At 40.2% G+C, this 60,948-nt stretch overlaps 1 pseudogene; it reads right to left on the bottom strand.

Annotated features, from left to right (window-relative positions):
- Nucleotides 1–21,979: 21,979 nt before the first annotated feature.
- LOC127696583 (mesoderm induction early response protein 3-like) lies at nt 21,980–29,820 on the bottom strand (annotated as a pseudogene).
- Nucleotides 29,821–60,948: the final 31,128 nt, after the last annotated feature.

Here is a 60,948-nt window from a genome sequence, read left to right as displayed (position 1 = left end):
ATATTATTGTTAGTTCAAGAAGAGGGGATAGGAGGAAGAGGAGAAAAAGAAAGAAGAATGGATGGGAAAAGGGTGTAATCCAGAAACAGGAGATGTTATTGTCTTGGGCTTCTATAAAAACTAGCACAAACTTGACAGCTTATGAACAATGGAAGTTTTCTTCCCCTCCCAGTTGCAGAAGTTACCAGTAAGAGCTTTAGTATGGCAAGGCTGGGGAGGACTTCTGGGTTTCAGATTGCCAACCTCTCAGTTTTTCACCAGGTAAAAAGCAAAAAGAAGCAAGCTCTTGGTGTAAGAGTCAAGATGAAAGGTAAAGCACCAGCCTAGAGTGCTTGAGCGTGGGCTTTAACCAAGGTACTTGGGGAAAGCAAGTGTTTGTGGCACTGATCCTGTATGTGAGGGGCATGACCACATCTCACCTCATCTCATCATCCCCCAAAGCTTACTCTCAGAAAGTAAAGTTTCAACAAAAGGGTATCTCATGCATTCATATAATTTCCCCCAAATGTAAAACTTTCCGTTCTATGGAGTTATTTTCAAGTGCCTTCTGCTTTAGAAGTTTTAAGAATTTACTCTGAGGGAAAAGACGCATGGAGATACAAAGAAGAGCCTAGAAGGATGTCCAGGCAACGCAGTGTTCATAAAACAGACAAAAGAATATCTAAAGGTTTAAGAGCAGAGCCCTGTGAGTTGTTGCAGCACATTGCATCCATTGCTATACATGCTTTTAAAATAATCCAGATATATTACCATGCAAAACTTTCATAAAGTATCTGTTTTGTTAGTTAGAACCTTGTCCGCAAGTATCAGAAATTCGTCTGATCTGGTGGAGCAGTGACTACATGCTGTTCCTTCGCTTCACACCCAGCTTCATAACGCTGGGACTGGAGCCTTCCAAGTTCTCAGATTTCTCAGAGTCATGAGCACCTTTATTCAAACTCTGAAGATGAGGTTTTGCAACTGATTCCTGCATTTGCTACTTCTCTGGCAGTGTTTAGTTCATAGACAGCAAACTCAGATGTGTTTAAAGTAAACTGTAATGTAGATCTCAGACTACTTACCTAATGATCAGGAAGACCTTGGGTTCACTCCTCTTCCTGCAGTGCAGAGAAATGAAGTGTCTGTGGGCTTCCAACATCAGTACCCCAGGCAGGGACCATATTTAAAGTGTGACCAGTACACTGGTATGAGAGGCGCTGTCTCCTGCTGCGTCCTCACTCTTCTATCTAACCCTCACCTCTTGGGGTAGGAACCATTAATCAGGTTACAGCTAATTTCTAGTTTTAACTTTTCTTCACTAAGGTGAAAAGATCACTCTCAATAAGTACAGTTCCAATTTCAAGTTTCTGGTAGGAAGAATTGGTCACAAGTCCATGTGTAGTGTGATCTTTTCTGACCAACCATGAAGAAGTATAGCAGAGACACAGACCATCTGGGTCCCGGCTTTATGATGAGGAGGCAAGCGGCACCACCGTGTGATGAGCAGACATGGAAAAAAGAGCCTGCCTCTGTTTTTAAGTGGAGACAAGCATTTTTTTGTTTGTGGACTCAGTAATACAACCCCATTTTTCATTGTTGTGCAGTGATTGTGTAAATTCGTCCACTTATTGAAGGCTAAACAAGCCTCAAGCAGTAGTGCTTCTTGTGGCCTTTCAGGCCCTTCAGTCTTCTGATGGAAGGCTTGACTGTGCCGTATTTCTGAAGGAGCCTGCCCTTCCTGGTGTAGGAACCATGTCACAGCAAAGTGAGCCCAATCCCAGAGACAAATACATTTAAAACAAGAAAAAGCAAAGTTTTATATAAAATATCCCTATTGCCTGTGTTAAAGACCTCTGTGACACGTATTCAAAGATTTTGTGAATCGGATACATTTTACTTTTATCTTTTTTATTATGAAAGTCTCAGGACATGCAAAAATAGTACAAAGAACTCTCTGGTCTTCACTCAACAACCACAAATGTTAAACCAATTACATAATCATAGTGAAACAGTCTGAGAAATAGGAAAAGTCACAGTCAATTACAGACATTTGCATTTTGTCAACTATCTTACTGTGCCATCTTGACTGTTGGTCAAGATGCTACTCAAAGCCGCACAGTACATTTGCTGCCTTGTCTCTGCAGGCACTTTGATCTGCAGTGGTTTCTTACGCCTTCGTTGTCTTTCATAACGTAGTGCACTGGCACAGCACATGCCACCGATTCCATGGGAAGGCCTTCTTTTGGGCTTTGTCTGACTTTTCTTCATTATTAAAACCAGCTCTAATCTTTTGGCAGTACCTCCACCATAGTGGAGAACTAGGGTTTTTATGTAATGTTGAAGGATCTTCTCAGAAGGGAAATAATTAGTAGTGGCAAAGAAAAAAGTGCTAGAGCCATAGAGACACCAGGAAGAGCCTCCTCAGCTAAGTGACTGGAGGTGATGTCCCAGCTGGAAGCCTGCAGGCTTACCCCCTTCTCCATGCAGGAGGCGGAGAGCAAACTGGAAGTGAGATAAGGCTACAAAATTCCCAAGCCTACTCCAGTGTGGGGTGTTTTCTCCAGTAAGGTTCCGTGTTCTAAGAGTGTAGCCTCCCCAAATGGCACCATCACCTGGGTCCAAATGTTCAAATACATGTGCCTATATGAGGGACACACATTATTCAATCATCACAGATCCTGTGTTCTTTCTGTATGCCCCAAGGAGATTTGAGTGCTTGATCTTAGAAATGGCAAAATGTGATGTTCTAATATGTTCCTTCCCTGTTAGCTCTGTAATTTGTCATTTCTTCAATGACCTTTAATTAATTAATTTCTAAAAAAAACCTCTTGGAAAATTGTATTTAGAGGGCTGAAGAGAGGGCTCAGGAATGAAGATCATGTGCCTTTTTTTTTGCAAGAGGACCTGGTCAGCTCAATACTATTTGTAACTCTAGCTCCTGGGAATCCAAGATTCTCTTCAGGACTCTTCGGGTATCTGCACTCACTGCATTTACTGTGTTTGCACACAAACACACATACACATACACATACACACACTGAAAGAGAAGGGGAGGGGAAGAGGAGAAGGAGGAAGGAAGAGGGAGGGAAAGAGAGAGTTTAAAAAAAAAGAAATCCAGAAAATGAAGGTTTGAGCACTATGTATGCTCATTACTACTGACAATCCGTAGTTGGAAGTTATCTTCATTTCCTGTGTAAAGAAACTGAGACACCACTAAATTAAGTAACTGAGCTAATTGTTTGGCCCTAGAGCTAGAATTTGGCCCCAGGCAGTTTTATTCCAGAAGTAACATTGTTAGCTGCTCTGTATGACCTACTAATATATCCATAGGAAAGCGACACACTGTAAATATAATTGTCCACATTTCCTTGTTACTCATCTCCAGACACATCTGTAGTGGCTCTGGTGTGCCAGTCTCTTTTCCCCGTAAGCGTCATTACAAGTATCTCTGTATTCAACTTATTGGGCCAGCCACATTACTTTCCTGTCACATCCATCAGTTCAGAATTAAAGTGCTTCTCATTGTCCTGACTGCATTTGGCAGCCTGACCTAAGAATATTGGTCTTGGCACTGCTGACCCAGAATCACCACAGGAAACTGACCTACTAATTATTCTCTTGGCTCTGTTTACTGTAGCCTCATGCCCATGTCCAATAATTTTCTACAGATTTATATGTTGAAAACTTTCAAGTCTTCAGAACACTTCACATAATAATATAATGAATATAACATATCTTTTACATAGTTACGACAAGCAAAAATCGTCTTTTATCACCAAATTCAAGTATATGCATCCATCTAACACAGTCATGTGTGCTTAGAAAATTGTCATGTGCAGCTTGAGTGCCAAGACCACCTAAATCTTGACAACTTACCAGAAAGACTCATAAGTCCTAATATCAGATTATATTTATGGCTAAAGCTTATTCCCACAAAAGGTACCCAAAAAAGCAACAGGCAAAGATAAACATTGACTGGAATCCCAAAAGACGAGACATCAGTTGCAAAGTTATTCCCAATTAGGAGTCACATTAGATACACCAGACGTTTATGTCTGATATCAAACACATATAAAATGCCTCTACCAGTTCTAACCTCAAGGTCTTGGACTACTAATTTTTTAAAAGATGTATTTATTTTTATTTCATGTGTAGAAGTGTTATGCCTGCATGTGTGTATGTATACCAAATACATAGAATAATGTTAACATAAGAATAATGATGTATTTCCTCTTTGTCAGAATATATTCAGTAATAAAAATGTATCCTAGAAGATACTAATGAAACACGATTGTGTACCTGTCACTGTGGCATGGATGAGAAGGGCCTGTCAGCTCACATATTGGAATTCTTGGTCCCAGTTCCTGACACTGGTTGGGGGAGGTTTGGGAGGTCTGGCCTTGCTGGAGGAAGTACTTCACTGGGGAGGGCTTTGGGAGTTTAAAGGCATGCCATTTCCAGTTCCTTCTCATTGCTTCACGCGGTAGTTGAGACACAGCTCTCAGCTCTCAGCTTCTAGCTTCAGCCACCGTACCTGCTGTCCCTGCTAGTATAGAGCCTAAACCTATGAAACTGTAAGTCAATATAAATGCTTTCTTCCTTAAGTGGTCTTGCTCATGGTGTTTTACCACAGCAAGAGAAAAGAAAGTAATACAGCAATGGGCAGTTAAAATTGCAACTGTCCATTTTTAAATTAGCACCATTATGAACTAGTCACCACAATATTTTGGTCAGATAAACTATAATTTATTATTGTCTGATGGTGTCTTTGTACTCTGTTCACGTTGTTACTCTTTGAAGCTTCTTGCTGGCTGAAAATAGTGGAGAAAAACGATGTCTATACTGAGTGTGGTCAGTACCTGGCCTGGCACTTCATGTCTGACAGACACTACTTGGAGGGAGCTATTAGCAGCAATCTGTTCACTCTACCCTCCAGCAGGCACACTGAGTCGGATGTGGTCCAACTAGGCCATAGGTCTCCTTGAGAGCTAAATACTGCATATGGCGTTTGTTGCGTCAGTTACTGTCCATAGCCAGAGATAAATTCATTAGGGACGTTGTTCACCTGGGAAACTCTTCAGTTCCTTTCCTGTACATAGAGACAAGTATGTAAGTAAGCTGTTTTTATTCTCTCAAATTCGAATGACTGCACTAAGTTAGGAAATTAATTTTGTTAGTGAAATTCACTTACACATCTTTTCAGGTCAACCCACATCTGCTCATCGTAACTACTGAAGGGGCCAGGTAGTGGTGGCATGTGCCTTTAATCCCAGCACTTGGAAGGCAGGGCCAGCCTAGTCTATAGAGCAAGTTCCAGGACAGCTGGAGCTATACAGAGAAATCTTGCCTTGAAAAACAAATTAAACCATTCAGCTTAATGCACTTAAGCTGAAAACCCCAAGTATGAAAAGACATTGCAAAGAGTCTCTCTCTCTCTCTCTCTCTCTCTCTCTCTCTCTCTCTCTCTCTCTCTCTCTTCCTCCCTCCCTCCCCCCTCTGTGTGTGTGTGTGTGTACATGCAGACATGTAGGGGGGCTGCCATCCTCTAATGTATTAATCTTATTTTTGAGGCAAGGTCTCTCCTTGAACCTGGATGACTCTGAAGTCTGCCCGTATTTGTCTAGACTAGCTGGTCAGCGAACTCTACTGATGTACCAGTCTCCAGCCACTCCACAGCGATACTATAGGTCAGTCCAGTTAAAACAAGAAGATTTGCTGATTAGCTGCTAGCAGGATGAACAGTCTCTGAGCCAAACTTGGGGTTTCTGTGAGAAGTGGGTGAGTGAAGGGTTTTTAAAGGAGAAAAAACATAACAAGACCTTCAATTCTATGCAAACAAGCAAAAACTGGTCTGTTCTGCCAAATTAAGTGGTTAAGGCAACTCAAAACAATCTTTGGGTTGTATCTGCGTAAGCAAGTTACAGAAGCAAAAAAGCAGTTGCTCATGTCATAACAAGCAGTCACAGCTGTACATTTTTGGGTGGGTCACTGAGTCAGGATAACTGAGAATTTATTTTCCAGGGATTAGACTTAGAGACAAATGACTAGAGGATACCAAGATGGGTGCCTAGTATAAAATGGAGTTCCTTTTGCCATTACACTGTGGATCCAGGCTCATGTGTGTGTTGCAAGCGATCATCTTCTGAGCTAGTCCTGTCATTTCATTTGGGGGTGTTTAAGTGATAAAAATTAAAATTACATATACTAAAGCTACATTTATGATGTGACATATACATTGTGAAATTAATGAACAAACCTGCGCTTCATAGTTTTAAAAAGAAAAAAATAAACACTTAAGATACAAACAGTAGATAATGTGCCTAGCTATGGTAATGAGTGCCTGTAAAACCAGGTCAAAAGAGGCTGAGAACGGCCCTGTCTCCAGGCAGTGCAGGAGGCCAGCTGCGCACCTTGAGGCCAGCTAGGAAGAGGCAGCTTGCACTGGTGAGTCTGGCCCTGCAGAGTGGAGGATCCAGTCTAGAGGCTTCTGCGGGAGCCTTTCAGTCTCCACCTCTGGATTGAGAACAGCCTCGGCCACGGCACCCCATCTCTAGGCAGTGCAGGAAGCCACCTGTGCACCCAGAGGCCGGCTGGGAGGAGGTAGCTGGCACTGGTGAGTCTGGCATTGACCATAAGACCAACTAACACCAGTAAGAACTGGATGGCAAAAGGCAAATGTAGGAACATTACTAACAGAAATCAAGGCAATATGGCAGCATCTGAACCCAATTCTCCATTAACAGCATGTCCTGGATACCCCAACACACCAGAAAAACAAGATTTGGATTTAAAATCACTGGTCATGATGCTGTTACAGGAACACATGAAGGACATAAATAAATCTCTTAAAGAAATGAGGAGAACATGGATCAAAAGTTAGAAGCCCTTACAAGGGAAACACAAAAATCATTTAAAGAAATTCAAGAGAATACGGGTCAAAAGATAGAAGCCAATAAGGAGGAAATGCAAAAATCACTTAAAGAAATACAGGAGAACTTTAGTCAACAGTCTGAGGTCATGAAAGAGGAAGCACAAAAATCCCTTAAAGAATTACAGGAAAACACAAACAAGCAAGTGAAGGAGCTGAGCAAAACCATCCAGGATCTAAAAACAGAAGTAGAAACAACTAAGAAATCTCAAAGCGAGACAACTTTGGAGATAGAAAACCTTGGGAAGAAATCAGGGGCCATAGGGGCAAATATCAACAACAGAATACAAGAGATAGAAGAAATAATCTCAGATGCCAAAGATACCATAGAAACCATGGACTCAACAGTCAAGGAAAATGCAAAATGCAAAAAACTTGTAACCCAAAATATCCAGGAAATCCAGGACACAAAGAGAAGGCCAAATCTAAGGATTATAGGCATAGATGAGAGTGAAGATTTACAACTTAAAGGGCCAGCAAATATCTTCAATAAAATTATGGAAGAAAACTTCCCTAACCTAAGGAGAGAGATGCCCATGAATATACAAGAAACCTACAGAACTCAAAACAGACTGGACCAGAACAGAAATACCTCCCATCACATAATAATTGAAACCCCAAATGTACTAAACAAAGAAAGAATATTAAAGGCAGTAAGAGAAAAAGGCCAAGTAACATATAAAGGAAGACCTATTAGAATCACACCAGATGGGGGCTGGAGAGATGGCTCAACGGGTAAGAGCACTGACTGTTCTTCCAAAGGTTATGAGTTCAAATCCCAGCATCCACATGGTGGCTCACAAGCATCCATAAAGATATCTGATGTCCTCTTCTGGTGTCTGAAGACAGCTACGGTGTACTTACATATAATAAATAAATCTTAAAAAAAAAAAAAAGAATCACACCAGATTTCTCACCAGAGACTATGAAAGCTAGAAGACCCTGGGAAGATCTCATGCAGACTCTAAGAGAACACAAATGTCAGCTAAAACTATTATACCCAGCAAAACTCTCAATCACCATAGATGGAGAAACCAAGATATTCCATGAAAAAACCAAGTTTACCCAATATCTTTCCACAAACCCAGCCCTACAAAGGATAATAGGAGGAAAACACCAATCCAAGGAGAAAAACTTCACCCTGGAAAAAGCAAGATAGTAATCTTCTTTCATCAAATCCAAAAGGAGACAACCAATCAAATATAAAAAAAATAACATCAAAAATGACAGGAAGTAATAATCACTATTCCTTAATATCTCTTAAGATCAATGGACTCAATTCCCCAATAAAAAGACATAGACTAACAGACTGGATAAGGAAACAGGACCCTACATTTTGCTGCATACAGGAAACACACCTCAGTGTCAAAGACAAACACTACCTTAGAGTAAAAGGCTGGAAGACAATTTTACAAGAAAATGGTCTCAGGAAACAAGCTGGAGTAGCCATTCTAATATTGACTTTCAACCCAAAGACTTCAAAAGAGACTCTGGGGGACACTTCTTATTGGTCAAAGGAAAAATACACCAAGAAGAACTCTCAATCCTGAACATCTATGCTCCAAATGCAAGGGCACCCTCATTCATGAAAGAAACTTCACTAAAGCTCAAAGCACACATTGCACCTAACACAATAATTGTGGGTAACTTCAACACTACTTTCCTAAATGGAACGATCAGGACAACAGAAACTAAACAGGGACACAGTAAATCTAATTGAAGCTTTGGACGAATTAGCTTTAACATATATATATATATATATATATATATATATATATATATATATATATATATATACACACATATATAAAGAATATACCTTTTTCTCAGCACCTCATGGTAGCTTCTCCAAAATCGATCATATAATTGGTCACAAGACAGTCCTCAACAGATATAACAAGAGCAAAGTAATCCTATGCCTATCACTATTTGTAGATGATATGATAGTATACTTAATTGACCCAAAAAGCTCCACCCTCCACCAGAGAACTACAGCTGATAAACTTCAGCAAAATGGTTGGTTATAAAATCAACTCAAGCAAATCAGTAGCCTTCCTATACTCAAAGGATAAGCAGGCTGAGAAAGAAGTTAGGGAAATGACACCCTTCACAATAGCAACAAACAATATAAAGTATCTTGGTGTGACTCTAACCAAACAAGTGAAAGATCTATATGACAAGAACTTCAGGTCTCTGAAGAAGGAGATTAGAAAATGGAAAAACCTGCCATGCTCGTGGATTGGCAGGCTTAATATAGTTAAAATGGCCATCTTGCCAAAAGCAATCTACAGATTCAATGCAATCCCCATCAAAACCCCAACTCAGTTCTTCACAGAGTTAGAAAAAGCAATTCTCAAATTCATCTGGAATAACAAAAAAACCCAGGATAGCTAAAACTATTCTCAACAGTAAAAGAACTTCTGGGGGAATCAGTGTCCCAGACCTCAAGCAATACTACAGAGCAATAGTGTTACAAACTGCATGGTATTGGCACAGGGACAGGCAAGTGGACCAATGGAATAGAATTGAAGACCCAGAAATGAATCTGCACACCTATGGTCACTTGATCTTTGACAAAGGAGCTGAAAACATCCAGTGGAAAAAAAGATAGCCTTTTCAACAAATGGTGCTGGTTCAGCTGGAGGTCAGCATGCAGAAGAATGTGAATCGATCCATTCTTATCTCCTTGTACTAAGCTCAACTCCAAGTGGATCAAGGACCTCCACATAAAACCAGACATACTGAAACTAATAGAAAAGAAACTGGGGAAAACCCTTAAGGACATGGGCACAGGGGAAAAGTTCCTGAACAGAACACCAATAGCTTATGCTCTAAGATCAAGAATTGACAAATGGGACCTCATAAAATTACAAAGTTTCTGTAAGGCAAAGGACACTGTCAAAAGAACAAAATGGCAACCAACAAATTGGGAATAGATCTTCACCAACCCTACATCCAATAGAGGGCTAATATCCAATATATACAAAGAACTCAAGAAGTTAGACCCCAGAGAACCAAATAACCCTACTAAAAATGGAGTACAGATCTAAACAAAGAATTTTCACCTGAAGAAATTCGGATGGCCGAGAGGCACCTTAAGAAATGCTCAACATCATTAGTCATTAGGGAAATGCAAATCAAAACAACCCTGAGATTTCACCTCACACCAGTCAGAATGGCTAAGGTTAAAAACTCAGGAGACAGCAGGTGTTGGCAAGGATGTGGAGAAAGAGGAACAGTCCTCCACTGCTGGTGGGATTGTAAGATGGTACAACCACTTTGGAAATCAGTCTGGCAGTTCCTCAAAAAACTGGACATGACACTTCCGGAGGACCCTTCTATACCTCTCCTGGGCATATACCCAGAGCATTCCCCAGCATGCAGTAAAGACACATGCTCCATTATGTTCATAGCAGCCCTATTTATAATAGCCAGAAGCTGGAAAGAACCCAGATGTCCCTCAATGGAGGAATGGATGCAGAAAATGTGGTATATTTACACAATGGAATAGTACTCAGCAATTAAAAACAATGAATTCATCAAATTTTTAGCAAATGGTTGGAACTGGAAAATATCATCCTAAGTGAGGTAACCCAATCACAAAAGAATATACATGGAATGCAATCTCTGATAAGTGGTTATTAATTAGCCCAGAAGCTCTGAATACCCAAGGCACAATTAGCATAACAAATGACTCCCATGAAGAAGTAAGGAGAGGGTCCTAATCCTGGAAAGGCTTGGTCTAGCAATGTAGGGGTGAACCAGGACAGAGAAAAAGGAGAGAGGTGATTGGAGAATGGGTGGAGAGAAGAAGGCGTATGAGACATATGGGGAGGGGGAAATTGGGAAAGGGAAAATCATTTGGAATGTAAACAAAGAATATAGAAAAAAAATAAAAAAATAAAAAAGTATCTAATAAAAAAGAAAAAAAAAAAAAGAGGCTGAGTACAGAGGATCCCAAGGGAGAGGCTACCCTGGGCTATGTCCGATATTTCTGACCAGTCTGAGCCACAGAGCAAAACCTGTGTCAAATAAGCAAACTGGGCAATACTCATAAAGCCACATGGCTTTCATGCATTGCTCCCACTTATCCCTGCATCCTGGTAGTATATGTGCTGCAGAAGCAGGCACTCCTGTCCTGCTTCTTATAACAGTTCTCTATCATGGACAAAACACAAGTTAAGTGACCCAGAATTGGACAGAGAACCAGAACTCTTTGCCGGACAGCTTGCTTCAGTGAGTGACATAAACAGATCATTCACATCTTCCTAAAGCAGGTTCCTGAAGGGGATTCCTAGGCTTTGGGACCTGATGGGACTAACAAGACCTAAAGCTGGAGGAGCTTGCACATCCTGTAAAAAGGTGTATCATAGAAGAGAGTCACATCAGCGCGTGGAATGAAACAGACTTGTGAGGGAGATAGACACAGAGAAATAAGGGGAGGAGGGAAAAGGGTGTGAGAGATTTATAATTCTCGGAATCCCTGTTTTTAGTGTACATATGGTCACAGCCTTTTCCCTCTTATCCCCAAGACTATGAAATGCTAAATTCTGTTCATGGCATAAATGACTGAGTGAGACTTTCTGCCCCTTAACTAATAGAAAGATTCTTTGCCCATTTCTGAGTAATGTACCTATTTTTAAAGTCAATCTCACGTCTACCTTCAGGAGATAAAAATACCCCGGTGACAAAAAAAGTGTACACTAAAGTATCTTTAGCTAAATATTTATCTGGGGCTTGCTTGAAAATGTGCTAAGAGTCTCTCTCTCTCTCTCTCTGTGTGTGTGTGTGTGTGTGTGTGTGTGTGTGTGTGTCGGGGGAGGGGGTCTGAGTACATGTGTGTTTGTGGCCTGTGTTATCTATGTGTGTATGTGTGTCTGTATCTGTGTATGTAGTCTGTGTGTATATGTAATGAATGAATCCACAATGACAAATATTTAACATTTTTGACACTGCTGATCGGGAGTTCACACTGAAGATAGGATGCATATTTAACAGCCGAAGGGCCCTTGTCAGCAGGCTACTCTCCAAGGCAGCTAGACCGTGTCAGATGGCGCTGTGTGCCCTGTACATTTCCACAGTGGAATAGTTCCACAGTGCAAGCGCTCACACTCCACATAAACAGAGCTTCAGACCGTGACAGCCCAGCAGGCAACTGAACTCTCCAGCAGCACCCATGCCTGCTCCATGCACAATCCTCTCTCTCGAACTGATTGGAAGGCCAGTTTGTCCCCTGTCAGCATAAGGTTGCACCAGCCTCCAAGAGAGTCTTCACAGCCAGTGTTCAATAGAGCATCGGGAACAGGCAGTGTAGACTCTATCAGGTCTATGGCCGCTGCTCTCATCTGGCCTTTTCAGTAATATATGTATAGATCTATAGAAAATGTAGGCCTGGCCTAGCTTTCATTGTAACAAGCCATATTGATAAGGTTGTAATTTTATTATACTTTTTAAAATATATGTAAGTAGTTGATATGAACCACATAATATGTGATATATAATCATAGGATCAAGACAATCAGTGTATCCATCACCTCGAATGTTTTTATTTCTTGTCCTGAAAGCATTATCAGTTTTTTTCTTTCAGCTGTCTTGAAATAAATTATGGTTGACTTTTGTCACCTTGCTATACACTTTTTTTTTGTTAGCAATCATCACATTGTATAGAGAGAATATCTTGTATATTGCATGGGTCAATTAAAAAAAAAACCTATGGCCTTTAAGATAGGCTAGAATAGAAGGTGGGACATCTGGGAGGCAGAAAGAATTCTGGGATAGAGTGAGGCATGAGAGATTTGCCCAAGAAGATGTGGCGAGACTGACTCGTGGTACCTGAACACAGGTAACTGACCACATGACAGAATGTAGATTAGAATACATGGACCATAATAAGTCATGATCTAGTCAGAGAAGAGCCTAGCTATATGGCCAAGGTATTTGTAAATGTATTTTGAGTCTGAGTCTTATTTCTGAGAGCATGGGCCTGGGAGGAAGAACCAGACCTAACTTTTACAACACTGCTATGCACTGTTGAAATGGAAACTATGGGTTCTTTGGAAAGTCAGTTGTGTTGGATGGTGTTTTGCTGGGGCAAGCACATAAATGAGTGTTTTGCTGAAGCAGACAGTGGTGAAAGGATGTTTTGCTAAATCAGGCACTCGAAAGAATGAGTGATGAAGGATTCTTTGATAACAACACACATGTATTGGTTCAACTTATATTGTATAGCTGAGCTCTGTTGTGACTCCATAGAAGTTCTGGTGGTGTTCTGGTCACTTTCTTGCTGATTTCAAGGACTTAGGCTGATTGGCAGAGTAATGTAAGCTGACATAGACTCATGTGGAGTTTTGCTAAGACAGACTCACATGGTGAGGCAAGACCAATGGAGGGCATGTTATGTTTAGAGGGAGTATAAATAGGACTCACCAGAGAGTGATGAGGGTTTGCTTGCACAGCTAGCTTTGCAAAGCTTCTTGGTCTCTCATCTTCACTGATCTTCACTTGTTGAGAGAAGCACAGCTCAGAACTTCTCCTGGTGTCCTTGGTGTCCTGATTGCGCATGCTGACTCGTGCCAATTTGTCAGAGGCCTGACTGTCTCTGCTGGGTCATGCTACCACTGCTGACTCATGTTTGCTATTCCAACACTACTGAACTGAACTGCTGGTATATTTGTGAAGTGTTTGCAAGTGGATTGAGCTATCAGTGCTGATTTCTGTGAACTGAACTGCTGATTTCCTGACAACAAAGATTGGAACCACTCCAAGAAACTATTTCTAAAACAGGTCCACTTCCCCATATCCTAATAATCTTTCTTTTCCACTACCTCTGGTGGGTGGTAGGGTAGAAGGGGACATTAATGCATTTATGAACTGTTCTTAAAATTAGAGTTGAGAAAGCTTTACGCCTACCCACTGTCATTTTCTCATCAGTGATGGTCCCACTGTGTGCACTGTCACTTTCTTGAGATTTAGCCTCAAGCATAACTCTCAGCCACTTACCTTGGGGGTTGAAGAGTAGAGAGGTAATTTTACTTCCATCAGGAAACCCACATTTGGGTTCTTTTTATCTGACATGGCATATTTCTAGATTTGTTGGATTCACCTGCAGAGCAGAACATCAAGACCCAATGGGGAGTTAAAAAAGAGTTGTACTCAAGAGGGTGGGGAGAAGGGTTTTGTATTGCATAGGCTTGCATCCCATTTACATAGTATAGGGCTGAGGAAAATGGCCTTAAAAGGACAAAATGTGAGAGGTGCTGTGGTTTATGAGCAGTTGAGAAAATGGCCAAACCAGAGCCTGGTGTGGGCATGGGGAGGGAAAGGTGGGTGGGAGTGGCGACCCCAAGGTCATATGAGTGGTGACGAACTATAAAGTGCCACTGAGATACCAGTGACTCAAAGACTGTGTCCACAGCAGCTGTGGCAGGACACAACTGTATTACAGAGTTAATTTATTAGGGATGAATTCACAATTTAAAACACTGAGGGAAACTACCTACAATATATTAAGGTAACAATGGCTTCTTTGGGATATTGTCTTGTGTCACAGAAGGCTCCATCTGCATGAAGTGGACAAGGACTTTGTCAGCATCAGTTCCTTAAAGCAGCACACTTGATCATTCTCTATATTATGGTATTGACTGCTCTCTGTCCTCAGAAGAATTAGCTGCTCACTTCTGCTAGTTACCAGCCATCACAAGCCTTTTCCTTGCGTCTCAGTATACCACACAAATACTGTTATTTCCATGTATATACCTGTGTTAGAAGAGCCGCTTCAATGATCTGAGACAGTTTGTGAGAGGGGAAAATGTTATTCAGCTGTGTCTCTTCTGCTGACAAAATTCAGGAGATAAAGTCAACTCTTCTTTCCCCCATCATATAGTTTGACCTTCACTGACTGTTCAGGACTCTTTCTAAAACTGCTTTTCCCTGAAGTATCCTGACTCAAAAGAAGCAGGTTTTCTATAGTTTCTGTGCTATGCTTTAATTAGAAAGTTCTAGGGCAGTAATTTTCTGCCCTGATGTATGTTGAAATTGCCTGGCATGTTAGTTTGGGTTTTATTTCTGTGAAGAAACACCATGACCATGGCAACTCATAAAAAATACTTTATTGGGGCTGGCTTACAGTTCAGAGGTTTAGTCCATTATCTTCATGGCAGGAAATGGTAGCATGTAGGCAGACATGTTACTGGAGAAGGAGCTGAGAGTTCTACATCTTGATCCTTAGGTAGTAGGAAGGACTGTGAGCCATTGGGCCTGGTTTGAGCTTCTGAGACCCCAAAGCCTACCCCCAGTGACACACTTCCTCCAGCAAGGCCACATCCACTCCAACAAGGCCACACCCACTCCAACAAGGCCACACCCACTCCAACAAGGCCACATCTCCTAATAGTGCCATCCCTGTGATCCAAGCATTCAAAGATATGGGTCTATAGGGGCCATTCCTATTCAAACCACCACACCTATACATATTTTTTCCCCAACAAACTAATGTTTGGATCTTGCTCTAAGCCAGGGAGGGACTCTCAAATATAGCCCACATACAAACAGCATTACCCAACAATTTTCTAAAAATGCAAAATTTTGAACTCTCCTCAGATCTACTGTAGATATTTTAAGGGTGTGGCCGGCATTGCATTTTAAAAGCCCTCTGGGTGGTTTAGATTTTGGTTTGGTTCACAGTCAAACATTAGGCAGAGCTCAGGGAGTCTTTCAGAAGACTTGGGGATAGCTGAACTGCCTTGTCTGATCTCAGTGAGAGAGGATGTGCTAAGTGCTGATGGGACTTGATTTCCCCGGGTAGGTTGGTACCCAGAGGGGGAACTCCCACTCAGAGGAGAAGAGGTGGGGGGAAAAGGAGAAGGAGGTGGGAGGGGGCTGCAATCAGGTTGTAAACTGAATGAATGAAGAAAGAAAGAAAGAAAGAAAGAAAGAAAGAAAGAAAGAAAGAAAGAAAGAAAGAAAGAAAGAAAGAAAGAAAAAGAAAGTTTGGCTTAGGCAAATCAAATGAGAAGACTGGAGGAGAGGCATGAGTAAATATGCTGCTTCAGGTGCTCCTAATACACAGCCAGCCTCCAGAGCACTGCTTTGCACAGAAGCCCCAAGAAACTTGAAAGACTTCTTAGTTGACTAAGCTTTCATTCCTCACACCTGGTTACGCCCCATCTTCTGGTTCAGGTCTCTTTCACAAAAGACTGGCAATAACTCAACAGATTTTAGACTTAATTCTGGCCTTAGTTTAACTTCATCTTTAAATTCATTACTTATTTGTAAATACCCATGAAAGTAGACAGCTACGGCTCACAGCAGACGTTCTTAGGGACTTTTTTCCCCCTAAGAACTACTCAGGAATGCATTACAAATGGAAAAATAGAAAAAAAATTGGACTCATATTTTAGAGCAGAAGTTCTCAATCTTGGCCGTATATTAGAGTAAGCTTTTTAAAACTCCGGATGCCTAGACCATATTCCAGACCAATGAAATAAGAACCTCTGGGGCGGGACCCAGACACTAATATATTTTAAAGCTCCCACGTGCCTCTAGTTGGCTGAAAATCACGCTCCAGCAGACCCATGAGTGGGAACCTGATCTTGAATAAGAGATGGGAAAACTCCTGAACGGTACAGAACATCTCATGACAGTCAGCCATTAGCTTCACATGCACATGTATGTACTCTATGCCTTAAAAAATACCTTCTCTACACAGACAGGCATGGCTCCACTCATGGTTAGGTAACATGAGAAAAGGAAAGAAACACTAGGAATGAGTGTGGCAGAGCCTGATAGCTGCTCCTCTTGGCAACATATAGGTGAAAGTAGATTGCACTTTTTAAAAATCTATTTACCTTTGAGTGAATTTATCTTTTTTCATAAAATTGGCCATATATTTTCAAAATTTGTTGATTTATATAACTAAGAATGAAACTGGGAATGTAGCTGAGTAGCACGCAAGAAGCCTTGTTTTTAATTCCCATTGCAAGGCAGTTGTGGTGATGCACACACGCAATCCCAGCTCTCAAGAGGTGGGGGCTGGAGGAGCAGAGGCTGAAGCTTATTCTGGGCTACACAAGGCCGAGAGAGAGAGAGAGAGAGAGAGAGAGAGAGAGAGAGAGAGAGAGAGAGAGAGAGAGACAGAGAGACAGAGAGAGACAGAGTCAGAGAGAGAGAGACATAGAGACAGAGAGACAGAGAGACAGAGACAGAAGGAAAGAGAACGAAGGGTCAAAATCTATAACCTACAGAAAATAGACAAATTCCTAAAATTTCCCAATTCCCCAAAACACCCAAGAACGAGTAAAATTCTCTACTAGAACTAACATAATTAGAGAAACTAAATGGATACTCAAAAGTTTTCTAGAAAAAAGAAAAGCAGAGCTAAATTGTTTATTAATTTCTGCCAAGCACTAACACCAATCCCCAAGCTATTCCAAATCATAGGCAAGAGCCCTGAAATCTCATGGCACAAGTTTTATATTGCTTTAATATCAATACATTGTGTTACTTCTCCTGTGAAGACATAAACAAATGTTTATTCCACATACAGCACTAATGACAGACCAAAGGAAGAATTTTATCCACTTCAGGGTTACTGACAGGAGCATGAGCCACTTAAGGATAGCTATAACACAAAAGAAGAGTTCCTCCCCACCCAGCTATTGTTAATTCCCCATATATTCTCCCAGACGGACAGGGCTTTGTAAGTACACCCATGGCCTCTCCTCTACCTCCCACAAATGAATGTTAGTGATCCCAGTCATGAGGGGAAGCATTCACAAAGGTAATCACAGCTGATCTGCTTTCAAGTTGGCAACAGTGATGGTATGCTCAGAGTAAAAAAAAATTCCAGAACTCAAAGCTAGAGATAGCACAAGGAAATTCAGATCAATATTTCTTCTGAAGATGTATGCACAGGTACTCAAGAGAACACTACCCAATTAAATCCAATTGTATATTAAAGGAGTTACATGTCAAGAACAAGCAAGTGGGGTTTTATTAAAGAAACACAAGGGAAGGTTAACATAAATGGAATTAACAAAAGCCTGACATGGTGGCTCATTCCTGGAATCCTAGCACTTGGGAAGCTAAGACAGGAAGACCACTGAAGGTTTGAGGCCAGCCTGGGCTATATGGTGAGTTCTAGGATAACCTGGACTACTAAATGGTATCCTATCTTAAGACCCCCAAACCCAAACCGAACAAACAAAAAGCACCCTTTCATGATAAAACACTTAAGAGTCTACAAATACAAATTCTGTTTTCTAAAACCCATGTATGAAAAATCCACAGGCAACATCATTCTCAGCAGTGAAAGACTGAGAGGTTTCCCACTTACATTAGGAATAACACAAGGAGCTGGGCAGTAGTGGCGCACGCCTTTGATCCCAGCACTTGGGAGGCAGAGGCAGGTGGATTTCTGAGTTTGAGGCCAGCCTGGACTACAGACTGAGTTCCAGAACAGCCAGGGCTACACAGAGAAACCCTGTCTTGAAAAACCAAAAAAAAAAAAAAAAAAAAAAAAAAAAAAAAAAGGAATAACACGAGGAAGGAAGGATAGCTGTTCCTGTCATTTCTAGTCACTATCATTCTATAAAAGGCCAACACATATAATTCGCCTGTATTTCCTAAAATTACAAAAATTGATAAGAAAATTAAAACAATTCTACTTACAGTAGCATCAATAGAATCAAATCCTAGTGATAAATGTAGCCAACAAAAACCAGAACGATTTCAATACTGTGAACACTACTGAGAGAAAGGAAAGAAGACCAAGGTAACTGAGGCAATGGGTGGGAAAGATGTCTTGGAAAGACTATGTGATCTCTCAAGAATCCAAACTTTAATTGAAGAAATAAAAAAATCAAACAATTCCTTAAATTTATGTCAAACTCAAATGACCCTATGCAGCAAAAATACTCTCAAGTCTCAAAGTTGGAAGACTCCCACTCATCACTCAATTCTCAGATACTGGAACTATGAGTAGAACTCCCACCTCCCTGTTCAGCCTATGTCCCAGTGCCCCTTGGGCCTACCCACAGCAGAGCATAAATCCTAAAGGACATGTGGGAAGGGGTCATACAGTGGCCCTCAGAGTTCTGCTGATTGTATCTGTAGACACTTAGACTCAATTATGGAACTTTTGGATAACATGGGTGAAACTTCACATATTCAGGGACATCCAGCCTGAAGGAGCCCTTAGTCTGACCTCCCATGTGCCTTTCCTGCCATTCAGGACAAACATTTGTAGGTCCTAATGATGTTTACATGGCCATAAATCTACTCCTTGAAGGCGTTACTTGCATACTAGGGAGATAAGTATAAATGACTTCCTGGCTGTAGTCTATTCTCTTTAGCTAGCTATACAAGTGCATGTTCTGAATTGCTGAGCCATATGTTAAGCCCATAAATATTTTTTTCATTCTTTAAAATCTACATTTACAAATAGCATTCTTGGGTTATTAAGTAATTCTATGTTTAACTTTTCAAAGACCCAAAAATTTGTCTTCCACAGTAGCCACACCATTCTACATTTCTACCACAAATTTATGAGGATTCTAAGTTCCCTTATCAACTCTTATTTTTCCATGAAAAAGCTATTGAGAGATGGTTTAGCAGTTCAGAGCACCAGCTGCTCTTCCAGGGGATGGGTTTGATTCTCACATTCACATGGTGGGTCACAACTACCTGCAATTCTAGTTGTAGGGGATCCAATACCCTCTTCTGGTCTCTGAGGGCACCAGGCATGCACATGGTACAAAAGCAAACAGGTAGGTAAAATGCCCATACACATAAAATAAAATAAAATAATGTTTTGTTTTATAAGCTACAGTAAATCCTGTGAATGTGAAATGTCTTCATGGCTTGAATAGTGTATCCTTACTGACTGATAATATTGGGTATCTTTGTATGTACATGTGTGTATTTTCTTTGAGAAATATATGTTTAAGTCCTTTGCCCATTTTAAACTATTTGTCTTTATGTTGTTCTAAGTATTTTCATTCTTTAAATATATTCAGACTATCTGTTCAGTGGCTGCCACACTACATAGTAAAGACCTAGAGACCCAAAGGTGAAGGAGACAAAAATTGCCTCCCATGATGTTGCCTTGCAGAGGAATTGAAGGCCAGATTCAACTGTTCCTTTGTATGCAAGGCTTATTTGTATAATTCTGTATATATTTTTACATTTTTATATTCCTTCTTCAAGGAATATCCTCCCTGTTAATGACTCCATGATTATCAGAGACACCACAAGTCTGGGAGGTGAATGTGTGGCTAATGTCTCAGCTGGGATTTTCAGGATAGCCCTTAAAGCTGTGAAAAGAACTCTAAAAACATGAGTTCAAAAATATATAATGTCTCAACTATGCAAAATATATGATCCACATATGCAATCTCTGTTCTGTTTTCTGCTTCAGATTTTAACCATCTTGGACTGTTTAAGGCCAAATCTCCTTGTAATGCTTGAAATAAATTACTTAACTCATGAGTAGTTGATCCAATGATAGACCTAAGCCAATTAATTTCTCCTATTACTCTTTGAAAATCATTACATGTTTGCAAATGCTCTCTTCTGAAATGTACCTTTTGTTGTTGAATTTATTGTCAACTTATTTTATAACCCAAATAGTTAATAGAGTCTCCTCTCTAGTTTTTCAGGAGCAATCTGTAATCCCAGACATGGCAGAATTCTTGTGTTACTTTAAAATTTTTCTCTAAAGTCTCTGCATCTGAATCAGCCAACAAAATATCACTCATGTAATAATAGGTAATGGATTGAGGAAATTTTCTATGAATTATTTCTACCAGATATTGCACCAATATTGGCATAAAGTTGGGCTGTTAAATATTCCCTGTGGAAGAACTTTCCACTGATATATTTTTATAGGTTGAGCATTATTATAAGTAGGTATTGTGAAAACAAACCTTTCACTATCCTGCTAATGCAAGGGATAGTAAAAAATCAATTGTTTAAATCAATTACTAAAGGAATTCTAGGCTTTCATGGACCCATTGGGTGACTTACTCTATTTTGAGTGGAGTTTTTTTTGGTCTGCGTGCCACTCTTTAGCTGAAACAGCTCATACATTTTGCTGGAGGGACTCAATGTAAGAAATTACCTTGGATATCTTGTTTAGACCTACACTCATTGGTCCAAACCCTTTCTTCTGCAAGTCATTTGCCTCAGAATAAACTAAATTATCAGTGACCAGTATGATTTTTAGTATTACAGTCTTTGTTGTTATGTCTCCCTTTTCATTTTCTTGACAATGGTGGACAAAACCCCATATGAATACCACATCTTCAAATGCCAAATTTTTAGTAAAAAAAAGTTTTTTTTTTAAACAGAAGTCTCAAGGCAGTAATATGACCAATTCTGTGTAAGGTAGCCCTGGCATAGAATTTTGAAACAGGATTCAAGCAAGCATCTTCATCATTTGCACACAGTTCCTTGTGCTGGCTTCCAGATAGATTGTCTTGCTGTTTTGTAAACTGAAGTATTCTAGTTGAATAACACAAGAGAAGTTTCTGCTTTTAAAAAAATATTTGCATGATTGTGCAGTTTAAAAAAACCTCCCCCTGCTTTTATTAATCAAGAAAATAAAACAAACAAACAAAAAAGCTACATTGTGCAGGGATCAGGGTTGGTACCTTGTGATCCCACTGCATCCATTATGGCAAAAGGAGCTGATATGACAAAAAGCCACACATCAGTTCAGGAACCTCTATGCTAGTTTGAGTTGGTGGCCTCTGTCTACAGGTTTTAAATCTGCGGTGAGGGCGATGGGAACAGAGAAGAAGGAGGACGCAGGAAGAGGTGTTAAGGGATAAGGAAGAAAAACAGAGTTTAAAGCTGCACCACAGAGTTCACCCAGTTCTACTGATCATAGTTCATTTCCACATTTATGGATTGAAAGATGAAAATACTCTTGATAAATCAATATATAGTTCTATAGATACTGAAATCAATGATCTCATAGTGAAAAGGTTTCCAGCGAAAGATTATAGAAACCTGATAGCTCCCCTCAAGTTTACTGGTACTGCATACCCATTGTCTCTGGGCTTCTCATTCATATCACTCTGAATGAAGGCCATTGTGCTGATGAAGAGTGTGGGCATTGATGAATCCATTTGTCTCACTGGAAGACAAACTGCCAAAGTCAGCCAAAGAGATAGCCATCTTGGCACTGGTGATGTGATGTGTATGATTTTCAAAGTCTACATCCAGGTTACTTACAGAAACCTCATCCATAAAGGATTCAGGGACAGCAATGCCCATTTTCAATCTCTTTGCTGGTCTTTCTGACTCTTTGCTGCATATGGGGTTTAACTCTGAGTGAGAAAAATCCAGTCTTAAATAAATTAAAATGGTCACTTTCACCATTGCCGAACAGGGTGAGTAGCTCTTCTGTTACGACAGACACATAACTGACTTGTCCACAAGGCCTGCTTTCCAGGGGAGGAAAGCTATCATCTAGACAATTCATATCTGTGGGGTTGCAGACAGCTGCTACAATGTTGGTCAAAGCTGTCAAGTCACTGGCAATGAAGGAACTGAGCATGTTCAGCAGCTGATCGGAAATGGGCTCAGACTGGTTAGAAGTTAAGTGAAGAACTGACTGTACCACCCAGAGACTCTATTTCATCTATGAGATGATCCATATAGTCCATAACACCTTGGTGATGGTTATAGCATTTCTTTCCAAATTTTGTCTGTTGAGCAAAAAAATCATAGTGTTCCAATTCTTCCACATGTAGTAGAAGGCAACACACAGCAACACTTCGAGATCTCACCTTATTTTTCAGAATGAGATGAAAATCTTTTCCATAAAGCATTAGAACCTGTTCAAAGCTTCAGCACTCATCTTCTGTTCATGATGTTATTCCTTCTTGAGACGCCTTTCCATTACAGCAGTACCTTTCCATTGCTTCCTTTATATTGTGGTTATACTTGAGAAGTTCATATAATACTTGCTCATTATCCCTGGTGTCTTAGGGTTTTACTGCTGTGAATAGACACTGTGACCAATGCAAGTTTTATAAAAGACAACATTTAACTGGGGCTGGCTTACAGGTTCAGAGGTTCAGTCAAGGCAGAAGCATGGTAGCATCTAGACAGGCATGGTGCAGAAGTTGCTGAGGCTTGTTCATCTTTATCCAAAGGAAGCCAGGAATAGACTGGGCATGCTCAGGCATCTAGGAGGAAGATCTCTCAGCCCATCTCCACAGTGACACACTTCCTCAACAAGGCTATTCCTCAATAGCGCCACTCCCTGGGGTGAACATGTACAAACGATCACACCTAGTATGTGTGCCTGAAGAAATTCTGTCTAGGACATTTCAATTCCCAGTTCTTATGAGGTGTCAATAAGGTACTCCTTGACTTTGCACTCCAAAACCACATCAGAACACCACAGTAACTGGTCTTCATTTTCATAAGCTCTCTCATCATCATTTCACTTTCCAAGATAAGGGGGAATTTCTGTCTGATACTGTAGACCAATCATTATTTCCTTTCTCAAATCTTCAGGTGAGTTACCCCTGTCCATTTCAACATCCCCAGTCTCTGATTCCTTGTCTCCATCATATGTAGTATTTGAGCTTAAAGGCGGAGGGAAGAAATTAGAAGTTTCATGAGAAGTCATTTATGGTGTCAGATTATCTGCAGAAGACTGGATTTCCTCATTATCTCCTGACAACAGGTCTTTCACTGTTTCTTCTTTATCTAGAGTCATATCTGGTAGTTTGTCCACAAGTTTACTTGGGGAGCTGTTTGCACTGGAATTTGCAACCATTGCAATTGAGGATTCATAGCTGTAGAATGCCAATAGGTCTTCTAGAGACATATTCCCTTCCTTACTAAGACTTCAATTTCAGAACTGAAGTGTTTCCCATCATCCATTATTTCCTCTTCCTCTAGAGTTCTTTTGTCATCATAGTCAAGGACCAACATCTCAGCAATGGGGTCAAAAATCATGATCCTCAGAAGACAAAGACCCAAAGATTCAGTTTCAGTCCATTATCATCATGGCAAGAAGCACAGCAGCATCTAGGTTGGCATGGTGCTGGAGGAGCTGAGAGTTCTACATCTTCATCAAGAAGGAAGCCAGTAACAGAATGAATTTGTTCTTGTGTATCAGAGTACTGCCCTTTACCCAGCAACTGGTCTTATATCATATTCATTCCCTTCATTCTGTTTCACTGTTCAATATTCTCAGTGTCTTCCCTTCACCATGTTAACCATTGCAGCTGAGGACCAGTCTCTAGTACAGTTGTTACCAATCCCTTCAGGTCTTGGGGAATAATTCTAATTTGAGTAGCCCAGTTATTTAGAATTTGTTTCACATAAGGTGAACATATTACATATGAAATTATAGCCTTTAAAAACCACCTTAGATCTATTATTTCTATACAACACCATCCTATCTTGTCATAACTTTGATCCACATCATTAGCAGGCCTTTGCTGCAGGACTGCAGGAAAGCTGAAGGTGATCTTGTAATCTGGACCACCCCTCCACCCACTCTGGTGGCATAGTTGGCTTGAAACTAACACTTTCTCTCAAAATGGCTGCTTCAACAGATGTCCTCTCATTTTTTTTCCAGATTGGCTCTGACTGCCTTCCTGCACAGTTTCTTTCCTCTGTGGGAAACTCCTGCTCTCTTACTCAGTCACCCCCCCCCCACTGAGATTTTCCACATGCTTACACTTCTACCCTTAACCTCTCCAGTTAAATCACCAACTCTGTAGCCCTTTCAGAAAAGAGTAGAGCCATGCCTTTTGTTTTCCCCTTTCAGCCATTTCTCCCCACTCAGACCAATTCAATTGAACCTGAAAATTAATTGCTAAGCCAGTTTTTCAACTTTTCTTTGAAACAAAATATACAAAGAAGAAAATGAACAAAAACAAAAACAAAACAAAAACAGAAAAATCTCCTCTGGGAGCTAATCTGGGGATATTTAGCAATAAATCGTGCTGGCATCTTAAAAAATATCCATACTATAGGATCACAGGTGAGGAGGACATAACATCTGTTCCAACACCACAGGGAGTAACTGGGACCAGTGTAATCCCGTTCTTTCTAGTCTTAGCAGGTGCCCTGAACAGACTTTGGGCATAAATTCCACATCCAGTCCCCCAACACGAGAGGAATTTCTATTCCCAGAAGTTCTAACATGCTCATGATCTCAGGATCCCTGGAACCTGGTCACACCAGGATCTCAGGGATCCAGAGTCAGCTTGAGTCCCAGGAGCTCTGACACACCCAGGATCTCAGGATCACAGAATACTGGAATCACAGGATCACAAAGACAACTGGACTGTGAGGAGTTCTGACACCAGGATAATAGAAAGGCCAGGCTCCAGTCAGAAATAGTGAGGACAGGTAGCACTAGAGATAATCAAATGGCAGGAGGCAAGCATAAGAACATAAGCAACAGAAACCAAGGTTACTTGACATCATCATAATCCAATTCTCCCAACATAGCAAGTCCTGGATACACCACAACACTAAAAAAGCAAGATCTGGATCTGAAATCACTTCTCATGATGATGATAGAGGACTTTAAGAAGGACAGAAATAAGTCCCTTAAAGAAACAGAAGAGAATATAGATAAACAGGTAGAAGACCTTAAAGAGGAAACACAAAAGTCCCTTAAAGAATTATAGGAAAACACAATCAAACAGGCAAAGGAAATAAACACAACTGTCCAAGATCTAAAAATGGAAATATAAACAATAAAGAAATCACAAAGGGAGACAACCCTGGAGATACAAAGCCTAGGAAAGAGATCAGGAGTCATAGATGCAAGCATCACCAACAGAATACAAGAGATAGATGAGAGAATCTAAGGTGCAGAAGATATCAAAGAAAACACTGACACAACAATCAAAGAAAATGCAAAATGCAAAAATCTCCTAAACAAAAACATCCAGGAAACCCAGGACACAATGAGAAAACCAAACCTAAGGATAATAGGTATAGAAGAGAGAAAAGATTTAGATTTCCAAATCTAACCTAAAGAAAGAGATGCCCATGAACATACAAGATGCCTAGAGAAATCCAAATAGATGGGACCAGAATAGAAATTCCTCTTGTCACATAATAATCAAAGCATTAAACACATTAAACAAACAAAGAATATTAAAGGCAGTAAAGGAAAAAGGTCAAATAACATATACAGGCACACCTATCAGAATTGCACCACACTTCTCACCAGGGACTATGAAAGCTAGAATATCCTGGGTAGATGTCATACAGACGCTAAGAGAACCATAAATGCCAGCCCAAGCTACTACACCCAGTAAAACTCATAATTAACATAGAAGGAGAAAACAAGATAATCCATGACAAAAACAAACTTACACAATATCTTTCCATAAGTTTAGCCCTACAAAGGATAATAGATGGAAAATGCCAACACAAGGAGGGAACTACACCCTAGGAAAAGCAAGAAAGTAATTTTTCAACAAACCCAAAAGAAGATAGCTACACAAACATAATTCCACCTCTAGCAACAAAAATAACAGGAAGTAACAATCACCTTTCCTTAATATCTCTTAACACTAATGGACTCAATTCCCCAGTAAAAAGAAAGGGACTAACAAATTGGATATGTAAACAGGACCCTGCATTTTGCTGCATACAGGAAACACACGTCAGTGACAAAGACCCTACCTCAGAGTAACAGGTTGGAAAACAATTTTCCAAGTAAATAGTCCCAAGACACAAGCTGGAACATCCATTCTAATATCAGATAAAGTTGACTTTCTACCAAAAGTTATCAAAAAAGATAAGGAAAAACACTTCATACTTTTCAAAAAAATCTGCCAAGATGAGCTCTCAATTCTGAACATCTATGCTCAAAATGCAAGGGTACCCACATTCATAAAAGAAACTTTACTAAAGCTCAAAGCAAACATCGCACACCAAACAATAACAGTGGGAGACTTCAACACCCCACTCTCAACAATGGACAGATCATGGAAACGGAAACTAAACAGAGACACAGTGAGACTAACAGAAGTTATGAAACAAATGGTTCTAACAGATATTTATAGAACATTTCATCCTAAAGCAAAAGAATATACCATCTTTTCAGCACCTCATAGTACCTTCTCCAAAACTGACCATAAATTAACCACAAAACAGGCCTCAACAGATACAAGGAGATCGAAACAATCCATGCACGCTATCAGATCACCACAGACTAAGGCTGGTCTTAAATTCCAACAAAACCAACAGAAAAGACACATGCAAATGGAAGCTGAACAACTCTCTATTCAATGATAACTTGGTCAAGGAAGAAATAAAGAAACTGAAGACTTTTTAGAATTTAATGAAAATGAAGACACATCAGACCAAAACTTATGGGACACAATGAAAGCAGTGCTAAGAGGAAAACTCCTAGCTCTAAGTGACTCCAAAAATTAACTGGATAGAGCTTACACTAGCAGCTTGACAGCATACCTGAAAGTTCTAGAACAAAAAGAAGCAAAAAGACCCAAGAGGAGTAGAGTGCAGGAAATAGTCAAACTCAGGGCTGAAATCAATCAAGTAGAAACAAAAAGAAGTATACAAAGAATCAACAGAACCAGGAGCTAGTTTTTTGAGAAAATCAACAAGATAGATAATCCCTTAGCCAGACTAACCAGAGGGCACAGAGACAGTATCCAAATCAATAAAATCAGAAATGAAAAGCGAGACATAACAACAAAAACTGTAGAAATTCAAAAAATCATCAGATCCTACTACAGAATTCTATACTCAACAAAATTGAAAAAACTGGATGAAATGGACAATTTTCTAGACAAATACCAGGAACCAAAGTTAAAACAGGATCAGATAAACAATCTAAACATTCCCATAATCTGTAAAGAGATAGAAGCAGTCATCAACAGTCTCCCAACCAAAGAAAGCCCAGGACCAGATGGGTTTAGTGAAGAATTCTATCAGACTTTCAAAGAAGACCTAATACCAATACTCTTCAAACTATTCCACAAGATAGAAACAGAAGGAAAATTACCTAATTTGTTCTATGAAGCCACAATTACATTTATACCTAAACCACACAAAGACCAAACAAAGAAAGAGAACTTCAGACCTATTTCCCTTATGAACATTGATGCAAAAATACTCAATAAAATTGTTGCTAATCAAATCCAAGAACACTTCAAAATGATCATTTACCATGATCAACTAGCTTTCATCACAGGGATGCAGGGACAGTTCAATATATGGAAATCCTACAATGTAATTCACTACATAAACAAACTCAAAGAGAAAAACCACACGATCATTTCATTAGATGCTGAAAAAGCATTTAACAAAATTCAACATCCCTTCATGTTAAAGGTCTTAGAAAGATCAGGAATTCAAGGCCCATACCTAAACATAGTAAAAGTAATATACAGCAAACCAGTAGACAATATCAAACTAAATAGAGAGAAAATATAGGAATCCCCCTAAAATTAAGGACTAAACAAGGCTACCTACTCTCTCCTTATCAATTTAATATAGTACTTGAAGTTCTAGCCAGAGCAATTAGACAACAAAAGGAAGTCAAAGGGATAAAAATAGGAAAGGACGATGTCAAACTATCATTATTGGCAGATGACATGATAGTATACTTAAGTGACTGCAAAAATTCCACAAGAGAACTTCTAAAGCTTATAAACAACTTCAGCAAAGTGGCTGGATAGAAAATTAACTCAAACAAATCAGTAGCCTTCCTTTATTCAAAAGATAAATAGGCTGAGAAAGAAATTAAGGAATTGACACCCTTCACAATAGTCACAAATAATATTACATACCTTTGTGTGACTCTAACCAAGCAAGTGAAAGATCTGCATGACAAGAACTTCACATTTCTGTAGAAAGAAATCAAAAAAGATCTCAGAAGATGGAAAGCTCTCCCATGCTCATGGATTGATAGGATTAATAGAGTAAAAATGGCCATCTTGCTGAAAGCAATCTTCAGATTCAATGCAATCCCCATCAAAATTCCAAATCAATAGCATTAGAAAGAACAATTTGAAAATTCATTTGGAAAAATGAAAAACCAGGACAGCAAAAACTATTCTCAACAATAAAAGAACGTCTGGGGGAATCACCATCCCTGACCTCAAGCTGTATTGCAGAGTAATAGTGATGAAAACGCTGTATGGTATTGGTATAGAGAGAGGCAGGAAGATAAATGAAATAGAATTTAAGACCCAGAAATGAACTCACACACCTATGGTCACTTGATCTTTGACAAAGGATCTAAAACTATCCAGTGGAAAAAAGACAGCATTTTTTAACAAATGGTGCTGGTTGAACTGGAGGTCAGCATGTAGAACAATGCGAATCGATCTATTCTTATCTCCTTGTAAACAGCTCAACTCCAAGTGGATCAAGGACCTCCACATAAAACCAGATACAGTGAAACTTATAGAGGAAAAAGTGAGGAAGAGCCTTGAACACATGGGCATAGGCGAAAATTTCCTGAACAGAACACCAATGGCTTATGCTCTGAGATCAAGATTCAACAAATGGGACCTTATAAAATTAAAGCTTCTGAAAGGTAAAGGACACTGTCAATAGGATAGAACAGCAATCAACAGATTGGGAAAAGATCTTTACCAATAGTACATCTGACAGAGGGCTAATATCCAATGTATACAAAGAATGCAAGAAGTTAGACTCTAGACAATTAAATAACCCTATTAAAATGGGGTACAGAACTAAACAAATAATTTTTGACTGAGGAATATCTAGTGGCCGAGAAGCACCTAACAAAATCCTTAGTCATCAGGGAAATGCAAATCAAAACAACCCTCAAAGTCCCCCTCACACCAGTCAGAATGGCTCAGATCAAAAACTCAGGAGACAGAAGATGCTGGTGAGGATGTGGAGAAAGAGGAACACTTCTCCATTGCTGGTGTGATTGCAAACTGGTACAACCACTCTGTAAATCAGTTTGGTGGCTCCTCAGAAAATTGGACAGAGTACTACCTGAGGTGCTAGCTATACCACTTGTGTGCATATACTAAGAAGATGCTCTAACATATAACAAGGACACATGCCCCACTATGTTTATAGAAGTTTTATTCATCATAGCCAGAAGCTGGAAAGAACTCAGATGTCCTTCAAAAGAGGAATGAATACAGAAAATGTGGTGCATTTACACAATGGAGTACTACTCAGCTATTAAAAACAATGAATTCATGAAATTCTCAGGCAAAAGGTTGGAACTAGAAAATATCATCCTCTGTGAGATAACACAATCACAAAAGAACACATATGGTATGCACTCACTGATAAGCTTTTTTTAGTCCAAAAGCTCTGAATACCCAAGATACAATTAATAGACCACATGAAGCTCAAAAGGAGGAAGATCAAAGTGTAGGTGCTTCGGTTCTTCTGAGAAGAGAACAAAATACTCAGACAAGCAAATATGGACATAACGTTTTGAACACAGACTGAAGGAAAGGCCATCCAGAGACTGTCCCACCTTGGGATTCATCTCATATACAGTCACCAAACCCTGACACTATTGTGGATGCCAAGAAAGGGTTGCTGAAATGAGCCTGATATTGCTGTCTCCTGAGAGGCTCTCTCAGAGCCTTACAGAGGTGTATGCTCACAGCCAACCATTGGACTGAGCACAGGTTCCAGAATGGAGGAGTTAAAGAAATGATTGAAGGAGCTGAAAAGGTTTGCAAGCCCATAGGAAGAACAACAATGTTAACCAACCAAACCCCCTAGAGCTTCCAGAGACCAAGCCACCAACCAAGTAGTACACATGGCTCCAGCTGCATAAATAACAGAGGGTTGTCTTGTCAGGCATCAGTGGGAGGAGAGGTCCTTGGTCTATGAAGGCTCAATAGATGCTCTAGTGTAGCAGAATTGAGGGCAGGGAGGTGGGAGTGTATGTGTGTGTGTGTGTGTTTGAGTGAGGAACACCCCCATAGAAGCAGGGGGAGGGAAAATGGGATAGGGAGTTTCTGGGAGGTGGGAAAAATGGGAGAGGGGATAACATTTGAAATGTGAATAAAGAAAAGTCCATTAAAAAACATGGGTAACTAGAATTAAATTAATCAAATACATAGGCTTAAATAAGAGAAGGACAAAAAAAAAAAAGATACACCACAAGGCAAAAATGTTATAAACACTAATAAATACATAGGCATAATCTAACTTACTTCAATAATTTTCAAATTAAATCTTCCACCATTTATTGTTGCTTTTTTGGTTTTACCTTTGTTTTTTTTCTATAACCTTTATCATTTGCTTGATGGTTTGAAGTAATAAATGGTATCTAAATATAAAAAAAAAATAAGAGAAGGACAAATAAAATATCATCAGGACTTCGAAGAAAAACTCTCCAGAATTACTACCAAAATTAAAAATTGACTTGATTGGGCTGTCCCCTTTTTCTTTATTGTTCAATATTGTACTTGAGGTACTAGCCCGGGCAATTAGACAACATAAGGAGGTCAAAGAACTATCATTATTTGCAGACGATATGATAGTCTACCTAAGTGACCCAAAAAACTCCACTAGAGAACTCCTACAGCTGATAAACAACTTCAGCAAAGTGGCTGGTTATAAAATCAACTCAAGCAAATCAGTAGCCTTTCTATACTCAAAGGATAAGCAGGCTGAGAAAGAAATTAGGGAACTGACACCCTTCACAATAGCCACAAACAGTATAAAGTACCTTGGGGTGACTCTTACCAAACATGTGAAAGATCTGTATGACAAGAACTTCAAGACTCTGAAGAAGGAAATGGAAGAAGACCTCAAAAAAGGAAAAACCTCCCATGCTCATGGATCGGCAGGATTAATATAGTTAAAATGGCCATTTTGCCAAAAGCAATATACAAATTCAACACAATACCCATCAAAATCCCAACTCAATTCTTCATAGAGTTAGAAAGAGCAATTCTCAAATTCATCTGGAATAACAAAAAACCCAGGATAGCTAAAACTATTCTCAACAACAAAAGAAATTCTGGGGGAATCAGTATCCCTGACCTCAAGCAATACTACAGAGCAATAGTGTTAAAAACTGCGTGGTGTTGGTACGGTGACAGGCAGGCGGATCAATGGAACAGGACTGAAGATCCAGAAATGAACCCACACACCTATGGCCACTTGATCCTCGACAAAGGGGCTGAAAACATCCAATGGAAAAAAGATAGCCTTTTCAACAAATGGTGCTGGTTCAACTGGAGGTCAGCATGCAGGAGAATGAGAATTGATCCATCCTTGTCTCCTTGTACTAAGCTCAACTCCAAATGGATAAAGGACCTCCACATAAAGCCAGACAGTCTGAAGCTAATAGAAAAGAAACTAGGGAAGACCCTTGAGGACATCGGTAAAGGGGGAAAGTTCCTGAACAGTACACCAATAGCGTATGCTCTAAGATCAAGAATTGACAAATGGGACCTCATAAAATTACAAAGTTTCTGTAAAGCAAAGGACACCATCAAAAGGACAAATCGGCAACCAACAAAGTGGGAAAAGATCTTCACCAACCCTACATCAGATAGAGGGCTAATATCCAATATATACAAAGAATTCAAGAAGTTAGACCCCAGAAAACCAAATAACCCTATTAAAAAATCGGGTACAGAGTTAAACAAAGAATTCTCACCTGAAGAACTTCGGATGGTGGAGAAACGTCTTACAAAATGCTCAACTTCATTAGTCATCAGGGAAATGCAAATCAAAACAACCCTGAGATTTCACCTTACACCAGTCAGAATGGGTAAGATTAAAAACTCAGGAGACAGCAGGTGTTGGTGAGGATGTGGAGAAAGAGGAACACTCCTCTACTGCTGGTGGGGTTGCAAATTGGTACAACCATTCTGGAAATCAGTCTGGCGGTTCCTCCAAAAACTGGGCACCTCACTTCCAGAAGATCCTGCTATACCACTCCTGGGCATATACCCAGAGGATTCCCCACCATGTAATAAGGATACATGCTCCACTATGTTCATAGCAGCCCTATTTATAATAGCCAGAAGCTGGAAAGAACCCAGGTATCCCTCAACAGAAGAGTGGCTGCAAAAAATGTGGTATATATACACAATGGAGTACTATTCAGCCATTAGAAACAATGAATTCATGAAATTCTTAGGCAAATGGATGGAGCTGGAGAACATCATACTAAGTGAGGTAACCCAGTCTCAAAAGATCAATCATGGTATGCACTCACTAATAAGTGGATATTAGCCTGGACGACTGGAATACCTAAAACATAATCCACACATCAAATGAGGTACAAGAAGAACGGAGGAGTGGCTCCTGGTTCTGGAAAGACTCAGTGTAGCAGTATAGGGCAAAACCAGAACAGGGAAGTGGGAAGGGGTGGGTGGGAGAATAGGGGGAGGGAAGGGGGCGTATCTTCAGAAAAGGGGAAATCATTTGAAATGTAAATAAAAATATATTGAATGAAATAAAAAAATTTAAAAATTGACTTGATTACAGTAGTATAAAAGAACAAAGATGTTGATATCTGCTGTGATACATGATAGTTGTAGTTGTCCAGTGGCCATGGGAGAATTGGGATTGCCTGAAAGGAGGGTTGGAAATAAAAAAAGAGACTGTGGGAGGAGAGGGCGAGAGAAGAATGAAGCCAACACAAGGTTCTGATCAAGGCTCCAAGTTTAATATTCAGCACTGTGTCTTTATAGGGCAAGCCTACAGATCCCATCTTTTGTTTCAGCGGAATTATGGAGCAAAGCAAAGTAATTCAAGGGCAATCTATTCTTCTAAGTTCCTGTACAAACCTGCATGTGCAACCGAGGCAGATGACTCCACCTATAGCATGTGCAACCAAAGCAGGTGACTTCCCCAAGGTCTATAAGGCCCATTGTTGCAAGCACTCAAGGTCTGTTCAGTCTTCTCCAGGCTGGGAAGGTCACAGATAGTCATCTCTGCTAGGAGACATAGTCTTTAAATAATATCACTCCAACATTTCTCTGCTATTTTTAAGTAATAGCTTAAAAATACAAGATGCCAGGCTTTGCTGTAACACCTATAATCCCAGCACTCAGGAGTCAGAGGAAGGAAGATCTTTGTGAGTTTGAGGCAGCCTGATCTACATAACAAGCTCTATGGTAGCTGGAGCTCCATAATACATTCTGTCTCAAAATATAGTATAGATGTTTATATGTATACATATATATGTGTGCATTTAATATGTGTGCATTTAAAATAAAAGAACACAAGATACAATTGATAGCTGTTTTTTTGTTTTGGTCTGGTTTTGTTTTTTTGAGTAAAGGTTTCTCTGTGTAGCCCTGGCTGGCCTGAAGCTCGTTCTGTAGACCAGGTTGGCCTTGAACTTACAGATATTTGCCTGCTTCTGCGTCCTGGATGTGGAATTAAAGATGTGCACCCCCACCACTGGCTGATAGCATATTTTGATGGTGAGAAATTAATTTCTGTTTTTTAAATTACCCTTTTTTTTTTCACTTTGTGATGATAGCCTTTATGTACTACAAGAGGTTAGGGCAACCTGAAGGCACAAGAAAAAAAAATTGCCTAAACTTAATGACAATGGTAAGGGAAAAGAGAGGAATTTGAGACTAAGGAAAGAAATGAAAGGGTTTAGATGTGGGCCTGAGTCTAGATAATCTCTAGGCTTCTGACATGAACCCCACACAGAGAAGAAGCCATAAGTAAGAATGAGCTAATGCTATCCCACTCATCTCTTCATTTTAGTTCTACCTGTCTGCTCTGGAACCAACCCCAACATGAAGGCCTTCATGTATGTCAATAGCAAAGCCCAACAGGCCCAAAGCCCTGGGTTGAGTCTCTAGCCCTGCCACCCCAGTCATCCACAGTAAAGGTATTGCTGCTCACAGCTACAGCGAACTAGGTCCCTGGAAGAGAAGCTAGGGATAGATGGGGGTGGGGAGGGGGGCTCAGTGGCAGACAAACAAGAGGCATCAGAACAACAGTTGCTGTTCTAGACGCAAAGTTTATTTGGTGATCTGACAATATAAGGGCTCCAGGTTCTACACTGCTCAGCGGATAGCCTGCTTGATTTAGGAAACTGCAGGTGTGACAGATCAAGGCTTCCCCTTGATCCCAGTGCTCCGCCCTAGGCTAGCACCAGGTGCTAACTAGCCGTGGCTCCCAGGCCATAAACAGGAGGCTGTATTGTTCTGAGGGAAAAAAAGGCCAGGAACTTCAAGGGCTGAGAAATAGGGACTAGCACAGAGATTTGAAAACCTATCTCAAAAGCTGGGGGAGGATACAATTCCTTCCTTTCCATTAAATTTTAAGAAGAACCATTGGATAAATATCCATCCAAAGAAGGTGGGCTTTAATCAGGAAGGTCAAATTGGCCTTGATTCCTCTTGAATATTATATGACACCTTTTGCAGAGGAGGGGTAATGGGCTTCCTTATTATTATTTTAAGGACAGCCTCTCAACGTCAACCCCTATGCAACCAGGTGTGCTTCCAGGGAACTCAGAGCCAGAAAACATGGTCCTCCCCTTGCAGAGCTTTGCTCCGCCCCTCTCACTGGTGCCCATGTCTGCTTGCAAGCAGACACGCGTAGATCTGAGTTCGATGTAGCTCCGTGAAGGAGAGCCACTCATAAAGTAAATGACTGTCAGTGTCTTAGACTGCCTGGCCCCCACAGCACACCTTCTTCATAGCTATGAAAATTGTCCTGGGGAGTCTAAAATCGTCTGGCTGTGTCTAAAAGAAAGCACTCAATCTGCTTGAAATACAAAGGAAGCGATTAAGACTGGAAACCCTTTGACTTTGTCTCTGGAAGGCCCAAGTTATTCAGTTCATATGTAAATCACTAGTTCTCCAAAACAAAAGCTAACCTCTGGAGTGGAGGAGGCAGCTTTGTGAGTCAACAGAGACTGTCTTGTAAGCACCAGATAAGCCAGCGGGATAAAGATTATTAGCCATCTTCATAACTGGAATCTCTAGTATTGGATTTATTTCTAAATCAGTCCATGACTGAGTCAACTGATCACATTAAAGGAAAGAGAAGTGTTAAGATTAATTTTTCTAAGTTAGTTTAACAGTCTCCAATTTCTCTGTCCCACAAATGCTAAAAGCTTGAAGCAAGGCAGTTTATTTAATCTGGGACATTTGACAATTAGAGTATATTCAATATAGCTCTTCTGTTACCGTTGTCTGTGCACTTAGCAAGCCCACAGTCAACATTAACCTCAGCATGCCACGCCAATCACTCTGGTAGCTAGCATGCTTCTGCAGCATTCTGTGGAAAAAACACAAACGTGCTTTCTTCCCCAATATTACATACCTGATCAGGATCATGCCATATGCCAATAAGTGAATTCTTCCATCTTACCTAGGCATCAGTATGCCTAGTTATAGGATGCCACATATATTCAGCAAGGAGTTGCTTGGCATCCAATTTTAAAATTTTAAAAAATATGCAAACATAATTTAAGTATTATGCATGGGGATATAATTTTCCCTCTTTTCTTTTTTTTAAAGAATATATTGCTTTAAATTTTTCATACTACCTTATCCTTGAGGATAATAAAGAATTAAATTGTCAAATATATCTCAAATGTTTGATAATTTCTATTTATTAAATAGCCAGTTTCACTGTCTGTTTTAATTTAAGTTGGAACATCAAGCATATACAATAATATAGGCAATAACTACGTAAGTATAGAAAATAAACGTAGCATTTTTAACTGTTTTTCCTGTTAGAGGAGTTGCAACTAGAAATCCTAAAAATGTATTATTAGCCACATGTATATATTTTTATTTTTTTAAAATTAGAAATATGAGTATCATTCATCTGTAATAATTAATTAAGTCCTCTAGAATTAACAGCATTGTGTGGTACAGGTAGAAGTTGAGGACACCAAGAACAAGTCTTTATTTTATGGTTACATTTTCTAAAAATATAAAATTATTTTCAAGCCATTATGATTTTGATAACATAAAGAATATGTTTGTATGGCCAATTGTTCCTATATAGTCTGCCTGGGACACAAATTTCATGTGTCTTGCCTTAAGGGGTCTTGTCCAGGCACATTTTAAAATATTTATAATTTATTATATATATGTATATTGTAGCTAGCTTCAGACACACCAGAACAGGACATCAGATCTCATCACAGGAGGTTGTAAGCCACCATGTGGTTACTGGGAATGAACTCTTCTTATATTTTTAGTTGTGAGCCTAGCCTTTAACTGCTGAGCGATCTCTCCAGCCCCTGGATCAGCTCTCAAATATCCAGAGAATGGTCATTTAACAAAACATATCTTTTGTTAACTTGAATTGTATTTGTAAAAATAATTGTAAAATTTTTAAAAAATTGTAAAATTGTAAAATTTAAGAATATATATATTCTTAATATATATAATTAAATATCTATAATTTAATATATTATATGTATAATATATACAATATAATTATATATATATTGCTATCAATATATAATTAAAGGCTTGATTTCTAACATTTTAAAAATAGCAGCTATAGCACCTAATTCAATTATCTGTGCTGAAACAAGGGGAAACTCAAAAGAATAAACATGTGATCTAATTATATGAGCTTTACTCCCACAGTAAATGTATTCTCTATGGGATGCATGTATAAAAATATAAAAGCATGAATGGAAGCAAATTTTAACAATTTATCTTTGGGATAACAATTATCAATTTTGCCTAAAATGCTTGCCATATAATAGATTAACTATTGATAATAATCAATTTGATTGCTGTTTGAAACAAGGAACAAACATTTCATCAAGTTCTTAAGACATTCCTTTTAAAATACCTTTATGATTTCATTTTATAACATTTTACTAACACACCAATATTTTTACTGAAGGATGTTAAAACTTGGAGATGAAAAAAGCTGATTCCACATTAATATTCCCTTTGCCCAGGAATGGCAGTGAACACGTAACACACTGTTGACAAATGCTTATGTAAGACCCCAAAAACCGAGGGTGCCCCAGCACCCCATGCCTTGGAAGGCGACACCCAAATCACTCGCGAGAAATGGTCTTGATGCAATAGCATGAGGATTTCTTTATTCCAGAATTCTGGGTTCCACAGCCATATACCACACAGGGGTAGAGGACTGAGGACCACAAGTGCCGAATTGTGACAGCTTTTATAAGTTTACGACAAAGCCTTCGAATCACAAACCAATCATTTCTTAGCATGGAGAGCCCGTGACATGTAAGCCAATTCATTTGTACCACTCTATAGCTTTTAGGCCAATCAGTTTAAATTATCGGAGCCTGTGTTCAGTGGACCAATTAGTTTCCTATTTTCTTGAATGTCTATAGCTGAGTGAACTCCTGTATAGGGGTAATGGCGTAAGAAGTTTACAGAAGCAAGATAAGCTTAGCCCATTTCCAGTTACCTTGTGGAGCCAGGATCACCTATTCAAGGCCTTTCTGCTAGGTCTAAACAAAGGGCGGGCTCTGGAATATGATCTTTTACCTAGTTTCTAACAAAACAAGATAGCATTTTAAACTTCTGACTTCTTGGGGTCATTAGAGTTAGACTCTATTATTTTCTATCCTTTCAGTGTCATGCCACATGTTGCTGTTTAAGATGGCTCCAACCCTGAGTTACCAGTTTTAAACTATCTTTTTATTACCAACATTATACCCTTTAAATCATAACCAATAACTTATAACTCTATAGTCAAGGTATGTAAAACTTTATACCTTTAAACCAAACAAAAATTTCAATTTTCTAGCTGTAATTTTGAGAGAATAAAAAGCACTTTGAACCCAAAATCACAACTGTAGAGATTTTTCTAGGAGAAATAACCATTAAACCACTTGCCCTAGAACTTGAGGCTGCTGGCCTTTAAGAAGTAGTTGTTTTTGTTTCTCCAGCCTTGTTTGACTCCTAGTTGCGTACCCGGCAGTTTAAATCAGCCTCCACTGTCACTAGCAGATGATGTTTTTACCAGTTTTTCTTTTCAACATGAATCACAGAACAACAATCACTCAAAGGACACAAAAATTTATACGTGGACACGTTGGTGTGCACCAAAGAAAAATGATACATAGAAAGGGCAGCATGAGCAGACTGGGAGCACACAGCCTGCTCCAGCAGCACGGAGCTTAGGTTCCAGTCCTGAGGCCTCTGGCAGGAGCCTTCAGATCTCCGCTTTGGGATCCAGAACAGCCTGGGCTGCAATGCCACATCTCCAAGTCCTGCAAGAAGCAAGAAGGGCATCCGGGAGGCTGGCTGGGAGGAGTCAGTGTGCTCTGGTGAGTCCAGCAGGCCCCTGTGGGAGCCTTCAGGTGTCTGCTTCGGGATCTGAACAGCCTGGGCCACTTGGCCCTGTCTCCAGGCAGTGCAGGAGATCAGCTGTGCACCAGAGGCCACCTGGGAAGAGGCAGCTTGCACTGGTGAGTCCAGCATTGACAAGACCAACTAACACCAGTGAGAACTAGATGGCAAAAGGCAAACACAGGAACGTCACTAACAGAAATCAAGGCAATATGGCAGCATCTGAACCCAATTCTCCTTTATCAGCATGTCCTGGATACCCCATCACACCAGTAAAACAAGATTTGGATTTAAAATCACTGGTCATGATGCTGGTACAGGAACACATGAAGGACATACTTAAAGAAATTCAGGAGAAAATGGATCAAAAGTTAGAAGCTCTTACAAGGGAAACACAAAAATCATTGAAAGAAATCCAGGAGAATACAAAAGCCAATAAGGAGGAAACTGAAAAATCACTTAAAGAAATACAGGAGAACTTTGGTCAACAGGCTGAGGTCATGAAAGAGGAAACACAAAAATCTCTTAAATAATTACAGGAAAGCACAAACAAGCAAGTGAAGGAGCTAAGCAAAACCATCCAGGATCTAAAATCAGAAGTAGAAACTACTAAGAAAACTCAAAGGGAGACAACTCTGGAGATAGAAAACCTTGGGAAGAAATCAGGGGACATAGATGCAAATATCAACAACAGAACACAAGAGATAGAAGAAAGAATCTCAGATGCTGAAGATACCATAGAAACCATGGACTCAACAGTTAAAGAAAATGCAAAATGCAAAAAGCTTGTAACCCAAAACATCCAGGAAATCCAGGACACAATGAGAAGACCAAACCTAAGGATTATAGGCATAGATGAGAGTGAAGATTTACAACTTAAAGGGCCAGCAAATATCTTTAATAAAATTATGGAAGAAAACTTCCCTAACCTAAAGAGAGAGATGCCCATGAATATACAAGAAGCCTACAGAACTCCAAACAGACTGGACCAAAACAGAAATACCTCCCGTCACATAATAATCAAAACACCAAATGTACTAAACAAAGAAAGAATATTAAAGACAGTAAAGGAAAAAGGCCAAGTAACATATAAAGGAAGACCTATCAGAATCACAGACTTTTCACCTGAGACTATGAAAGCTAGAAGATCCTGGGTAGATCTCATGCAGACTCTAAGAGAACACAAATGCCAGCCAAAACTACTATACCCAGCAAAACTCTCAATCACCATAGATGGAGAAACTAAGATATTCCATGACAAAACCAAGTTTACCCTATATCTATCCACAAACCCAGCCCTACAAAGGATAATAGGAGGAAAACTCCAATACAAGGAAGGAAACTTCATCCTGGAATAAGTAAGATAGTAACTTTCTCTCATCAAACCCAAAAGAAGTTAACCAATCAAATTTAAAAAATGACATCAAAAATGACAGGAAGTAACAATCACTATTCCTTAATATCTCTTAAGGTCAATGGACTCAATTCCCCAATAAAAACACATAAACTAACCGACTGGATAAGGAAACAGGACCCTACATTTTGCTGCATACAGGAAACACACCTCAGGGTCAAAGACATACACTACCTTAGAGTAAAAGGCTGGAAGACAATTTTACAAGAAAATGGTCTCAGGAAACAAGCTGGAGTAGCCATTCTAATATTGACTTTCAACCCAAAGGCTTCAAAAGAGACTCTGAGGGACACTTCTTGCTGGTCAAAGGAAAAATACAACAAGAAGAACTCTCAATCCTGAACATGTATGCTCCAAATGCAAGGGCACCCTCATTCATAAAAGAAACTTTACTAAAGCTCAAAGCACACATTGCACCTAACACAATAATTGTGGGTGACTTCAACACTGCACTTTCCTCAATGGACTGATCAGGAAAACAGAAACTGAATAGCGACACAATGAAACTAATTGAAGCTTTGGACGAATTAGATTTAACAGATATATATATATATATATATATAGAGAGAGAGAGAGAGAACATTCTATCCTAAAGCAAAAGAATATACCTTTTTCTCAGCACCTCATGGTACCTTCTCCAAAATCGACCATATAATTGGTCACAAGACAGACCTCAACAAATATAAGAAGATCGAAATAATCCCATGCCTCCTATCAGATCACTATGGAGTAAAAATGGTCTTTAATAGAAACAAAAACAACAGAAAACCCACATACACATGGAAACTGAACAATATTCTACTCAATGATACCTTGGTCAAGGAAGAAATAAAGAAAGAAATTAAAGACTTTTTAGAACTTAATGTAAATGAAGACACAACATACCCAAATCTATGGGACACAATGAAAGCAGTGCTAAGAGGAAAACTCATAGCCCTGAGTGCCTCCAAAAAGAAAATGGAGAGAGCATACACTAACAGCTTAATGACACACCTGAAAGCCCTGGAACATAAAGAAGCTATTTCACCCAAGAGGAGTAGAAGGCAGGAAATCATCAAACTCAGGGACGAAATCAATCAAGTAGAAACAAAGAGAACCATACAAAGAATCAACAAAACCAGGAGCTGGTTCTTTGAGAAAATCAACAAGATAGATAAACCCTTAGCCAGACTAACCAAAGGGCACAGAGACAGTATCCAGATTAACAAACTTAGAAATGAAAAGGGAGATATAACAACAGAAAGTGAGGAAATTCAAAAAATAGATCCTACTACAAAAGCCTATACTCAACACAACTGGAGAATCTGGAGGAATGGACAGTTTCCTAGACAGATATCCAACACCAAAACTAAATCAGGATCAAATAGATCAACTAAACAGTCCCATAACACCAGAAGAAATAAAAAGGGTCATAGAAAGTCTCCCAACCCAAAAAAGCACGGGACCAGATGGCTTCAGTGCAGAATTCTATCAGACCTTCATAGAAGACCTAACACCAATACTCTTCAAACTATTCCACAAAATAGAAACAGAAGGAACTCGTTCTATGAAGCTACAATTACTCTGATACCAAAACCACACAAAGATCCAACAAAGAAAGAGAACTTCAGGCCAATTTCTCTTATGAATATCGATGCAAAAATACTAAATAAAATTTTTGCCAACTGAATCCAAGAACACATCAAAACGATCATCCACCATGATCAAGTAGACTTCATCCCAGGGATGCAGGGATGGTTCAATATAAGGAAATCCATCAATGCTATCCACTACATAAACAAACTCAAAGAAAAAAACCATATGATCATCTCATTATATGCAGAAAAAGCATTTGACAAAATTCAGCATCCTTTCATGCTAAAAGTCTTGGAAAGAACAGGAATTCAAGGCCCATACCTAAACTTCGTTAAAGCAATATACAGCAAACCGGTAGCCAACATCAAACTAAACGGAGAGAAACTTGAAGCAATCCCACTAAATTCAGGGACTACACAAGGCTGCCCTTTCTTTTCAATATTGTACTTGAAGTTCTAGCTAGAGCAATTAGACAACATAAGGAGTTCAAAGGGATACAAATTGGAAAGGAAGAAGTAAAATTATCACTATTTGCAGATGACATGATAGTCTACTTAAGTGACCCGAAAACCTCCACCAGAGAACTCCTACAGCTGATAAACAACTTCAGCAAAGTGGCTGGTTATAAAATCAACTCAAGCAAATTAGTTGCCTTCCTATTCTCAAAGCATAAGCAGGCTGAGAAAGAAGTTAGGGAAATTATGCCCTTCACAATAGCCACAAACAATATAAAGTATCTTGGTGTGACTCTAACCAAACAAATGAAAGATCTATATGACAAGAACTTCATGTCTCTGAAGAAGGAAATTGAAGAAGACCTAAGAAAATGGAAAAATCTGCTATGCTCATGGATCGGCAGGATTAATATAGTTAAAATGGCCATCTTGCCAAAAGCAATCTACAGATTCAATGCAACCCCCATCAAAATCCCAACTCAATTCTTCACAGAGTTAGAAAAAGCAATTCTCAAATTCATCTGGAATAACAAAAAACCCAGGATAGCTAAAACTATTCTCAACAACAAAAGAAATTCTGGGGGAATCAGTATCCCTGACTTCAAGCAATACTACAGAGCAATAGTGTTAAAAACTGCATGGTATTGGCACAGTGACAGACAAGTGGACCAATGGAATAGAATTGAAGATTCAGAAATGAACCCACACACCTATGGTCACTTGATCTTCGACAAAGAGCCAATAACATCCAGTGGAAAAAAGATAGCCTTTTCAAAAAATGGTGCTGGTTCAATTGGAGGTCAGCATGCAGAAGAATGCGAATTGATCCATTCTTATCTCCATGTACTAAACTTCACTCCAAGTGGATCAAGGACCTCCATGTAAAACCAGACACACTGAAACTAATAGAAAAGAAACTGGGGAAGACCCTAGAGGACATGGGCATGGGGGAAAAGTTCCTGAACAGATCACCAATAGCTTATGCTCTAAGATCAAGAATTGACAAATGGGACCTCATAAAATTACAAAGTTTCTGTAAGGCAAAGGACACTGTTAAAAGGACAAAATGGCAACCATCAAATTGGGAAAGGATAGTCACCAACCCTACATCTGATAGAGGGCTAATATCCAATATATACAAAGAACTCAAGAAGTTAGACCCCAGAGAACCAAATAACCCTATTAAAAAATGGGGCACAGATCTAAACAAAGAATTTTCACCTGAAGAAATTCGGATGGCCGAGAGGCACCTTAAGAAATGCTCAACTTCATTAGTCATTAGGGAAATGCAAATCAAAACAACCCTGAGATTTCACCTTACACCAGTCAGAATGGCTAAGGTCAAAAACTCAGGAGACAGCAGGTGTTGGCGAGGGTGTGGAAAAAGAGGAACACTCCTCCACTGCTGGTGGGGCTGTAAGATGGTACAGCCACTTTGGAAATCAGTCTGGCGGTTCCTCAGAAAACTGGACATGACACTTCCGGAGGACCCCACTATACTTCTCCTGGGCATATACCCAAAGGATTCCCCGGCATGCAATAAAGACACATGCTCCATTATATTCATAGCAGCCTTATTTATAATAGCCACAAGCTGGAAAGAACCCAGATGCCCCTCAAAGGAGGAATGGATACAGAAAATGTGGTATATTTACACAATGGAATACTACTCAGCAATTAGAAACAATGAATTCACAAAATTTTTAGGCAAATGGGTTGATCTGGAAAATATCATCCTAAGTGAGGTAACCCAGTCACAAAAGAATATACATGGAATACAATCTCTGATAAGTGGATATTAATTAGCCCAGAAGCCCTGAATACCCAAGGCACAAATCGCATAACAAATGACTCCCATGAAGAAGTATGGAGAAGGTCCTGATCCTGGAAAGGATTGATTTAGCACTGGAGGGGAATATAAGGACAGAGAAAAAGGAGGGAGGTGATTGGAGAATGGATGGAGAGAAGAAGGTTTATGGGACATATGGGGAGGGGGGATCCGGGAAAGGGGAAATCATTTGGAAAGTAAACAAAGAATATAGAAAATAAAAATATAAAAGAAAAAAAGAAAAAAAAAAGAAAGGGAAGCACGCGGTACAGTACTAAGAATAAATGTCTGCAGTAGGGTCTACAGAGGAAACAGGACCTCTCTATATTTCCCCTTCTCCCTAGGAGAGTTGTAAAATCCATTTTCCTTCTCTCTTTCTCTGTCATTTTTCAAACCTTCTTGAAGCAGCTCCTGAAGGCTGTAGACAAACGTCTGTTTTCAAACCCTTTTCCTTTCACTTGAATCAGCTATTAAATAAAGGCTTTGCACAAATGCCTATAAAGTTCCTTCCCCATTTTCCACTGTCTGCCCCTAAGGGAGTTCAGCGTTGAGTCGATGCTGTCTCACTTAGCCTGTATCCTTTTGCACCTGTAGTTGCTCACCGTGCAGGATACCATCGTTTTCTGTTTTCTGTGAAGCTTCACGAAGACAGGGTCACCTCAGGAGATTTTTCTCGCATCCAGTCCCACGTTCGGACGCCAATTTCTTGCTGCCCGCAGCTACAGTGAACTTGGTCCCTCGAAGAGAAGCTGGGGTTAGAGGAGGGGAACTGGCAAAAAAGAAGAGGCATCAGGACAACAGTTGCTGTTCGAGATGCAAAGTTTATTTGGCGATCTGTCAATATAAGGGCTATGGGGCGAATCTCTCAAGACTAGGCTTAGCATGTATTGGCTGCTCAGCAGGTAGCCTGCTTGATTCAGGAAACTGTAGGTCTGGCAGATTCACCTTGATCCCAGTGCTCCGCCCTAGGCTAGCACCAGGTGCTAGCTAGCCATGGCTCCCAGGTAATAAACAGGAGGCTGTATTGTTCTGAGTAGAACAAAGGGCCAGCAACTTCAAGGGCTGAGAAATAGGGACTAGCAAGGAGGTTTGAAAGCCCCTGCTGCCCTGCTCAAAAACTGGGGCGCACGCGGGAGGGGGGGGAGGGGTGAGGGGTGATACATAAAGGAAAGCACAAAGGTCAATGTAACTGGTGAGAAATTGTGCACAATTTGTTCACAAATGAGAGAAATAGTGTGTGTGCATTGGAAAACCCATGGGCACGGCTGAAAAACAACATGGAGACTGCTATCTGTTGCCGGGAAGAATCTCAGGCACATCTTTATATTGCCACCCACTCTAGGGCAGAAGTCAGTGTGCCCTGAGTTATGCTGTGACTGACACACATGACATGGTTAGTAAACATTTGCTGACTGAATAAATAAGCTATATGCCCATCAGGTCATTTTAGAGCAGAGCTAGAACTGTACTGTGCCATCTTGTTTTGAAGGCAGGAATAAAGAAACAGAAGAGAAATGGTTTTACACATATTTAAATGGTTTTTCTTCCCAACCACTGTCTGTCAGCGTATAATTACTTTTTAAATAAATTTTAAAGTTAGCATACAAAGTAATGCTTTCGTTGTAGCATTTTTGTTCTTGTATGTAATTATACTTCTTATTCTACTCCTGCCATTGTCTTCTCCCTGCCCTCTGCTACCTTGCTGGTCCTCACCTCTCAAATATCCCTCCTTTCCTGTCACACATGTTCTGTTACCACCCCTTCCACTCCTTGAGAGTCTGTATATGAAAAGGTCAAGTGGCATTTGTCTTTCTGAGTTTGTCTTGTTTAATTTAACATAATGATATGTAATTCTGTCTATCTTCTTCCAATTGCCATGACTTCCATTCCTTTATAGATAAAAATTCTATTGTGTATGTGTAGTACCACATCTTTTTATCAGTTCATCTATTGATGGACATCTAGGCTAGCTCATTTCCTTGATATTATTAATAGTACAGTGTCTTAGGGTTTTAGTGCTGTGAATAGAGTTACCATGACCAAGGTAACTCTTATGACAATTAACTGGGGTTGGCTTACAGATTCAGAGGTTCAGTCCACTATCATCAAGGTGGGAGCATGACAGCATCCAGGCAGGCAGGGCGAAGGAGGAGCTGAGAGTTATACATCTTCTTCTTTAGACTGCTAGCAGATACTGGCTTCCAGGCAGCTAGAGTGAGGGTCTTAAAGCCACACCCACAGTAACACACCTATTCCAACAGGGCCACACCTTCTAATAGTGCCACTCCCTGGGCCAAGCATATACCAACCATCACTTACAGCAATACACATGGCTTTCCATGTGTGTATCTCTGTGGAATGTTGACTCAGAGTCCTTTGGGTATACACTGGGAGTGGTACAGCTTGGTCATGTGGCAGGTTTCCCCATTGGCAAAACTTTCCCCATTTTTCTGCTTGTCACTTTACTGTGCTGATTTCTTTTTCTAGTTTTGTGAAGAATATAATTGGAATTTAGATGGACACTACACTGAATCTATAAACCACTTTAAATAATATAAACATTTTTTTATTTTTACTTAACTTTTAATCTTTAATTTTCAAGCTTTGCTCAATCTTTAAATCATAAATTTGCATGCCTTAATTGCATGTTCATTATAATTTGGAAGTCACTAAAGTAGTATATATATATATATATATATATATATATATATATATATATAAAATGGCTTTATATAGAGAGAGCGCTAATTGTAAAGATACCTGAGGGAGACAATCTCTTGAGAAATTCATCTAACGCTTCGGTACACAGCCCCTTTTCTTTTTTTTTTCTTTTTTTCTTTTTTATATATTTTTATTTTCTATATTCTTTGTTTACATTACAAAAGCTTTCCTCTTTCCCAGTTTCCCTCTCCCCATGTGTCCCATAAGTCCTCTTCTCTCCATCCATTCTCCTATCTTTCCCCTCCCTTTTCTATGTCCTGGTACTCCCCTACAATGCTGGATCAAGCCTTTCTAGGATTAGGGCCCTCTTCTTCCTTCTTCTTGAGAATAATTTGATATGCTAATTGTATCTTCAGTATTCAGAGCTTCAGGGCTAATTAATATCCACTTATCAATGATTGCATTGCATGTGTATTCTTTTGTGATTGGGTTACCTCACTTAGGATAATATTTTCTAGTTCCAACTATTTGCCTAAGAATTTCATGAATTCATTGTTTTTAATTGCTGAATAGTACTTCATTGTGTATATATACCACATTTTCTGTATCCATTCTTCCATTGAGGGATATCTGGGTTCTTTCCAGCTTCTGGCTACTATAAATAAGGCTGCTATGAACATAGTGGAGCATGTGTCCTTATTGCATGCTGGGGAATCCTCTGGATATATGCCCAGGAGAGGTATAGCAGGGTCCTCTGGAAGTGTTATGTCCAGCTTTCTTAGGAAGCGCCAGACTGATTTCCATAGTGGTTGTACCATCTTACAATCCCACCAGCAGTGAAGGAGTGTTCCTCTTTTTCCACATCCTTGCCAACACCTGCTGTCTCCTGAGTTTTTAACCTTAGCCATTCTGACTGGTGTGAGGTGAAATCTCAGGGTTGTTTTGATTTGCATTTCCCTTAAGGTGCTTCTCGGCCATTTGAATTTCTTCAGGTGAAAATTCTTTGTTTAGCTCTGTACCCCATTTTTAATAGGGTTATTTGGTTCCCTGGGGTCTAACTTCTTGAGTTCTTTGTATATATTGGATATTAGCCCTCTATCGATGTAGGGTTGGTGAAGATCTTTTCCCAATTTGTTGGTTGCCAGTTTTGTCCTTTTGACAGTGTCCTTTGCCTTACAGAAACTTTGTAATTTTATGAGGTCCTATTTGCCAATTCTTGATCTTAGAGCATAAGCTATTGGTGTTCTGTTCAGGAACTTTTCCCCTGTGCCCATGTCCTCAAGGGTTTTCCTCAGTTTCTTTTCTATTAGTTTCAGTGTGTCTGGTTTTATGTGCAGGTCCTTGATCCACTTGGAGTTGAGCTTAGTACAAGGAGATAAGAATGGATCAATTCGCATTCTTCTGCATGCTGACCTCCAGTTGAACCAGCACCATTTGTTGAAAAGACTATCTTTTTTCCACTGGATGTTTTTAGCTCCTTTGTTGAAGATCAAGTGACCATAGGTGTGTGGATTCATTTCTGGGTCTTCAATTCTATTTCATTGGTCCACTTGACTGTCCCTGTGCCAATACCATGCAGTTTTTTTGTTTTTTTGTTTTTTTGTTTTTTGTTTTTTTAACACTATTGCTCTGTAGTATTGCTTGAGGTCTGGGATACTTATTCTCCCAGAAGTTCTTTTACTGTTGAGAATAGTTTTAGCTATCCTGGGTTTTTTGTTATTCCAGATAAATTTGAGAACTGCTTTTTCTAACTCTGTGAAGAACTGAGTTGGGATTTTGATGGGGATTGCATTGAATCTGTATATTGCTTTTGGCAAGATGGCCATTTTAACTATATTAATCCTGCCAATCCACGAGCATGGAAGATTTTTCCATTTTCTGAGGTCTTCTTCAATTTCCTTCTTCAGAGACATGAAGTTCTTGTCGTATAGATCTTTCACTTGTTTGGTTAGAGTCATACCAAAGTATTTTTTTTTTGTTTGTGGCTATTGTGAAGGGTGTCATTTCCCTAACATCTTTCTCAGTCTGCTTATCCTTTGAGTATAGGAAGGCAACTAATTTGCTTGTGTTGATTTTATATCCAGCCACTTTGCTGAAGCTGTTTATCAGCTGTAAGAGTTCTCTGGTGGAATTTTATGGGTCACTTTAGTATACTATCATGTCATCTGCAAATAGTGATAATTTTACTTCTTCCTTTCCAATTTATATCCCTTTGACCTCCTTATGTTGTCTAATTGCTCTAGATAGGACTTCAAGAACTATATTGAAGGATATGGAGAGAGAGGGCAGCCTTGTCTAGTCCCTGATTTTAGTAGGATTGCTTCAAGTTTCTCTCCATGTAGTTTGATGTTGGCTACCAATTTGCTGTATATTGCTTTTACTATGTTTAGGTATGGGCCTTGAATTCCTGTCCTTTCCAAGATTTTTAGCATGAAAGGATGCTGAATTTTGTCAAATGCGTTTTCAGCATCTAATAATATGCTCTTCAAAATGGATGAGCACAGGAAATATTCTACTATCCTCAATTTCCTTTTCTATGTCATAAAGTTTTTATTGCAGGAGCTATGGAGATAGCTCATGGGTAGCCAGCTTGTACTACAGGACTGATGGCCAGAATCTGATGCCCAGAAATACATAAGGGTTAGGAGGTATATTAGTCAGGGGGTCTCTAGAGTCACGGAACGTATGGGTAGTCTCTATTATAGTAAGAGAATTTGTTGATGACTTACAATCTGTAGTCAAACTCCCCAACAATGGTCAGCAGCAGCAGTTAATGGAAGTCCAAGGATCTACGAGTTGCTCAGTCATGCAAGGCAAGCAGGTGAAGAAGAGAGAATCGTCCTTCTTCCAGTGTCCTTATGTAGGTCTCCAGTAGAAGGTGTGGCTCAGATTAAAGGTGTGTGCTAACACACCTGGATCTGGGACTTGCTTTGTCCCAGATGACCTTGAACTCAGAGATCTCCTTGCCTTATTCTCCTGGGATTCATAGTCACTATGCCTCAAGATCTCTATGCCAAGATCCTAGTCAGAAACTTGTGTCTCCCAGCCTCAAGATCAGGATCACAGATGAGCCTTCCAATTCTGAATTGTACTTCATTCCAGATATACTCAAGTTGACAACCAGGAATAGCCACTATAATCCACCCCTTGTGAATTTGACACAAATATCTCATGTCCACATGAAACAATAACAAGGTCATGAATATGCCTAAATGATATAACTATTCCTTGAACAATCACAAATTCTAAATGCACTTGTAAATTTACAATGGGCAATATCTTTTGGGATCATTCTTTTAATATCTCAACTTAAATACCAATTGATGTTAAAGAACTTTGAAGAAAGACAAATGAGTTCTTAACAAAATAAAACAGAAGCATTCATATTACTTTATAATCCTCATTTCTTCAACTAGTTATGTGGCCTTAGCTGGTATTTATAACTACCTTCCTCTATCACCCATTCTATATCTATATGTCCTATACCCTATACAAGCACCTCAGCAGGTCTTGACTCTTTTCCTGGAGGAGTGACCCATACCTTCATTTCTGATGGGTTTATATCCTTTGTCATCCTGCTTGGATTAGGGTGTTGTAGTTTCCCATGGACTTTAATCATAGGATATGGTAGTAGTAAGAGATTCCCTAAGGGATCTCCTGGACTCCAGATATAATCCTTCTTACCTCCATTGTGGGGAGACAATCCAATTTCCTCATGGTAATCTGGATACATCACCCCTCTTAGTGGTTTAAGGGCATTAGAAACCCGAAATGACCAGGGGGAAGTCTGAGCTTCCAGTTCAATGGAATGTTTGTTGTGGCTCCTGGTAGGTGCAATCCTTCCCTCTGGAATCAAAACTTCTAGGCTAGTAGAACCTAGAGTTGTGGGAACAGGAAGCAAACATTTTCCTAGAGAGTCACTAGGAGTGATAGTGAATGGAACTATTCCTTTCTCCACATCTTGATTCCTGGACTCATGAATCCCGGCTATGGGAGAACCTGTACCATATATTGGATGCTGACTCAAAGCATATATTGCCTTCTGAAGAACTCTGCCTCAGCCCTCCATGCTGTTGCCACCTAATTGGCATTGGTGCTGTAACTGCGTCTTCAAAAGGCCATTCCATCTTTCTATCAGACTAGCTGCTTCAGGACCAGTGGATTTCATGATTATTGGCCCACTGTTATACTTCTCTGGCTGTGAAATGAGTTCCTTGATCAGAAGCAATACTGTGTGAAATACCATGATGATGTATAAGGCATTTTATGAGTCCACAGATGGTGGTTTTGGCAGAAGCATTACGTGCAGGAAAGGCAAATCCATAGCAGGATAAGTATCTACTCCAGTAAGAACAAAACATTGTCCTTTCCACAGAGGGAGTGGTCCAATGTAATCAACCTGCCACCAGGTTTCTGGCTGTTTACCTTGAGGAATGGTACCATATCTGGGACTCAGTGTTGGTTTCTGTTGTTGGTAGATCTGGCATTCAGCAGCAGCTGGAGTCAGGCCAGCCTTGGTGAGTGAAAGTCTGTGTTGCTGAGCCCAAGCATAACCTCCATCTCGGCCACCATGGCCACTTTGTTCATGTGCCCACTGGGCAATAACTGGGATGACTGGGGAAAGAGGCTGACTGTCCACAGAACGGGTCATCTTATCCACTTGATAATTGAACTCATCCTCAGCTGAAGTCACCCTTTGGTGAGCATTTACATGGGACACAAATATCTTCACATTCTTTGCCCATTTGGAGATATCTATCCACATACTTCTTCTCCAGATATCTTTCTTACCAATTTTACAATCATAATCTTTCCAATCCCTGACCATCCAGTCAATCCATTGGCAGTGAACAACCATAGATCTGGCCTTTTGTTTTTCTTCCAAACATACCATATGTACTTCCTGAAGTTCTACCCGCTGTGAAGATTTCCCTTTACCTATATTTTTCAAGGTTGTCCCAGAAAAGGGTTATAATGCTGCAGCTGTCCACTTCTGGGTGGTACCCACATAACATGCAGAACCATCAGTGAACCAAACCCTAGTCTTCTCCTCTTTAATTAGCCAACCATAGGGAACATCCCAAGAGGCTATAGGAACATGCTTGGAAGCAGATGGTATTGTAACATAATTCCATAGGCATTTGAGCAACTTCATGTAACTTGCTAGTGCCTTCAGAACCTGCTCTGGCCTGATCACATATATACCACTTGTACTGGCTGGTTTTGTGTGTCAACTTGACACAGGCTGGAGTTATCACAGAAAAAGGAGCTTCTGTTGGGGAAGTGCCTCCATGAGATCCAGCTGTGGGGAATTTTCTCAATTAGTGATCAAGTGGTGAGGGCCCCTTGTGGGCGGTACCACCTTTGGCTGGTGTTCTTGGGTTCTATAAGAGAGCAGGCTGAGCAAGCCAGGGGAAGCAAGCCAGCAAGGAACATCCCTCCATGGCCTCTGCATCAGCTCCTGCTTCCTGACCTGCTTGAGTTCCAGTCCTGACTTCCTTTTGTGATGAACAGCAATGCAGAAGTGTAAGCTGAATAAACCCTTTCCTCCCCAACTTGCTTCTTGGTCATGATGTTTGTGCAGGAATAAAAACCCTGACTAAGACACCACTCCATTTGGTAATAGACTGCTGGTACGCATGCCCTACTTCATGATTTGGAGGATATGATAACACCTAGCTTATGATGGCAGTTCAGGTCTCATGGTAACTTGGTGTCCTATTGTTAAACATTCTGCTTCCACTTGGCCCAATAGCAGGCCAAGAGCTGTTTTTTTTCCAAAGGGAAAATAGTTGTCTGCAGACGATGGTAGAGCTTTGCTCCAAAATCCCAAAGGTCTCTTCTGTGATTCACATACAAGGGCCTGCCAGAGGTTCCAAATAGCATCTCTATTTTCCACTGACACCTCAAGTACAATCAGGTCTGTTGGATCATATGGTCCAAGTGGTAGAGCAGCCTGCATAGCAGCCTGGACCTGTTGAAGAACCTTCTCCTGTTCCATGCCCCACACAAAGCTAGCAGCTTTATAAGTCACTCGGTAAATAAGCCTGAGTAACACACCTAAGTGAGGAATGTGCTGTCTCCAGAATCCAAATAGACCCACTAAACATTGTCTTTCTTTCTTGGTGGTGGGAGGGCTCAGGGTACAATAACTTATCTTTCACCTTAGAAGGAATATCTCTGCATGCCCCACAGCATTGTACTCCTGAGGATTTCACTGAGGTAGATGGTCCTCGAATTTTCATTGGATTTATTTCCCATCCTCTGATACATGTATGTGTTACCAATGAGTCCAAAGTGATTGCTACTTCCTGCTCCCTTGGTCCAATCAGCATGGCATCAATATAGTGCACCAAAGTGATATTTTATAGAAGAGAAAAACAATCAAGATCCCTTATAACTAAGTTATGACACAGGGCAGGAGAGTTAATATACCCATGAGGCAAAACTGTAAAGGTATACTGCTGGTCTTGCCAACTGAAAGCAAATTGCTTCTGGTGGTCCTTATGGACAGGTACTGAGAAGAAGGCATTTGCCTGGTCAATAGCTGCATACCAGGTACAATGTGTTAATTTGCTCAAGCAATGAAACAACATCTGGTACAGCAGCTGCAATCAAAGTTACTACCTGATTTAATTTTTGATAGGCAATTGCCATTCTCCATGATCCATCTGTCTTCTGCCCTGACCAGATAGAAGAGTTACAGAGAGATGTGGTGGGAACCACCACCCCTGCATCTTTCCAGTCCTTGAGAGTGGCAGTAATTTCTGCAATTCCTCCAAGAATACAATACTGTTTTTGGTTCACTATTTTCTTTGGTAGAGATAACTCTAAAGGCTTCCATTTAGACTTTCCAATGATAATAGCCCTCACTCCACGGGTCAGGGAACCAATTTAAGAATTCTGCTGATTTCTGTATCTATCCCAATTATACATTCTGGAACTGGGGAAATGACCACAGGATGTGTTCGGGGACCCACTGGACCTACTGTGAGTCGGACATCAGTCAAAACTCGATTAATCACCTGTCCTCCATAAGCCCCTACTCTAACTTGTGGGCCACAATGTTTCTTGGGATCTCCTGGGATCAGTCTCAATTCAGAACCAGTATCCAATAGACCCTGGAAAGTCTGATTATTTACTTTCCCCCAGTGTACAGTTGTCACCCTTGTAAAAGGCCATAAGTCCCTCTGGCCATAAGAATTGGAGAAAGACTAAAAGCATAACTTTTAGATGTCTTATCAAGATCCTTCGTCAGGGGAACCTAGCCACCCCTTCATTCAAGGGGTTCTGGATCTGCAAACTGGATTGAGTCTGGAAATTGATTCTCTGGCCAAGATTGACTTTTGCCACGATCCAATATAACCTTTCTTTCATTTGTTTGAGAATTCTTCTGCTTATACAGATCAAACAGATATGCAGTAGGCTCCTATCTATTTCATGCTTGGAAACACCATGATTGATTAGCCAGTACCAAAGGTCCAAATAAGGCATGGCACCATTATAACTTTCACCTCTCCTGTGCTGACCATTATGGGGTATGTTATTATGAGCATTGTTTTGTCTACATTGTCCATTATGATAACTATGATCCCCTTGTCTCTGGTGATTCAATGCTGTCACCTGGCCCTTGTTAACTTGGGGCGCAATTAAACCCATTGAATTTAATTCATCTAATTGAGCAGCAGCATCTCCAACCCTAAGGTCTGGTACAAGGAAAAGGACAAGAGCAAAATTCTTCAAATGTGCTGGTGCCCCTCTCACCAGTTTGTGTCTTATAGGATTGGTGAAGGGCATATCTTCTGGGCCTTCCCATTGTGGAGGCGTAGGTTTATCCACTCTAGCATTGCAATTTCCCTAAGCCTTAAAATCCCTTCATCAACACTAAGCCAAGGGATATCGAGTATCTCCAAATCATTTTTGGTAGGCCATATTTTGATAAACACTTCAGTCAATCATTCAAACAAACTTCTGACAGCTTTTTAAATTGTGTGAGCTTCCATATTAAACTTAGAATCTCCACTCAGAGGGTCCATGTCAATAAACTCAGCCTGCTCTAGTTTTATGGTAATTCCACCATTATCCTACACTCTTAACATACCTTCTCACACATATTCCCCAGACTTCTGTTTGAATGAATTAGCAAACTCATTAAGCTCCTTAGTAGTGTATCACACTTCCTCATGGACTACACTTCCTACCTCCCCTCTAGGAGCCTGTTTGCCTTGAGTCTGGTTATAGGTCTAGACAAAACTATTAATGGGCCTTGAGAAACATCCCTATTGTCTTGTCTGGCATTTTCTTCAGCAAAAGTCACTGCTGGTTTATCAGACTCTGAGGGATTAAGTTCCTCATGTTGTGAAGGCATTATTTCAAGGGGTTGGGTTGAGGTGATGCAAACCCTTGAGAATCTGATTCTCAGTTTCAACAGGGTCATCCTACACATCCCTATCCCAAGTTATAGGATCCCATTCTTTGTCAGTTAATGCCCTTACTTTAACTGCTGACACCCTCTGACTCTGAGACCTGAATTTTCGCTGTAATTCAGCCAACCTTAAAAGGAGGGGTTCAGTTTGATTTTCTGCAACTTGAGCTCTATGGCTGCTGGTGAGAAGATTCTCTTCAAGGACGCACTTAGCAACTTTTAGATTGTTTACTTGCATCTGGAACTATTCTATTTTATCACACAACTTATATTCCTTCATCGTTTTTCCCTGAAATGCTAAGAGCAACCAGGCAGCAAAATCACTTTCCATTTTTCCCCCAACTTGTAGAAAATTTTATACACCAAATCACCTAATTCACCAAGATAATCAAAAGCATGGGTCTTCAATGTTCTCTGAGCTCCCAGGAGGGAGAGAATCTGGAGAGGTTTCTGTAGTTGAAGGTGCTGGTGAATTATCAAACCAACATTTTTAAAAGATTCATCCTTATACTTCTGCTGCTCTAGAACCAATCCCGGTACCAACTTCTGTATTAGTCAGGGTTCTCTAAAGTCACAGAACTTATGGGTAGTCGTTGTATAGTAAGGGCATTTGTTGATGACTTATAGTCTGTAGTTCAACTCCCAACAATGGTCAGAAACAGCTGTGAATGGAAGTCCAAGGATCTAGCAGTTGCTCCGTCCCACAAGGCAAGCAGACAAATAAGAGAGAATCTGCCTTCTTCCAATGTCCTTATGGAGGTCTCCAGCAGAAGATGTGGCCCAGATTAAAGGTGTGTACCATCATCCCTGAATCTGGGACTTGCTTTGTCCCAGATGACACTGAACTCAGAGATCTCCCTGTCTTAATCTTCTGGGATTCATAGCCACTATGCCTCAAGATCTCCAAGCCAAGATCCAGATCAGAGTTCATTCCAGATATGGTCAAGTTGACAACTAGGAATAGCCACTACAACCTTGCACCAGTCAAAATGGCTAAGATCAAAAACTTGCAGATGCTGGCAAGGATGTGTAGAAAGAGGAGCACTCCTCCATTGCTGGTGATATTGCAAGCAGGTGCAACCACTCTGGAAATCAGTTTGATGTTTCCTCAGAAAATTGGATGTAGTAAGGCCTGAGAATCCAGTTATACCACTCCTGGACTTATACCCAGAAGATGCTCCAACATGTAATAAGGACACAAGTTCCACTATGTTCATAGCAGCCTTATTTATAATAGCCAGAAGCTGGAAAGAACCCAAATGTTCCTCAACAGAGGAATGGATACAGAAAATGTACACTTACACAATGGAATACTACTCAGCCATTAAAAACTCTTAGGCAAATGGATGGAACTAGAAAATATCCCGAGTTAGGTAACCCAATCACAAAAGAACATACATGGCATGCACTCACTGATAAGTGAATATTGGGCAGAAAGGTCCTAATACCCAAGATACAAATCATAGACCACATGAAACTCAAGAAGAAGGAAGACCAACATGTGGATGTAGCTGTCCAGCAGCCATGGAGAATTGGGCACCTGAAAGGGAGGCTGGGGATGAAAAAAATGGGCAGGGGAGAGAAGAATGAAGTCAAGACAAAGGTTTCTGAGCAAGGCTCAAAGTTTAATTTTCAGCTTAGTGCTTATATAGGGGAAACCCAAAGACCCATCCATCCTTTGTTTCAGCTGGATTATGTTGCTTTGTTTCAGCTGGATTATTTTGCAAAGCAGGGTCAACAGGCAGGCTGCTCCTCAAGTCTCCAGTAGGGAAACACAAATGCATTGAGGCCAGGCATGGACTACAGGCAGGTTGGCTAGGTCAGTCACAAGACTGACTGTGGCAAACACTTAAAGTCTGTTTAGCCTGCCCAAGGCTGGGGGAAGGGCACATGTGGATGCTTCAGCCTTTCTTAGAAGGGGGAACAAAATAATCACAGGAGCCAGGTGGTGGCTGCACAGCCCTTTAATCCCAGCCTGATATACAGAGTGAGTTCTAGGACAGCCTAGGGCTACACAGAGAAACCCTGTCTTGAAAAACAAAAAAAATTAATAATAATAATCATAGGAGGTAGAGGGTGGGAGGGACTTGAGAGGAAGAAAGGAGGGGGCAAGGAAAAAGTGGGGAAGGATTAGGTATGGGAGGAGACAGGGATGATAGACAGAGGGTCTGGAAATTGAATAGAGGTATGTAGCAATGGGGGTTGGGGAACTGGGGGTATCCAACAGAAAGTCCCAGATGCCAGGAAAGCAAGAGGCTCCCAGGACCCAATGGGGATGACATTAGGTGAAATACCCAACAAAGGGGTTGAAGAACTTGTAGAGACCATATCCAGAGGGTTATGCAAGGCCCCCAGTTGAGGGATAGGGCCACCCACTCATCTCCAAATTTTTAACTCAGAATTGCTCTTGTCTAAAGGAATAGGGTCAAAGTATAGAGTGAAAGAAAGGCTATCCAGAGACTGCCCCACCTGGGGGATTCATCATATATACAGAAACCAAACCCAGACACTATTACTGATGCCAAGAAGTGATTGCTGGCAGGAGCCTGATATAGCTGTCTTCTGAGAGGCTCTGCCAGAGCGTGACAAATACAGAGGCTGATGCTCACATCCAACCATAGGACTGAGCATGGGGACTCCTGGAGGAGTCAGAGAAAGGGTTGAAGGAGCTGAAGGGGGTTTGCAACCCCATAGGTAGAACAACAATATCAACCAACCAGATTCCCTCAGAGCTCTCAGGGACTAAACCACCAAAGAGTACACGTGGAGGAACACATGGCTCTAGCTGCATATGTAGCAGAGGATGGCCTTGTTGGGCATCAGTGGGAGGAGAGGTTCTCTGAAGGCTCAATGCCCCAGTGTAGGGGAATGCCAGGTTGTGAGGTAGAGTGCGTTTGTGGGGGGGGAGCACACCATCACAGAAGCAGAAGGGGAGATGGAATAGGGCATTTGGGGTGGGAATCAAGAAAGGGGATAATGTTTAAAATGTAAATAAATAAAATATCCAATAAAGAAAGAAAGAAAAAAAAGAAAGAAAAAAAGAAAGACCCAGGACATCAGAGCATGCTGCAGTAGTACTTTTTACTGTTGTTTGTTTTATTTTATATTTTGAGATAGAGTTTCAAACTGGAGCCTGGGCTGGCTTAAAATGCCTAAGCAGGTTATTGTGCCTTAGCTTCCTGAGTGCTAGGATTACAGATGTAGGCCATAGCGCCAGCCTACCATTATTCACTGTCATCATCTAGACCCTTGCCTTTCTATATACATATTTCCAAAAGTCCCCCTTGCTTAAGTGAATGCAAAGTGTCTTCATAAAATTCATCTTCCAGTAAAACAATGAAGGCTCATCCAGTGACTACTTTGTGCTAACATTTGGGAATTCTGGGTATATGCTTTTTCTCTTTTTAGTTGAAATTTGGGCTTCTCTTGGTCTAACAATTCCAGTGCCATCTAAATTTTCTTCCTTAACTGTGAAATAAGAGCTTTGCAACTTAGTCTTGGTGCTGTGGGAACGCACATAGGAAAAGCAAATCAGCTGTGGCTATTACGTGCCAGGACCACACTATTCACCAAACGACTGTTTTTGAGCCCAGTAGCCCTCAGTTATAAACATTCACAGGCTTGCTTATGGACAAGGCGGAGTTTTCTGGTGCTACAATTCCCTTCAGACCTCGGCTGGAGGTTTGCTAGTTTTAGACCTAGGGTTTTTATAAACCAGCCACCAACATCAGAGATCTCACCCTACTCTTACAGTTTCTGGTTCTTAGCAACAGAACTCAGCTTTGCACATCCTATAGCTTCTCATCATGGCTGACACACTCTGGCTGCGCCTCAGTGAGTAGTACTTTGCTGCAGGTATGAATTTTCCATAGTTTAGTGGGGATAACAAAGCTGAGAGGAAGGGGCAGGGCTCCCTAATTTGTGGGTTCATACCCAGCTCCCAGTGTGTTTCCCTCTTCCCTCTTTTGTATTAATTTCATATCAATGCTCAAAATTCAGTTTTTCAGAATTCGGTAAGAAGAATCATTATCTGACCTTCAGTGGACCTGGGTGCTTCCTGGAGGCTGGCGCGGCATCCTGGCTGCTGGTGCCTGTCCACTGTGAGATGAACTGAGGTACTTACTTCCTTAGATCACATGCTTTCTCCCTGGATCCTGCTTATTTGCACCATCCCATTTGCAGTATGTCCAGAGGAAGAGAGTACCACATATGACTGGATCAGAGTTGTATGACCTTTTTCTGGAAGAGGAGTGGGAATGCGTTCTAAAGCAGGTCACAAACCAGAGTACCCTTTAGTTTTAAGGATCTTGTGCTTCCTGTAAAAATAAATGAAGCTGAAACTTTAAATGTATGAGTCAAAAAGATTTTTAGGATCAGCCCCTAATCTTTAAGAATGATAAGGTGATCAAAGAATGAAAAGACTTGGGGACAAAGAACACAGCAGAGGACAGTTTCCCAAGTTCATCCCATCAGGAATGCGACTGCCAAGTCTCTGAGTGTTCAGAAACATCCCCAGTTGCTGTTGGCAGCTTCCACATACTTAACACAAAATTTTAATCTCAAAAGTGCTTTGGAAAATGTCTCATTATTGTTACAGCCATCATTTTCATATACACATGTGTTTTGTTTCCATAACAACATGCTTTTAAAATCCCATTTTAGGCTTATATTACCATTTCGTGAATACATATAATCTTCACTCATGGAATTCCTTCCTAGTTTAGAACTTTCTCAACATCTTCACTTGAAAGTCCTAATGGCCCTAAGTCTTTTTATGTTTACAGGAAATGGCAGCAGCATCTCTACATAGCATCTATCCAGTGTCCTCTAAGGGGGACATCTTGCTCAGCCAGGGTACATTTGTCAGAACTAGACAATTAACACTTATATGACATTATTGAATGGATGGCAGGATTTCTTTTTATTCCAGAACCCAATCCAACAGAGAATATTGCATTTAGGCTGCTAATTTTTAAAACAAATAATGTCCCAAGTCACTTCCAGTTAAGCTATGACAATCAAGAGGGCTGTGATATTTAAGTGTTTATAGCAAAGCATTCATTAGCAAAGGAATGAAAATGGTCAAGGAGCCCCTTTCTCGCTTCCAGGAGGTTTTGTTCTTTGGCATATTGTAGCTAAACACAGCTTCATGCCTTCTCTACAGGATGTAATTTATACAGCAGTGAGGGTTGGAAGAGGCATAAGATATAAAAGGCATATTAACTTTTAATGGACAGCAATCTTGTGCTGCCTAATTTAATTGGTGGTCTCAGAGTTTACTCCCATGTCAGGTCATAGGAATGGATATAATTTATTAACACATGTTTGAGCCACAGAAACCACAAAGACCTCACAACCCGATTCTTGTCCAACATGCTTCTCCAGGGAGAAATATACTTGCCAATAAACTGAAATG

Source organism: Apodemus sylvaticus, chromosome 11 (genome assembly GCF_947179515.1).
Source record: "Apodemus sylvaticus chromosome 11, mApoSyl1.1, whole genome shotgun sequence".
NCBI classification, from domain to species: domain Eukaryota; kingdom Metazoa; phylum Chordata; class Mammalia; order Rodentia; family Muridae; genus Apodemus; species Apodemus sylvaticus.
Note: the sequence above shows the minus strand (reverse complement) of the source record. Positions and strands in the feature narration are given on the sequence as shown.